At 38.0% G+C, this 60,948-nt stretch overlaps 7 protein-coding genes and 5 long non-coding RNA genes across 12 annotated transcripts; 6 read left to right on the forward strand and 6 right to left on the reverse strand.

Annotated features, from left to right (window-relative positions):
* Nucleotides 1-1,893: 1,893 nt before the first annotated feature.
* Nucleotides 1,894-3,339, reverse strand: LOC130694151 (serine/threonine-protein kinase/endoribonuclease IRE2-like). The gene is made up of 4 exons (XM_059495770.1): nt 2,861-3,339; nt 2,270-2,775; nt 2,078-2,202; nt 1,894-1,905 (listed from the first exon to the last, which is right to left on the reverse strand). Coding segments are annotated over exons 1-4 (645 nt in total). The 5' UTR covers nt 2,863-3,339.
* Nucleotides 3,340-3,661: 322 nt separating this feature from the next.
* LOC130694152 (uncharacterized) lies at nt 3,662-4,209 on the forward strand. Its single transcript, XM_057517302.2, has 2 exons — nt 3,662-3,898; nt 3,958-4,209. Exons 1-2 carry the CDS (start codon nt 3,669-3,671, stop codon nt 4,196-4,198), a joined length of 471 nt encoding a protein of 156 aa, XP_057373285.2. The 5' UTR covers nt 3,662-3,668; the 3' UTR covers nt 4,199-4,209.
* A 9,398-nt stretch (nt 4,210-13,607) lies between these two features.
* LOC130694035 (death-associated protein kinase 1-like) lies at nt 13,608-22,434 on the reverse strand. Its single transcript, XM_057517174.2, has 7 exons — nt 21,747-22,434; nt 21,463-21,670; nt 21,062-21,353; nt 20,870-20,994; nt 20,128-20,804; nt 19,235-19,572; nt 13,608-14,475 (listed from the first exon to the last, which is right to left on the reverse strand). Exons 1-7 carry the CDS (start codon nt 22,211-22,213, stop codon nt 13,898-13,900), a joined length of 2,685 nt encoding a protein of 894 aa, XP_057373157.2. The 5' UTR covers nt 22,214-22,434; the 3' UTR covers nt 13,608-13,897.
* Nucleotides 15,952-17,134, forward strand: LOC130694159 (uncharacterized). Its single transcript, XR_009001936.2, has 5 exons — nt 15,952-16,361; nt 16,436-16,545; nt 16,710-16,823; nt 16,884-16,935; nt 17,004-17,134. It is a non-coding gene; the product is annotated as an uncharacterized LOC130694159 (long non-coding RNA).
* A 1,467-nt stretch (nt 22,435-23,901) lies between the features above and the next one.
* LOC130694158 (uncharacterized) lies at nt 23,902-26,888 on the forward strand. Its single transcript, XR_009001935.1, has 11 exons — nt 23,902-23,980; nt 24,067-24,312; nt 24,424-24,583; nt 24,650-24,728; nt 24,804-24,839; nt 25,358-25,458; nt 25,673-25,770; nt 25,938-26,033; nt 26,190-26,298; nt 26,534-26,581; nt 26,750-26,888. It is a non-coding gene; the product is annotated as an uncharacterized LOC130694158 (long non-coding RNA).
* Nucleotides 26,889-28,800: 1,912 nt separating this feature from the next.
* LOC130694143 (uncharacterized) lies at nt 28,801-31,682 on the reverse strand. Its single transcript, XM_057517289.2, has 7 exons — nt 31,429-31,682; nt 31,235-31,365; nt 30,969-31,057; nt 30,205-30,908; nt 29,619-30,121; nt 29,427-29,551; nt 28,801-29,361 (listed from the first exon to the last, which is right to left on the reverse strand). Exons 1-7 carry the CDS (start codon nt 31,614-31,616, stop codon nt 28,984-28,986), a joined length of 2,118 nt encoding a protein of 705 aa, XP_057373272.1. The 5' UTR covers nt 31,617-31,682; the 3' UTR covers nt 28,801-28,983.
* A 489-nt stretch (nt 31,683-32,171) lies between these two features.
* On the forward strand, nt 32,172-33,074 carry LOC132088091 (uncharacterized). The gene is made up of 3 exons (XR_009421307.1): nt 32,172-32,478; nt 32,565-32,795; nt 32,929-33,074. It is a non-coding gene; the product is annotated as an uncharacterized LOC132088091 (long non-coding RNA).
* Nucleotides 33,075-33,081: 7 nt separating this feature from the next.
* Nucleotides 33,082-35,942, forward strand: LOC130694155 (uncharacterized). Its single transcript, XR_009001931.2, has 12 exons — nt 33,082-33,225; nt 33,294-33,456; nt 33,543-33,615; nt 33,777-33,901; nt 34,057-34,299; nt 34,383-34,499; nt 34,594-34,730; nt 34,817-34,994; nt 35,084-35,136; nt 35,204-35,366; nt 35,455-35,527; nt 35,689-35,942. It is a non-coding gene; the product is annotated as an uncharacterized LOC130694155 (long non-coding RNA).
* Nucleotides 35,943-42,248: 6,306 nt separating this feature from the next.
* LOC130694162 (uncharacterized) lies at nt 42,249-43,095 on the reverse strand. The gene is made up of 3 exons (XR_009001942.2): nt 42,990-43,095; nt 42,669-42,926; nt 42,249-42,404 (listed from the first exon to the last, which is right to left on the reverse strand). It is a non-coding gene; the product is annotated as an uncharacterized LOC130694162 (long non-coding RNA).
* Nucleotides 43,096-47,103: 4,008 nt separating this feature from the next.
* On the forward strand, nt 47,104-49,286 carry LOC130694145 (uncharacterized). Its single transcript, XM_057517292.2, has 6 exons — nt 47,104-47,251; nt 47,321-47,607; nt 47,682-47,838; nt 47,907-48,042; nt 48,111-48,356; nt 48,451-49,286. The coding sequence occupies exons 1-6, from the start codon at nt 47,129-47,131 to the stop codon at nt 48,954-48,956; spliced, it is 1,455 nt and encodes a 484-aa protein (XP_057373275.1). The 5' UTR covers nt 47,104-47,128; the 3' UTR covers nt 48,957-49,286.
* A 1,672-nt stretch (nt 49,287-50,958) lies between these two features.
* On the reverse strand, nt 50,959-60,661 carry LOC130694146 (putative ankyrin repeat protein RF_0381). The gene is made up of 4 exons (XM_057517293.2): nt 60,031-60,661; nt 52,876-53,381; nt 52,681-52,805; nt 50,959-52,619 (listed from the first exon to the last, which is right to left on the reverse strand). The coding sequence occupies exons 2-4, from the start codon at nt 53,192-53,194 to the stop codon at nt 51,894-51,896; spliced, it is 1,170 nt and encodes a 389-aa protein (XP_057373276.1). The 5' UTR covers nt 53,195-53,381; nt 60,031-60,661; the 3' UTR covers nt 50,959-51,893.
* LOC130694036 (death-associated protein kinase 1-like) lies at nt 53,347-55,232 on the reverse strand. The gene is made up of 4 exons (XM_057517175.2): nt 55,004-55,232; nt 54,406-54,920; nt 54,218-54,342; nt 53,347-54,159 (listed from the first exon to the last, which is right to left on the reverse strand). The coding sequence occupies exons 1-4, from the start codon at nt 55,174-55,176 to the stop codon at nt 53,347-53,349; spliced, it is 1,626 nt and encodes a 541-aa protein (XP_057373158.1). The 5' UTR covers nt 55,177-55,232.
* Nucleotides 60,662-60,948: the final 287 nt, after the last annotated feature.

Here is a 60,948-nt window from a genome sequence, read left to right on the forward strand (position 1 = left end):
GGCTAGCTAATTACAATTAAGAGAAAAAAAATTAATAAGAATATAGAACCACGATAGTAAGCAACTGCCCCTCATTGCATTCGCCACTACGACGATTATGTTGAACATCAACAGATCTGCTAGGACGGTCGTTGAAAGAAGATACACGTTCGTCCTTTTGTTTGAATGTTTTTTAGAAGATGGTATGTAAATGGAACAACAAATGTTACCTTACTTTTTTCACCACCTACCTTTAATCCAACAGGTTTACTTGAGTTGTCATCTTCATGGTTGTTAAATCTGAAACATAAAGTTAATATTCTTAACAAAAGTAACATTAAAGAAATGGAGGCTAAACAGCAATCTAATTTAAGAAACCTTTACTTGAATTTACTTGTGGCTTATGTGTAACTTTCACATTCATCTGTTAAAGACCACACGTTTGCCAACTGCAACAGCAACACTTGCACATTTCTTCCATGTTAACCCTTCAAAATAGGCCACAATGTTAATATAAGCACAATATGATTTGGTAGTGTAAGACTTACCTGTGTGTTAGTATTCATTTACCATAATCTGATACTGATTTTTGCCAGTACATCAGGAAACCTTTTTGAACTACCCTACAGGAATAGACGACATGACCCATCTCACACCACAGCAAATGGTAATCATATTTGAGCTAGATTTAATTATCTTATGGATTTGATTGAAAATGAATTATGGATCTGTGCTTTCTTCTACAATAACGTTCCTAACACTAAAAAAATGTAAGCTCATTTTAGCTACCTACTCTGCTCTACGCCGGCCTTGTCCAGTTGGCAGTGGACAAGCCCAGGAACGAACACCTGCCTTCAAATCTGAACCCTAAAAACAATACTGGAAATTAATATCTTAAAAAAGAGAAACACAGCAACAGTTCAAATGAAATATAACATTACTGAAACATAAGGGTGGTAGAAGATCTCAATCCACCATTCCAACCAACAACAATGATGATTCATGGGGAGATTGACCTGAACCTACAGAAATAATAACACTTTTATGAATAACTGAGCAACCATTCACTTACGACCTTATACGTATACGTTGACCATGCTTTGCAGGGAAACCATTATACATTCAAGCAGTTTTAGGCGGGAAGTTCACAGATAAGTTAAGTGCTCTCCGCCCAACACATTTTGAAAGTTAACAACATAGTTAACTATTGGCTTTAAATTTATAAACGATATTGCACTTAACGACTAGCTAAAACCTTTAATGTAACAAATTACCGAATAGTTTTCCTGATTCCAAAGTGTGGAAGCCGAAATCGCTCTTGCAGGACCAGGAGAATGTCCAGAACGCGTGTCAGCCATTAGCGAGTGGTGGTTCTTCACTGAGAGTTCAATGCTCTCCCTAGCTAAGAAAGTAACCGTGCCGGATGTCTCCATTTTTGGACTATTTAGAAGGAAGGGGAAAATGTTGCCAGATGCCAGCGAATATTTGTTTCATTTTTATTCACATTTACAAAATATCTTCAATACGTATACATTAATATTTATCTAGTTTATAGAAATTTTGTAAATCCAACGCCATAAAAAAAATGTGCTTTACGTACGAGAACGTTAAAACTTAAAAATCTGACAGCGTCGAGTATGACTAGTATGTGATTTACGGTGCCAAATTTGTCAACAAATCTTAATTAATTCCAGAAAAAGGAGAATAGAATGTTGATGGTAAGGATTAATGAAAGTCTATCATTCTTGATTTATGGAATAGTTTGACAACGGCCTTGAGACTTGCTTTCGCAATCTGGAAAATGCGCTGCAACTAAGAAGAAATGACGTTTGCGCTATGTCTCGTAGATAAGATCAGATAAATGGATTCATAGTTACCACTGCAACTGACCTCTTTTTTTTAATGAATGTCGTTTCATAACACCATCTAGGCATTTTAACCAGTTTTTAGTTTGCTCGGTATTTCATTCTAAGCCTCTGAGCGAAGGCGAAAGGATGGGACATAATTTTTGCTGGACGATTCGTTTTATTTTTCAGTCATTTAAAAAATATTCGATTGCCAAAGTTGCTACTCTCTAACTTAAAAAAAATAATATTACCTTTTTCTTGATGGATTCCAGTTGTTGGACGACTTCTGCCGAACTAATTCTTTTTTCCGGATCGTATTCCAACATTTTCGTTAGTAAGTCATCCGCATAATATTTGCGCACTTCGGCATCAATATCTAGAATTAAGCAACCAAGTGTTCATAAATAGAAGAGTAAAATAGTATGGAAGTAAATTGGTATTACTCTTCATATTCACCGGATCGTTTCTAATTATGTTCTGGTGAATTTTATATTCACTTGAACCGAATAGATGTTCTCCCTCCAACAAAATATAAGCGAAGATGAGGCCGAGACAAAACACATCGCTCTTGACGGTTCCCCAAAACTCTTCGTTGTCCGATTTTTTTCCTTTGATGAGCTTTTCCAGCACTTCGGGTGCGTACCATTTTCTGGTTCCTATCACTCCAGTCCACGAATGATATCCCTTTTCGTTTACGGATTTGGCTACGTCAAAACCAGACCATTTCATTATTATTGATTCATCTTCTCCAGGCTTTTGCTTGATGAGGATTTTGCTCGGTTTAATGTCTCGATGAATTAATTTTGTTGAATGGATGTATGCCAGGCCTGTAGCTAATTGATGGAAAACTTCAATTTGACGTGGCATACGTCCTTTGTATTTTTTGGGATCATCCGAATTGAGAAACAGTTGATATAAAGCAGCGTCACATAATTCCAATGCGTAGTACCTAGAACATGGGAACGTAAACAAAAAAAAAAAAAATCAATTTTGAAATTATATTGTTATTTAAAACAAGAATAAAAAAGTCTTACATAAAGTCAGCGTCCTCTTCACAGTGAAAAAGTTTGACGATGTTTGGATGATGTAATGTTTAACTTGTAAATGACTTTCAACTCGGCTTACTAATTACTAAGTGTATTTTCACAAGACTAACAAGACTAATCACAGGTGTAATGTAAGACTCTCTAAAACTCTACTACACTTCAACGCTCTGGACACAGACACACACTGTACTATAACGCACTAAACTCAGACCCCGAGCCCCCTTCTTGTCACAGCTTTTATCAGTTAATATGAGGTCACTCTTGACGTCAATGATCACGTGAAGACGAACTGATCGTAGAGGTGAAGAGCTGACTGATACTGGTTTGGCGTGGGAAGGCTCCGTGAGGATGAAGAACTGTTTGATACTAGTTCGCCGTGGAATCATCCAAGGCTGGAATCTATTAATTAGCTAAGCTAACTAATTGGTGGCGTTCTTCGGTATATGTCCTCATCACATTCCTCCCCTTTTTACAGAAGTTGCCTTTGGGGTTACAGGGTTGGAGAATATATTTATGTATACGGAAGTTATAATGAAACAGATAGGTCTACAAAATTTCTAATTCTAATTTATGCATTTGCTTCTTTTCTTTCTTCCGTAGGGATTACAATTGCTAAACATTTCTTGTTAGTAAGAGAGTGGAATAGTGGAGGGGATAGGTAAGGATTTTTTTTTTTTTTTTTTTTTTTTTTTTTTTTTTTTTTTTTTTTTTTTTTTTTTTGATGCGAACCTTATAGTTGTTGCTTTTTGTTCCGGTGTTTCATTCGTTTCTTGCCCTTCGTCGAGCTCCCTTGTGCATGATGGAGTTTGATTTTACATGCGTTGTGTCTCATCGTGCTGCCGTTGATACTGCTTTGTGGATTTTCGAAGTTATAGCGTATCACAAGCCTCATTTGCTCTTCCGAAGATTTCTTCCCACTGATCGAGAACTGTTCTTCAATTCCTATCGGCCATCGATGAGTGTTGAAAATTGTCCTCCTCTTGACTTCGGGTTCCGACGAGTCAGTTCCACCGACCGCTATTATGTGTAAGTCGCAATTGGTTCTTTTCTTAGCATTCCATTTGACTTGTTTTTTCTTTTTCCAGTCAGTTTCCAGGTTATGCTCGCTACCGCGACATTTACCCGGTCCGGTTTGCACGATTGCTCTGGTGGCTCGAGTCTGGTGAGGATATCTATCACCGCAACTGTCGTTCATCGCTCTTCTTCAATGAACAATTGCAGGAAGAATTCCATCACTCAGTGGCAATGCAGAACGTACACCGTCTTCTCCGTCGGCTTTTGATTGGCACCGATCTTATGCTGGTTAGTTCCTTGTATTTCCAGTAGAATACACAACTTTAAAGGTTGGTTGTCTATGGACGTTTTTTTTTTTTTTTTTAAAGGTTTGGCTAGGTACAAATGATAGGTAGGTTTATTAGTTACATAGATGCTACAAATTTTACGTTTAACATCGCATATAAATTTGTTTCTACTTGTGGTTACAAATTTCATTTTTGGGGTGCAATGAGGCATCCGTCATTCCAACAGAGTCCCTTACCCGGAATGATTTGTGTATCATTATGGATATGTGACAGCATGGGAATTTCTTGCTCGTGATTGTTAGTGTTATTTTTCTTTTTACACAAATTGAAGATTGTAGCAAATGGTATAAATGCAATGCAGACATATCCAATCAAGATTGTTACAGCTATTACACTCACTGCTAGTATTCCATACTTAAATATGGAAACCCAATTGGATATATCCCAGAAATCAACCTGGGCCTTGTTATCTAAGACTAATCCAGAAAGTGAATTAGTATTAGATAGTTGTACTCTACCAATTAATTCCGTTAAAACATTTAATTGTTCTACGTTATTTGGCTCATACATCGAATGATGCTGAGGCAAATAATCGTACGTTTTTAGAGGTAATTCCTCAAATGCTGTAATCAATTTTAGTTTTACCACATGAATTGATGGTTCTTGGAGTTTCCATTCTCCATTTATCCATGTATAGGTTTTATCGTTGAAATTTACATATTGACCGTTCCAGAAACAATCCTGGAAAGGATGAAGTGACCAACCATCCTTTCCAACAGTGAAATTGGTTTTCGGGTCTGCCTGAAAAAATGGCTGATAGCCGCACTGTGTTTGTACAGCGGCCATCTTTACAGGTACAATTTCACATTTCTGTAAAATTAAACTTTTGCCGTTTCCGGTTATTCTACTACATGTATCTAGATTTAGTGCACGGGCTGCAAGCAGTCCATTTGTTTGTGCTAAAACCATAGCTTGATTACGCTGTAGTGAAGTAATTTTGCAATATAATTGACGGACTTCGTTGGCCAATTGTGATTCGTGTTTGATCGCCTGCCCTTCCATGTACTGGCGATTTTCAATGTCTAGCAACGTCCTAACGCTATCTGTTAATTGAGTTTTTGTCTCGTTGCCTTTGGTGTTCAAAACTTCACCAGAATCATTTTGTTCAATTAACCTTTCTTGTCTTCTTTTGTTTCTCTCTTCCCTTCTATTCGAAATGGTAGTCACCTCTTCTATTCTGTCTATTGGAAAAAATGGGGTTGCAAGGGTTCTTTGGAAAATCCATTCTTGCAACTTTTGTGAGGAATCGCAGGGAAGTGCTCGCACCGTCTTGTCTTCGTAAAATGGAACTAGACAAAATGGATTGTCCTTTAAGGCAAATTGCCTGTCAATCTCATTGTAGTTCCATAACATTCTATTACTAAATTCACTGTCGCATGACTGCGCCGTCATCGGCGTAACACAAGTGTTGGTTGTGAGAATTCTTAGTTTCCCATTTACGTAGCCGAAATCCTGCTTAGGGTAACCTTCGATAGAGCTACTTTGGTTACAAAACAGTAACGTGAGGGTCTGTTGTTCCGATATAGTTAGACAGTAATCCAAATTGGTGGTGGGCTGAATTTTACCGTATAAAGTTGGTGGATTAAACGGTATGTGGTCACTCATTTTGTCGAACTTGCGTGTGCGATTCCTATCCCATCTAGTTACTTGTGGCCCTCTTTGTTCTTGTAATTCCCCATCTATTGCCTCATTGGATGATTCTAGAATTTCTAGTAACCATATTTGGTTCACGTTACCATTCTCACACGGTGTAACAGTTACAGGATAATCCAGTGTTATGTTTACGGTTAAGCAATTACCTGTGTGAGCTTGAATCATATGGAAAGGAACTAATCCAAATGTCATCGGGTTGGGTTCTAATGACCATACATCCGTCGGGTTATTTAGTTCATCTAAACTACTACCGCATTTCTTGACTCCCGTGTTGTTTTCTGTAAATTGGTGAATGCAATGCTCGAGATAGCTTTGCATTACCATTCCATTAGCAAGAAATTTGAAAGCTTGACCGTTGGTTATCACCTTCTGCGTTTCTTTTTCAATTGACAGGGTGGTGTCGAATGCACAAGTTGGGGTCGAGAATTTTCCACTGCGTGGCATGTACGCCAAACAACGACTAGGATCGCTAGCTAACATTAATAATCCTATCACTTCTCTATCATAGCTTCTTTTCTGTCGCTTAGGGGTTTCTATAATATCTATGTAGGAATCGGGTAACCCGATTACCGGATAGACGGTTATGTTCGTGCAGATTTGCGTTTTGTTAGCAGATATGATAAATTCTAACTGAGCTGCATGATCTTCTATCCTATTTTGTTTCTTACTTTTCGTTAAGTTACCTCTACCTTGAAATACCGAATTTATTTCACAGGTGGGTTCTTTTGCATCTGGTGCTTTCCAAACGATCGTTAGTTCATTATGATTCGAAAATTCTGCCTTACTAGAATTCGCTATTATACCAAACGGTGACTTTACTGGGCAATCGTGACAATCCTTTGATAACTGAACTATTTGAGTTACACAATTCTTAGTTGTGTAGACCTGTGTTGTCATCCAGTGACCTTCTCCCTCAGGCTCCTGGAGGTATTTAAATGTTTTTCCGTCCTTTACCATCGGGCTATTCACGCATGTATTTGGATACTGTGCCGTGTTCCAGCATTCATTAGCACTAACTTTTAAAATTTGCTTCTTAAAAATAGTGTCATGACTTAAAAGGAAATTAGTGGATATTTCTTTGGTTGACAACCACTGGGTGCATGCGTACCCTTCCCATGTTATGGGTTCTTTGTTTTTGGTTAGGAATCGGTAATTGATTTTAGTTGGAATTTCTACTGGTTCAGGGTGTGAACAGTAGTCGGGATCGTCTAAATCTAAAATACCTTTAATTACTGGTTGTGAGCAGTTGCAGGTGTCGATGGTTATTGAGTGGGTTATTCCTACAGCTATAATGAAGACGATAGTTGCAATAACGTTCCTCATCTGTAATTACATTTCCGTAATGAGTCTTTGTGGCTGTTTGATTGCTTGTCTTAGCGATCTTCTAACAGGTATTCCGATATCATCCTGCCTTTTCCGTCTCACTCTAGGTTGCTTAATTTGTGCTTTACCGCTTTCGGTCGGTAACTGTGCTGTTTCTTGCCGATTGCTATCTTCCCCTTCTGTTGCTTGTCTTACAGCGGTTGCTGCTGTCTCTCCTTGACATTGGATACTCAATTCCCTTTCCCTACTTTCAATTTCTATCTCACTCTGTGTTTCTCTTTCTTCGTTTTCTGATTCCCTCCTAGGGTTACGTTCTACGCTGTTACCTTCTTCCCTTTCTTTAGTTACGTTTTCCGCGTCTTCCTTGCTTTTCCATTTCTTGAGGCGATTCACATGCACAACCATAGTATGGTTTTCTGTTGTTCTCCTGATTAGGTAATTCAAATCAGACAACTTATCTACGATAGTGAAAGGTCCATCCCAACGCATATAAAATTTACCTGTTTGTGGCTTCATTTCTTTCAATAGCACTAAGTCTCCTGGCTCAAACGAGCATTCCTTCGATGAACGATCGTAATTCACCTTTTGTCTTGACTGTGCTACGATTAGCTTACTTTCGGCTAATTCTAAAGCTTCGTGCCATTGTTGCGTATAAATGTTGTTTTGATCCTCTAGAAGCCTATTTCTCATCGGGGGTCTTAAGTCCGATGGTTCTAATGCATCTCTGCCTTTTAATAGGTAAAAAGGGGTTTCACCGGTGCTCGAGTGAGGCGTCCGGTTGTAAGCCGCGACTACATAGTCGAGGTGCTCATCCCACAAGGCAGGGTTATGAGCGACATGGGCTGTTAACATGTCCCCTAATGTCCTATTAAATCTCTCAACAGCACCATCTGTTTGCGGGTGGTATGCTGTAGTTCTTAACTGTTTCACACCTAGCTGCTTACACAATTCAGCCATTGCTTGCGATTGGAAGTTCGAACCTCGATCCGTTAGGATCTGCGAGGGTAACCCTTCGTTGTTTACAATGTGCTTAATAAACTTGCGAATGATAGTCTGGGCGGAAACTTCCTTAAGCGCAAGTGCTATAATATATCTCGTTGTGTACTCCATGATTACTAAGATATATTTATTTCCTTTCTCACTTTCTGGAACTGGGCCTACAATATCCATGGCCAATCGTTGCCAGACGTAGTCTGTAACAGGGATTGGTTGGAGTGCAGCTTTACAAGATCCAGAAATTTTTCTTTTCGCACAGGTTAAGCAGTTAAGTACGTGAGTTTTTATATCGTTAGCCATCTTTGGCCAAAAGTATTTATTACTAATGTTTGCGGTCGTTTTTGTTATTCCTAGGTGACCAGCCAATTTGTGGTCGTGATATTGCTCCATAACCTCTTTTCGTAGCGTCGCCGGTACTACGATTTTTCCCCTAGCTGTGGTTAAAAGTCCGCTAGGTAAATATCGAAATTCGTCTTCTGCATCCTTGTTTGCCTTCTCTAAGTTTTTTACTACTTCTTTGCAAAAGGTATCTTCTTGCTGAGCAATTAGCCAGTCGTCAGCTACGACTTGCTGTGATACTACAATATTAACCGGTATTCTGCTCAATGCGTCAGCATTTTGGTGCAGTTTACCAGGCCTATACTGAATTTCCATCTCAAATTGTTGCAAGAATAAGAACCATCTGGCCAATCTTCCTGTTGGCTCCCTGACTTTTTGGATGTATTGCAGAGGCCTATGGTCGGTCACTATTACAAAGTTAGTGCCGTATAGGTAATGGAAAAATGCTTTTACTGAGTGAATAATCGCATACGCTTCCTTCTCTGTGGTACACCATTTTAGTTGAACATCAGTTAGATGCTTAGAGGTGTATGCAATAGGGTGTTCTAGAGACTTATTCCATTCGTCTGTCGACTCTTCTATTACTCTTGAATCATTTATTGATTCCTCACTGGGCCCTGGGTTGGCATTTGGATGGGGCATCTGAGAGAGGATTCCGCCTACTCCATACCCGCACGCATCCGTGTGTAAGATGAAAGGGCGCGCGAAATCAGGATATGCGAGGGTAGGGGCGGAACATAAACATTCCTTGATGCCTTCAAAAGCGCTTGTTTCCTCCTGCCCCCATTGCCATGGTACTGTGCTCCTCGTGAGCCGTGTTAGTACATGGACTTTGTTGGCGAACTGATCTATGAACCGTCTATAGTAATTTGCGAGTCCTAGGAATGCTCTGACTTGGTCCGGGTTTTTTGGTGCCGGATACTTTTTTACCACTTTTATCTTGTTTGGGTCTACCATGACTCCTTTTTGTGACACTATGTGCCCAAGATATTCTACCGCGTTAGCTGCAAATGTGCACTTTTGAATTTTGACTTTAAGTCCATTTGCTTGTAAAAGGCGAAACGTCGAGGTCAGATGCTGTACGTGTTTGGCCATGCTGGTGCTGTATACAATGATGTCATCAATATATACCATTACGCACTTGCCAATTAACGTTCGAAGAACAATTTCCATTGTCCTCTGGAACGTGCTCGGCGCGTTGCATAGACCAAACGGCATCCTTATATACTCAAAGTGTCCCATTTCTGCTGTAAATGCGGTTTTATGAATATCTTCCTCAGCTATCTCGATTTGCCAGTACCCACTGAACAAATCGAGTGTTGAGAAAAATTTCGCTCCGTGTAGCAAGTTCAATGTATCGTCTATTCGTGGTAGAGGATACCGATCCTTGACTGTCACTGCGTTTAAGTCCCTATAGTCTACGCAAAATCGTAGTTCTCCTGATTTCTTCTTTACCATCACTATTGATGCCCTAAAAGCGCTATGGCTTTCTCGGATGATGTTGTATTTCAACATTTCTTCGATTTGCTGCTTAGCTATCGGTTTAATAGCTGCTGGCATTCTATAGGTTCCTCTCATTTTTGGGTTTCCCGTAGTTACTATCTTATGCTTGAGTACATTTGTTCGTCCTAGTTCTATCAACTGGGATGCGAAAACTGATTTGTGGTTATGTAATACTTGCTCCATTTCTAGTCTGTCTTTCCCTTTCAGGTGTGACAGTTCAAAGGTTACTGTTTGGCTTTCCTTAATGCTATATATAGGTATGTTAATTTTCTTAAGGCTAATTACAGATTCTACTCCGTTTACAGATAATGTTAGTGTTTTATTAGCTATATCTAATTTTGTTTTGTACTTTTTGAAGAAATCTAGTCCTAAAATACATCCTTCTTGTGTTTCAGGCAACACGAAGAAGTCATGCTCTAGTCTGCAATTTGGTGTTAATTTAAGACTTAATTTGAAACATCCCAATGGGTGCATGATGTTTCCTGACGCTGATTCAAACAACTGACTAGGTTTAGTTTCTAATTCAGTTACGATCGCTTTATGAGGTAATAAGGCAAATCTCTCAGATGAAATAATACTAGCTGCTGCACCTGTGTCGATTAAAGCTTGTGCTTTCTGATTACTAAATTCCACGGGTATCCTAATTAATCTACATGTTTGTTTAATCTTTCCTATTCCGTTTTTGATTGGAACCTTCTCGGATTTTTTGTCCGACAATTTTTCGCTATATGTCCTATGTTGAGACATCTATGACAAGTAGTAGTGTTTTCTCTGTTATTACCACTTAATCCTTGTTTTCTCGCTAGCTCTGCCGATGGGTGAGGGCTCTTGGATCTTGGACGCTCGTCGTAACGCCTTGTCCGAGAATCGAGTCTCTCCCTATTCTGATACCTCTTGTCCTGGTATCGTTCTTTACCGTATGACCGTTCACGCGACTCGGACCGGTTCCTGTCGTACGATCTGTTACGGTTGTAAGAGTGATCTCTACGGTCTCTACTATACGAATTATCCCTAGATCGCTGTCGATCTTCCCATTTAACGTTATTATATCTTGACGAATCCCTACCTTGCTTATAGGTGTCAATATTGTTTACGGACCAATCTTGTCCCGATTTCGACGCTGTACCTGACAGATTTAATTTCGTTAGGTTGTTTTTTAACTCTTCTAATTCCAGTTTTGTTTGAGTTAATTCAGCTTCTATATCTCTAGTCGGTTTCGGTGCTTCAAATTTGAATATCGGTTTTAGTTCTAGTGCCTGTGTGTTGTAGGCGATTTCTTCTGACTCTAACGCTGCTTGTTTGAAATTTTGCCAGTTTGGGGTGCTAGGGTATTTATTATGGAATAGAATTGTCTTGATGGTTGGCAGCAATCCATCTAGTAACATTTTGATTAGTGTATCATCTTTAAGAGCTGTTAGTTCAGCGCTTTCTGCTTGTTCCTCATCGCCTTCCTTGTAGATCGCACTATATGCCTGTGTTATTTTATCAATAAAATGTCTAACGGGTTGGTTAGGTGATTGTTTTACTGACAGTAGTTTCGATTTCTGTTTGGCTTTATCCGCGGGATGTTTGAAATGTTCCTTTAATGCATTCCGCCAATCGCTATACGATTCTCTCGGTGCTACCCGTAGTCTATCGATATGCCATTGCAATGCTGTCCCCTTTAACCTTGTGGCTAAAATCTTTTTGGTGGATTCCCTCGGCCATTCGTGAATCGTTGCTATTGCCTCCGCATCTCTTAACCATACTCCTATCGGTTGGTCGTTCACATTGCCACTATAAATAGGAATGTTCTGTGTTTCGTCTCTACGTGTAATGGCTACTGCTAATGCTCGTATATCATCGTTTGCTGTCATTCTTGGTGTTTCGTTAGTTGTATCGGTTTCGATAGCCGGTTGTGTTAGTTGTTCTAAGAGTGTCAGGTTGTTTTTATTTAGTTGCTCTATGCTTCCTTTAAGATAATTGTTTTCGGTATCTAGTTTAGCTGCTCGCTCCGCTGCCTGTTTCGCTAACTGGAGTGCTTGTCCTAGTTCCGTTAATTCGTTTTCCAATGACACGATTTTCCTATTCTGTATGGCCAGGGTGTGTTGTGCTATCTCCAACTCGTTTGTGCTTGCGGCACTCGCGATTGTTTGTTGTAGCCTTCTAAACTTTTCTTCTAACGACTGATTAGCCGTTTGTAACGTTGATATTTCTATTGTTTGCTTAGTTTGCTTATCGTGTAAGGTTGTTTCGTTAATCTGGCTAATGTTCAAATTGTGCTTAAGTTGATTGTTTTCTGTTTGTAGGTTAACAAATTTGCTTGTCTGGTCAATTTGTTCCTGTCTTAGAAATTCCAACTCTGCCTGTTTGGTTTTTATTGTATCGTTTAGATGCGAAATTTCCTGATTCTTATCTGTTATATGTACTATTAATTTCTTATGTTCTACCTGTAAGGCGTTAATTTCTTTTTCCTGATCAATGCTTTTTGTTTCAAGAGCTTTGTAACTTAATTGTAGTTTCTCGAATTCTATTTGGATGTTACTGTATTTATTCAATAAGGTTGTTCCTTCTCCAATTAGTTGGCTTTCCCTTTCTTTCAATTTCTCTAATTCCTGTTGAAGCTTTTTCTTGTCCTTAATTAACTTGGTTTTAACTGATGTGTGTTCGGTTTCTACTTTTCTTATGGTTGATTCTAAGATTTGAACGTCCTGGGTCTTTTTTACTAGGTTGGTTATTAGGTTGGTTTTTTCTCCTTGCGTTTGCTCTAACTGTTGGGTTAAGCTGGTTGCTTGATATTCGATGGTTTGTTGCTGGATAGTAGCTGTCTGTAGTAAGGCTAAACCTTGATTTTCAAGCTCTTGTATTTTTGTTTCAGCCGCGATTAGTTTTTCCGAAATTAATTTATACTCTAAGTCTTTATCTTTTAGGCGTGTTTTTAGCTGTTTGGTTGTTGCTTTATCTTTAGCTGCTTCTAGTTCTAATTTATACTGATTAATTGTTTGATGAATCTCTATTAGTGCAGTTTTTAGAATATCCCTCTCCTCTACTAGCTTATTTCTCTTTTTACTGGGTAGATTCTCTGTAGAATGATATTTCGTTAATTGTTTCTCCTCGTCGCTGTCCCTTGGGCTACTTTCAGCGCTTCTAGTTCTTTTTTGAAAAGGTACAATACGAACTTCTGCTATTTCACTCTTCTGCTCGTTTTCTAAACTGGGATATACTTTTTGGGTTGTACGCTTAGTATCTACTACGCTTCGTCTTGTAGGACGATCTTTTACTTCTACAGTTTCTTCTACTGGGGCTGACGGCTTGTATATATCTATTGCTAAGTTGTCAGATGACATTTAGGTGACTTACCCTTGTAGCGGGGAGTTCTAGACGATTTCCGGTCGTCTGCGATGTTTAAGTGGGTAGACCTGCTGGTCTGCTGCTGGGCAGGAGTCCGGGGTCGTCGGATTTGAACAAAGTTCAAAACTGGACACGTTCACCAAATGTAATGTTTAACTTGTAAATGACTTTCAACTCGGCTTACTAATTACTAAGTGTATTTTCACAAGACTAACAAGACTAATCACAGGTGTAATGTAAGACTCTCTAAAACTCTACTACACTTCAACGCTCTGGACACAGACACACACTGTACTATAACGCACTAAACTCAGACCCCGAGCCCCCTTCTTGTCACAGCTTTTATCAGTTAATATGAGGTCACTCTTGACGTCAATGATCACGTGAAGACGAACTGATCGTAGAGGTGAAGAGCTGACTGATACTGGTTTGGCGTGGGAAGGCTCCGTGAGGATGAAGAACTGTTTGATACTAGTTCGCCGTGGAATCATCCAAGGCTGGAATCTATTAATTAGCTAAGCTAACTAATTGGTGGCGTTCTTCGGTATATGTCCTCATCACAATGATCTAACTTTAGCAAAGCTTCTTCTTCTATTTTCTTGAAATGACGTATTTCAACTCTTTTTACTGCCACTTGGCGACCTTCGAATTTCCCTTTAAATACCGCGACAAAGTAACCTTCCCCTATTAGAGGAACAGCGCGATCGATCCAAATTTTCAATTCCTTCTTCTCGTTATTACACCAATAATCCAACACAGTCCATCCATGTTTGTCCTTTGCCAGCGTATCCACTCCTAATGCAGCCAAAATCCTAGCTGCTTTGGATAAATTTAGGCTAGAATTGTCTCGACACAAATAATGGAGCGCATTTGATCCATCGTTAGTTTTTGCCTTCACGTCGATTCCGGATTGAATCAAAATTTGAATAGCGACGAATAAGTATTGGCTTGAATTGTATCGACACAAATAATGAATGGCATTCATTCCATTATTGTCCTTTGCATTCAAGTCTATCCCGCTTTCGATTACCAGTTGAATTGCGTTGGTTAATTTAGGGTTTAAATAGTACCGACACAAAAGGTGAAGCGCATTCCTTCCTTCTTTGTCCTTTGCGTTCAGGTTTATGCCGAACTGAATTAATTCTTTTATTTTTCCCGTTAAATCCAATCGCGAATGACGCCCACACAATTCAAGCAATTCTTTTTCTTTTCCAGTTAGCTAAATTGAAATAATTGGCATGTGTTTAATGTGATTGTTCGACTTAAATTCATTTTTACCTTATTCTTGATCCAGTGTAATTGAACGACTACTTCTTTTGCTGTTATTCTTTCATTGGGGTCGTTTCTCAACATTTGTGCCAATAGCTCATTCCCGTAACAGCCGCGTAATTTGCCATCCATTTCTAGGTAAAGCAATGAACCTCTTTTAATCAGAAAACAATATCGTTATAGTATATCAGGGATTACTTTGCATGTTGATGGGATTTCCTTTAACTATGTTGTCGGCAATTTCATTTTCGGTGGAACCGTAGAGATGTTCGCCGTTCAAGAATAGACTACCGAAAACAAGTCCCAGTGCGAAAACGTCGCTAATGACGCTTACTGGATAACTAATTTCATCTACATTTCCTTCATGTCTTGTCAATTGAAGCAACTCGGGTGCTAACCATGCCCTATTTCTTCTGATGGGACTGTTTTGCTTTGCTTCACTGATACTTCTGATCAGCCCAAAATTTGTCCATTTGAGGGTAACCTCATCTTGGTTAGCAGATTCCACCACTATCAGGACATTTTCTGGTGTGATGTCTCCATGAACTAAATTATTTGAATGGAGGTATCCGAGACCAGAAGCTAATTGAAGCAAACCATCGATATGATGTGGCATATGTCCCTTGTATTTTCTTGCATCATTCGACTTCAAGAATAGTTGATCTAAGGTGGCCAAACATGGGTCCAATCCATAGTACCTGGTAACACGATAAAAAAACACAATAAAATCATTGGTGATATTATATTGTGATTAAAATAATAAGAAATATCCTACATATACTCATCATCACTTCCACATTGGAGAAGTTTGATGATGTTTGGGTGATTTAACTTTAGCAAAGCTTCTTCCTTATTTTTGTGGACACGACGTACGCGAATTACTTTTGTTTCATCATCGCGAACTCCGAACTTTCCTTCAAACACTTGACCTAAGCCATCCGCCATACTTTCGGTACTCATCAAAAACAGGATAGCTCAATAGTTCCGCAATGTACAATTTTCGAATGACGTTGTTGTGATGGCTTCGTTCTAAACCTCCGCAAATGACCAATGCCTTAGGTTGATAACAGAGAAAAGCGTCTAACAGCAATCGAGTTTGATGACCTTCATTAAACTTGTGCTGGCACCTAATGGACAACACAGACATGTTTGTCCATTTGTGACATAATTTACGGGCCTGATTTATCAGTAGTGAATGATTTGGCATACGTCTGTTGTATTTTCTGGCGCCATCTGACTTCAAAAACAGCTGATCTAAAGTGGCCAAACACATGCCCAATTCATAGTAACTGGTAACACGGTAACGAAAACAAAATCAAAGCATTGTTGATATCGTATTGCAATTCAAACCGATAAAAATGTCCTACCTATACTCTTCGTCACTTGATCCTTACTGAGCTCTTCTTTATGCTGGGTTTGTGTGTCGGTTTTCATTAATAGTCTCTTTAAAATTTCGTTTCAGGGTTTTTCAGCGTTGATGCGTCGACATTTCATGGCACCATTGCTGCCGTATTGGTCTGTTTGACGTGATTTAGCATTGAGCAGCTTTCGTGAATACATCCCACGGGTATTTATGTTAAATTACTTTGCCTTTTTCCCGATCGCCACACCGTTCTCCCTATTAAATAGTTAGTGAGGTGCCATATTCTTGAAAGGGATATATTGCATTGCCACGTAGGAAGCAGCTGTGGTTATTTCCGCCTATGGGTTGTGCCGTAAGTGAGGGCAACAATTTACAATTATATTTCATATTGTCGAATTAATGTTTTTGTGCTTGTTTTTTTAGCAGAGTTGGGGTGGTGTTTGGTGCCCTTGTAGTGCATTTCGCACCTCACCCTGATTTTGGGTTTTGCTTTGGCTTTCGAGTAGTGGCCGAGTGTTGCTGTTGGGGTCGTCTTGGTAAATTTTCTCTCTTGCTTCTCGTTCTGTTGTTCGAGTACTTATTTCTATTACCACCCTGGGCTGAAGGATAATGTTGTTTGGCTGTCTATAGTGACGTCAATTACCTTCACTCTGTAGCTATTATTTTTTCTGAGAAATTAATTCCGCCTGTTTCTATTCAGAATCTGCTGTGGCGATTTTCTGTCGACTGTTCCTTGTTGCTCTGGTGTTAATTACGTCTTAGGAGTCCCCTGGCCTATGATACTGCCGCCGAACTGTTTGTTTTCACGCTTCAGGTAATGTTTTTCTTTATCGTGCTCATCTGTTCCGCCGAATAATTCGCTTCCGCACTTCAGGTAATAGTCTTTTATGGTGCTGATCTGTTCCAGCTGAAGGGTCAACTTTCAGGTATGACGATTCGAATCAAAGGCTTGTGCAGAGCAGAGAACTCACTTCAGATTCTTTTTTAATGGCAGGCTGTTGGTTTTTAGGATTGAAATTCTTGCTGGAAACTGAGCATGATGAAATAATGTTTTCTTGAATTCTTTTTATTTTTACCTTATATTTCCTAGTTGACGATTCTCTTCAATACAAAACTCTGTTAAGTGACATTGGTTTGGCGAATGCAACGCTGTTTATTGATATCTTAAAAATTCAGCAGCTTCAGAATCTGATTTCTTAATCATTCGAAATTCTTAAATTCAATTCGCAATATGAAATTCAGTTCAACATTTCATACTTCCATCGTCATCTTTTTCCGATTAATTGTTTTATTTGGTTCATAGCTTGTGTTGGCAATGCTGTCGAGGAGCTGGGGGTTGGGGTAAGAAAAGCGCCAAATTCCGCTGACCAACTGATGAGTTTCATCATTGCCATTTTAACTGATATCCACAAAGGATGTGCTATGTGCCGCTTTCTACTCGGCTCTATTTCTGTTTCCGTATTATAAGGGTTTCAGTGTTGAAGACAAAAGCTTTCAGTCGCAATCGGCTGACAAACAATTTAATGTTCAAATCAGATGATGTATCAAGTGTAAAGAAAAACGGCGATGGCAAGTCGGTCAGCTGATTGACAATTGGCGCCCTCGGCGGGAATGCAGCAACCACGTCCCAATTGTCCAATGTAAAGCAGATAGTTCATCGATGTCTGTGCTGCATTTGAATGCACTTCATAACGGAGGAAGTTGTCTGCCCGTTTTCCAGGTTAGTTTTTAGATATTTATTGTTCTTTCGTTTTGCATGTGTCATCGCACAATGACATCTCAGAAGGGCCTAAAATCTCTACCCATTCCCTCTCCCAGTTAGTTGGCTGTATTTTTTTTTTCAAATTGCAACCGTTTATTTTTTTTGTTTTCCTTGTATTGATTTGCGAGAAATCCTTGAAAATGATGCAGTGTAAGAATGCACGGTTTCTGCCTTTTTTTCGCCTGTGAATGGCCGGCCTTGCCTTCCAGTCCTTTTTTTTCTGGCCTCTTTTCGCAATTTTGGCGCCATTTCTGCTTCGATGTCGCCATAGAGTGAGGTTTGACATTGCATTGTTCGAACTGACGAACAATGCAAGTGGCCTGTGTTTTGGTTAGAAATGGGGAAACAGATGGCTTCGCAGTATCGTTTGAAGAACAATCACTCTTTCTTGCCAACTTCATTTGATTGATTTTTCGTATTTTGTGTTCCCAAACTTTAGAAAGTCACACCAGAAAAAGTGGCATTTGCTCGGTAGATGTCTGCTCGTTTTAAAAAACCGTAAAATCAACTGTATACAAGCAGATGATTTGGTTGAAAACAAATGGATAGGATAGTAGAATAAATAATAATAAATAAAATAATTGTATTATTAAATGGCTCTGTTGTTGACGTGAACGACACACTTTTTCAATTTGCTAAATCTGTATCGGTGTATACAGCCTTTGTCAATGTTTTTTTGTTTTTACTTGCTTTTACTTTCTTTTTTCTTTTTTTAATGGTTTGCTAAATTGCAACGCAGCTGGCAAGAAAAAATTTGATTGTCCGCGAGATTGTCAAGTTTGACGGTCGTACTGTTTTCACGTGAAAATTTCTTTCATTTGACTAGTGGAATTGTTAAACCCTCGTAGTTAGCTCTTCTAGGAAAAGCGGCTTCTTATTTGCCTTTTAAATGACGAAGAAAATTGGGGGTTTTTATTCAACATTCGAGTTATTATATTTTCATTGTTTATTCAGGTTCTTTACTGCTCTGATTGTTTTCCTGTATGAGCTCCATTACAGTTTGCTAGAAGCTTAAAATGAAATGAGATACGTATCCAAAGAGAGACGAGTCTTGTTGAATCGATATTGAATCACTTGACTGATCCTTTGATACTTTTTTTTATTTTTAAGTCCTTTGCCCACATAGAATTTATAAATTGTCGAATGAGTCGCAATCAACATGGCTAAAGGAGTCATAAATTAATAAGACTCTATGGCGATGTAGTCATTATTTTTATTTTTGAAAGTCCGTCGGCCTGAGCAATACAGCCAAGAAAGCGGGAAATTTGAGTTTTCAAGGGGTAAATGGCAAAAGAAATCAGAATATGCGGCAGGCGCTACATTTTCATTCTTCGTCGTCGAAGTGCATGGCATCGCCAAGAAACGAGTTGTGATTCAAACAACAACAAGTACTGCGTCGAGCAGTTTTAGGATTTCGTCCCTGTTGCTAATCTTATGGTTATAGAATAAGCAAGTTCGAGCACTATTTCCAAATCTGTCCTTTACTTTTACATCAATTCCTAGTTTGATTAAGAGTTGAATGGCGTTAATTAACTTTGGGCTTGAATTTGATTTACACAAATAATCGAGCGCATTCAGTCCATTATCGTTCTTTGCATTCACATCAATTCCCAGTTGGATTAAGAGTTGAATGGCGTCAATTAAATTTGGGCTTGAATTTGATCCACACAAATAATGGAGCGCATTCTGCCCTTTTTCGCCTTTTGCGTTCACATCAATTCCGAGTTGGATTAAGAGTTGGATTGCATCAATTAAATTTGGGTTTGACTTCCATCCACACAAATAATGGAGCGCATTCCTTTCCTTTATGTCCGTTGCATTCACATCAATTCCGAGTTTGGTTAAGAGTTGAATGGCGCCAATTAAATTTGGGCTTGAATTTGATTTACACAAATAATGGAGCGCATTCTTCCCTTTTTCGTCTTTTGCCTCATCATCAATTCCCAGTGAGGTTAAGAGTTGAATGGCGTCAATTAAATTTGGGCTTGAATTCCATCCGCACAAATAATGGAGCGCAGTTTTTCCATCATCGTCCTTTTCCTCATCATCAATTCCCAGTTGGATTAAGAGTTGAATGGCGTCAATTAAATTTGGGCTTGAATTACATTTACACAAATAATGGAGCGCATTCAGACCACCATCGTCCGTTGCATCCACATCAATTCCGAGTTGGGTTAAGAGTTGAATTGCATCAATTAAATTTGGGCTTGAATTGAATTCACACAAATAATGGAGCGCATTCTTGTCCCAACTTTCCTTTGCAGTCACATCAATTCCCAGTGGGATTAAGAGTTGAATGGCGTCAATTAAATTTGGGCTTGAATTCCATCCGCACAAATAATGGAGCGTAGTATTTCCATCATCGTCCTTTGCAGTCACATCAATTCCCAGTTGGATTAAGAGTTGAATGGCGTCAATTAAATTTGGGCTTGAATTCCATCCGCACAAATAATGGAGCGCATTCTTCCCTTTTTCGCCTTTTGCATTCACATTAATTCCCAGTTGGATTAAGAGTTGAATGGCGTCAATTAAATTTGGGCTTGAATTCCATCCGCACAAATAATGGAGCGCATTCATTCCATTATCTTTCTTTGCATTCACATCAATTCCCAGTTGGATTAAGAGTTGAATAGCGTCAATTAAATTTGGGCTTGAATTACATTTACACAAATAATGGAGCACATTCTTTCCCCATCTCTTCCTTGTTTTCACATCAATTCCGAGTTGGGTTAAGAGTTGAATGGCGCCAATTAAATTTGGGCTTGAATTTGATTTACACAAATAATGGAGCGCATTCCTTCCAACATTGTCCTTTGCATTCACATCAATTCCCGGTTGGATTAAGAGTTGAATGGCGTCAATTAAATTTGGGCTTGAATCTGATAAACACAAATAATGGAGCGCATTCCTTCCATCATTGTCCTTTGCATTCATATCGATTCCAATGCGAATGAAGTCGTTGGCTCTTCCTTTTAGATCAGACAAAGAGTCACGCGCACAAAGTTGTCGAAATTCTTTTGCTTTTTCAGTCAGCTAAATTGGAGAGATTTACGATTGTTTACGTTGCTACTTCCCCACTTACAAAAAAATAATATTACCTTTTTCGTGATGGATTTCAGTTGTTCGACGACTTCTTTCGAACTTATTCTTTTTACCGAATCGTGTTCCAACATTTTCGTTAGTAAGTCATCCGCATAATATTTGCGCAATTCGGCATCAATATCTAGAATTAAGCAACCATGTGTTCATAAATAGAAGAGTAAAATAATATGGAATTAAATTGGAATTACTCTTCATATTCACCGCACGTCCTCCAATTATGTTATCATGAATTTCTTTTTCACTTGAACCGTATAGATGTTCTCCCTTCAAAAAAATATAACCAAAGACGAGGCCGAGGACAAACACTTCGCTCTTGACCGTGCCCCAAAACTCTTCGTTTTCCGCGTTTTCTTCGTTGTTGAGTTTTTCCAGCACTTCGGGTGCCCACCAAGTTCTGGTTCCTCTCACTCCAGACCACGAGTGAAGTCCCTTTTCGTTTACGGATTTGGCCAGTCCAAAATCAGACCATTTGATTATTATCTCTTCAATTTTTCCAGGCTTTCGCATAATGAGGATATTTTCATTAATTAATTAATTAATTTAACCATTTCATTATTGTTATCTCTTCAAATTCTTTCCAATAGAATACGGGAAGACGAGTACGACGCGTAATGAGGATGTTGCCCGGTTTGATGTCTCGATGAATTAATTTCATCGAGTGGATGTATTCAAGGCCTGCAGCTAATTGATGGAAAACTTCGATACGAGGTGGAATACGTCCGTTGTATTTTCTGGGATCATCCGGCTTCAGGAAAAGTTGATCTAATGAAGCGACACATAATTCCAAGGCGTAGTACCTTTAACGCGAGAACGAAAAAACAAATCAATTTTGAAATCATATTGTTATTTAAAACCATTAGAAAATTGTCACACATAAAGTTTATGTCCTCTTCACAGTGAAAAAGCTTGACGACGTTTGGATGATTTAGCTTTAGCATTGCTTCCTCTTCTCTTTTGTCGACTTTAAGCAATTCAACTCTTTTGACTGCCACTTCTTGACCTCCGAACTTCCCTTTGAATACCGTACCAAAGGCACCGCTCCCTATTGGAGAAGCCCGATCGGTCCAAATTTTCATTTCCTTTTTATCTTTATTATACAAATAATAAAACGCATTCCATCCATCTTTGTCCTTAGCGTACGCATCCACTCCCAATGCACCAAAAATACCAATTACGTCGAGTAAATTTGGGTTTGAATTGTATCGACATAAATAATGGAGCGCATTTGATCCATCGTTGGTTATTCCCTTTGAATCGATTCCGGATTGATTCAAGATTTCAATTCCGTTAATTAAGTTTTGGCTTGAATTGTATCGACACAAATAATGAATGGCATTCATTCCATCGTTGTCTCTTGCATTCACGTCGATTCCGCTTCCGATTACGAGTTTGATTGTGTCGATTAATTTTGGGTTTGAATAGTACCGACACAAAAGATGAAGTGCATTCCTTCCGTCTCTGTCCTTTGCGTTCAAGTTAACTCCGAGCTGAATTAATTTTTTTATTTTTCCCGTTAGATCCAATCGCGAATCACGCCCACACAATTCAAGCAATTCTTTTTCTTTTCTTTTTTCAATGAGGTCGTTTTTCGACATTTTTTCCAACAGGTTGGGGGAAAATGAGACGAGATTATTTCAACTTTTACTAACTTGCGTCTGACCACAAATGAACAACTGCAATCTCAATCGAAACTGAACCACTCCTGCCCGCCGCATCCTTCCCTATTCAAAAGATAGATGAAAAGATAACGTGAAGTCAGTCAGCTGGCCGCTAAAGGATAGGATTTGGGCAGAAGATGTTTATCAGAGACGTCCATTCGGTTTACGCGTGATTGTCCAATCTCGAGTAAAGTTACAACCTAATCCTAGAGTTAGTACTCGTCAGTGACTCGAAATCCTCGTGACAATACAGTGTTATCTACCAGCCAGGTATATCAGTAGTGAAAGCGTTTCTTGCACAACGATTCGAGATTAACAGAAAATAACTATAAACTTTTCGATTTAGAATAAGTATGGGATTCCGTTTGCCATCATTGGCTCTATATTATAAATTTAAGTTTAAGTCTCGATTACCTTTGCATTGTTTTTATTGTTATATGCATTTATCATTTTTCTTTAGTGATTTTTGGATGTGAAATGTTTCCATTTTTGGTTAAGGATGTATTCATTATATCTTTATATTACCATGATAACAATGTGTTTATCTTCATGTAGTCATCACCGAGAATACGCCACTACCCGTATCGATAACCAAGTGCCTCCCCCAACCCCTTTTTCGCCTTTGTTTGCTTGGTATTTTTGTTTTTGGTTTGGCTGCTCCTGCTAACAGGAGACGTTTCCCTATTTTAAATTCACGATACAACGTTTAACTGTTTCCGTTAATCGCATTTCGACAAAATGAACTGAATTAACCGGTTAATTCAGTTCATCGTGTTTTTTACATTTTGGCTCTTTTCTACATGTTTTAACTATACTAAAAAGAGATCCATAGTAGTGTCAATCAGTTTTCAACTTGTTGACGTCAGTGCTATACCTGTAGCAGCTGACTAGGAGCAATAACATAATTTTTAACTTATCAGCCGGGAATTTTCTGTTAGCCAATCCACTTATCTTGACGTGTGTTGACGCGTTTTGGCCCCCAATCTTTTAAAAAACAATTTTCAACTATGTACGAAACTTGGAACTTTTTTAAGGCTTCAACGTAGATGAGCTATTTTATTGATGGAAAACTAAAATGGGCAATACTAAGTTTACATCATAACATTGAAGAGTTTTGGATATCCAAAATTGAAAGGGTTTCTCTACCATCTGGCATAAAAATAGCAGTTTGTGTTACCTGATCTCAATGGACATTTCATAGAAAATGCATTTGTGAATTAGCTGGTTTGTTTAATTTATTCATTCATTTTTGCACCCTTTGTAAATGGAATATGAATTCATCTTTATTTATTTCCATTTGTTTGGAACAGACAAAGTTCTCTATTTAATCATTTCTGTGTTCTTTCAATTTCTCATTCTAGGGTGCAGATGAGACCTTTTGTCCAGTACATTTGAACACTGGAAGGAGGATGAATCTTGCGTGCCGGAATCAGCTTAAAGAAAAATTCAGTAAATATGATTGCTGTCTTGTCCAGCATATCCCATGTGATTCACAAAGTTTGTAGCTCATTCGTTTCTGTTTTCAATATTTGCAGTTGTCTGTGACGTTGATTGGGAATAAGCCGTCTGATGTAAAAGATCGATTACTTTTGTTAAAGAAAGTCAAACAGGAAAGGCTTCAATTTCATTCACGAAAGAAAACGTTTAGGACGAGCTGATGAAGCATGAATAGCAGACGAACAACTCATTGTCGCGTGCTTTCCGACAACATCATTACAGCCAATGAAACGTTTGACATCCAAGCCATCAGAATCATGCATGCGTAAATACTTAAAGAAATAGTACGTATCTATTCTCTATTTTCTTGCAAAAATTAAAGGTCTTCAAAGACCTTTATTAAACTCTTTAAAATAAGTCTTTTAAAATTAATTTTTCTGTTTTCTTTTGTAAAGTTTGAAGCAATTAGGCAACGTCTAGTTTGTATGAAAAAAGGAGAAGGGGTAACAAAAATCAAAGTATATAAAGCCGTCTGACTGCAAGTTTTAAACGTACTGAATCTCGCTGTGTCTATCTTAAAGACGTGGATCGTTTAGTCACGACTGTGACTTATAGGTTTGTACAGTTTTATAATGGTTTCATTTTCCAGTCAGAAGTAACAATTTGAAAATTATGTGTAAGGTGTTTATATATGTAATCAATCATCGATGTGATGGAGTTACCGATTGTGGACGATTTCGTGATCTAAACTTCATGAGTGGTAAAGTCAATCTAGTATATTTTAAATATGTGGCCATTAACTGAATTGAGAACTTTGTGGTTATTTTATTTCTAGGGTGTCATGTTAATATTTGTCTGCCACACAGTTGAGGTATTTTGTTTTGGTTTGATTGACTTTAATTTATTTTTCAGGTGGATGTTTTTCGTTTAACTTGGGTGTGTGTGGCTAGCTTTGCCTTATTGGTAGGGATCGATAGATAGGTTGTAGTTACTTATTCACATTTTTGAATGTAGTGACTTGCCTCAGTGTGGGGTGCAATAAGCAAAACATAATGATTTTTCTTTCCATTTTCTGGTCGGGTTTTATGTGGAATCTTGTGTTTTGTGGTTACTGAATCAGGGAATTTGGGTGTGGTAGCTCTGTATGCTGCTTCCATGCTACATCCTTGGGTGATAAGTTTCTACGGTGCACCCGTTCTACGGCTCTGCAATAAAACCATGAGACACATTATCCTCACTGATGTTAATGTTTCATAACTCTGCAGTCTGTTTTTTTGTAGTTTGTGTAATTCTATTTTTTGAAAGTATGGGCATTGAATGATGGTACGATGCCGGGTTTGTATGGCGGTTTTAATTAATAGTCTCTGTTTTTTTTAAATTTTGTTCCAGAGTTTTTAAGTGTTGATGCGTTGACATTTCATGGCACCGTTCCCGCTGCATTGGTCTGTTTGCCGGGACTTTGCATCGAGCAGACTTCGTGAATTCCTCGGGTATTTATGTTAAATTACTTTGCTTTATTCCCGATCGCCACGCCTTTCTCCTTATTCAATGGGAGGAAAGGTGCCATTCTTGAAAGGGATAAATTACATAGCCACGTAGGAAGCAACAGGGGTTATTTCTGCCTTTAGGTTGTGCCGTATACGGGGGCGACAATTTACCACTATCTTTCTCATTATGTTAATGTTTTGGTGCTTTTCTTTACAGGATGGGATGCTTTCTCGTGCCCTAGTATTGGATTCCGCGTTCCGTTACTGGGTTTGGCGATCGAATGCTGATCGCGAATGGTTGGTGTAGCCATCTTGGTAATTATTTTAACTTGCTTCTAGTTTGTTGTTCGAATGATTATTTTTATTACCGCCCCAGGCTGAAAGACAGTGTTGATTGGTTTTCTTAAATGACATCAATTGCCTTCTTTCGATAAATTATATATTTTTTTCAGCGATTGATTCCTTGTATTGTATCAATTCAGAATCTGCTGTGGCGGTTTCATATCGGCTTTTCGTTGTCAGTCTGATTGCTAACTTCGTAGGATGGCATCGGGGGGCTGTTTGGTTCCACACTTCAGGTAATATGTTTTTCTTTCTGGTGCTGGTCTGTTCCAAATGATGGTACATCTTTCGGGTATAACATTTTTATGATTACCCCTTATTTTACTGATGGAAGAGTTAGGCGTCGTTTCTCTTTATTATTCATTGATTTAACGTTTTGTATTTTTACGTAGATCCTTGATTTGGTGTCCTTAGTCCTACATCATGTTTCTAAGATGCCACTTACTCCGTTGTGTTCGGTCGTTGATGGTTAGCAACTCTTCCTGGAAACATTCTATTCTGGTAATTACAACCTTTCCGCATTTTCTTGGGATTGTACTGTTTGGTTACTCGGCCACACTCGGTCCAAAACTCTGTGGGTTTTGGAAGCTTAATTTATTACTGTCGTGATGAGTTGATTATTGGTCCGTGTTTATGATCAAATGATTTTAATTTACAGTAAGCTCTGATGAAGTTTATTATTATCAGAAATTTGTGCAGAGAATAGAATCTAATTGTAATTTTTTTCATGTGACAGGCCGTTTCTTTCGTGGCTGTACCATTCGTTCAGCGTGTGGCGTTCTAGGTATGTTATTCTTCACTGCTCACGTTTGATTTGTGTGTATGGGATGAAAAATCTAAACATCAGAGCATTGGGATATGAATTACATTGATTATTGTTATTTCTGATATTGTTAAATTTGTTGCTTTCGTTTGTTTCTTGAAGCAATTTTTAATTGTTGATCACCTTTAGGTTTTTTATGTCGAGTTCCTGTGGCATTCAGTCCAGAATATTCACAACATGGGTCTGCGAGTACCGGCATTCGCCGATATGATGAACTGTTTTCTGAAATTTTTATTTAACGTTCTTTCCTAGTAAGCAATTCTTCCCAATACAAAATTGTTAAGTGAATTCTGAAATCAAATTCTATTCCTAATGGGAAATTTCATTAAAATTTCATATTTCCATAACGATCTTTTGAAGCGTATTTGTTATACTTTATTCTTAGTGAGTCGGCAATGCTGTCGAGGAGTTGGGGTGGGGGGGTAAAAAGGGCGCTGAATTTCGCTCACCAAACGATCAGTTTCATTGCCAATTTAACTGGCATCCACGAAGGTTGTGTTACGTGTCGCTTTCTACTCGTCTCAATTTCTGTTTTGCGTTTTGTAAGGGTTTAAGTGTTTATGACTAAAGGTCTGAGCCACATTGTGCTGCAACAACTAAGTGTTCAAGTCAGATGTGTCAAGTGTAACTTGAAGCAGTAGGTCACGTGAGTGAAATGCTGCTAAACAATCCGTTAACTGTCGTTAAATTTCATGTAGCGCATCATTTAGTTTCCAACTGATTAGAAAGGAAAAAGAAAAATGGCGATGGCAAGATGGTCAGCTGATTGAGAGACAATTGGCGCCCTCGACGGGAATGCAGCAACCACGACCCAATCGCCCTGTGAAAACCAGATAGTTCATCGATGGCTGTGCTGCGTTCGAATGTAATTCATAGCGGAAGAAGTTCTCTGCCCTTTTTCCAGGTTAGTTGTTAGACATGTTTTGTTCTTTCGATTTGTATGTATCATCGTACAATGACATCTCAGAAGCCCCTAAAATCTCGATCCCCCCTCCTCTCCCAGTTATTTGGCTGTGATTTTTTTTCAAATTGCATCCGTTTATTTTTTTTTTTTGCCTTCATTTTATTGATTTGCGAGAGTTCCTTAAAAGTGCTGCAGTGTGAGAATGCACTGATACCGTATTTTTCCGCCCATTAATGGCCGGCCTTGCCTTCCAGTCCTTTTTTTTTCTGGCCACATTTCGCTATTTTGGCGCCATTTCTGCTTCGATGGCGTCTTAGAGTGAGGGGTATTGTTAACATCGTATTGCTCCAACTGACAATGCTAGGGGCCTGTGTTTTTGATAGAAATGGGGAAACGTTTTCTCAATCATCAGCTGGCTTCGCAGAATTCTTTGAAGATATGTCTCTTTCACGACTTCATTTGATTGATTTTTCGCTTTTTGTTTCCCCATCCTTTTGAAGCTCATATCAGGAAAGTGGCTTTTTTCTCGGTAGATGTCTGCCCGTTTAAAAAATCATGAAATCATCTGTATACAAGCAGGTGATTTGGCTAAAAAAAAATGGAAAGACATTGCCAGTCATATAATAGGAGTGTTTAAAAAACTTATTTAAATACTTGTATTATTATATGGCTGTTTGGTGTTGACGTGAACTACACACTTTGTCAATTTGCTAAATCTGTATCGGTATACAGCCTTTGTCAATCTTTTATTGTGTTTTTTTTGGTTACTAAATTGCAACACAGTTGGCCAAAATAGATTCGATTGTTGGCGAGATTGCGAAGTATGACGGTCGCACTGTTTTCTCGTGCAATTTTCTTTCATTTGACTAGTGGAATTGGTTAACGCTCGCAGTCCTAGTCAGGCAGTTGCAGCTCTATCAAGAAAATCGGTTTCTTATTTGCCCTTTAGATGACGAAGAAAACCGAGGGTTTTTATTCATCATTCGAGATGGAATTTCTTTATTATTGTGTTTTTTCAGTATCAGTTCGGTTAGAGTTTTGCTAGAAGCTTGAAATGAAATACTCATCCAAAGAGAGAAGAGGCTTGTTGAACTGATATTGAATCACTTGCTGGTTTTCATGCTTTGATACTCTCATTATAAAGACGTTTGGCGACATACAATATTTAAATCATCGAATGAGTCGCAATCAACTTGGCTAAAGGAATCATCGATTGACAAGACTACGGCGATGAAATCATTTTTTGTATTTTGAAAAAGAAGTCAGCCATCCTGTGTAATACAGCCAAGAAAGTGGGAAATTTAGGGATGAAAGATAAAAGAATTCAAAGTATGAAACAGTCGCCTTATTTTAGTTTTCCTTCGTCCAAGTGGATTGCATCGCCTACAAACGAGCTGTGTTTCATACATGAAGTGCTCTAAGTTGCACTTTAAAGCACTATTTAATACACTTTAAATTTCTAGCCAATTAAATCTGGGCTTGAATTGGATGGATACAAACAAGGGAGCAGAATCCATTCATTATTGTTCTTCGCATTCTCACCAATTCTCAGTTGGCGTAGAATTTCACCAATTTCCGTCTCGTCTAGCATGGCGCCAGTTGAAATTTGGCTTTGATATAATTCAATCCAACAATCGAGCACAGTCTTTTTATCAGTCAAATCCAGTTGTCCAGGGAATGGGATCAAGGGGCGCTGATTTCCGCTATAGTCCTTTGCATTATTCGAATCGTTTCCAGGAGCTGGGCTGGAGTTGCCGCGGTCTTTCAAATTAGCAGGCAAAGAGTAACTAACAAATTTTTCGGGAGTTTTCTCTGCTCTTCTTTTGGATGTGCTCAGCTAAATTGGAGAAATTTGCGATTGTCTGGGTTGCTACTTTGTAACTTGCAAAAAAATTAAATTACTTTTTTCTTGATGGATTTCAGTTGTTTGACCACTTTTGCCATATTTATTCTTTGTTCCGGATCGTATTGCAACATTTTTTGAAGTAAGTCATCCTCATAGTATATGCGCAATTCGCCATCAATATCTGGAATTTAGCAACCAAGTATGCATCAGTAGAAGGGTAAAATAGTATGGAGGTAAACTGGAATTACTCTTCATATTCACCGGATTTTTTCTAATTATGTTTTTGTGAATTTTATATTCACTTGAGCCGAATAGATGTTCTCCCTCCAACAAAATATAACCGAAGACGAGGCCGAGGACAAACACGTCGCTCTTGACGGTGCCCCAAAACTCTTCGTTTTCCGCCTTTTTTCCGTTGATGAGTTTTTTCAGCACTTCGGGTGCGAACCAAGTTCTGGTTCCTTTCACTCCAGTCCACGAGTGAAGTCCCTTTTCGTTTACGGATTTGGCCAGTCCAAAATCAGACCATTTCATTATTATCTTTTTACGTTTTCCAGACTTTCGCAAAATGAGGATGTTTTCTGGTTTAATGTCTCGATGAATTAATCCCTTTAAATGGATGTATGCCAAGCCTGTAGCTAATTGACGGAAAACTTCGATTAGACGTGGCATACGTCCGTTATATTTCTTGGGATCATCCTTCAGGAAAAGTTGATCTAAAGAAGCGAGACATAATTCCAACGCATAGTACCTGGAACATGGGAACGAAAAAAAAAAAAAAAAAATCAATTTTGAAATTTTTTTTTTTTTTTTAACGAAAAAAAAATGTCATACATAAAGTTTTCGTCCTTTTCACAGTGAAAAAGTTTGACGATGTTTGGATGATCTAATTTTAGCATTGCTTCTTCTTCTTTTTTGTGCACATCACGCATTAGAACTCTCTTTACTGCCACTTCACGACCTCCGAACGTCCCTCTGTATACTGTAGCAAAGCCACCCTCCCCTAGTATAGGAGCTTCGCCGTCCACCCAAATTTTCATTTCCTTCTTATCTCTCTTCTCCAAATAATATTTCACATTCCGCCCATATTTGTCCCCTTCGATCTCATCCACTCCGATTCCAATCAAAATATCAACTACTTTGGCTAAATTTGGGGTTGAACTGTATCGACATAAATAATAGAGCGCATTTGATCCATCTTTAGTTTTTGCCTTCACGTCGATTCCGGATTGAACCAAAATTTGAATTGCGTCGATTAGTTTTTGGCTTGAATTGTATCGACACAGATAATGAATGGCATTCATTCCATCGTTGTCCCTTGCTTTGACGTCGATTCCACTTTTGATTACGAGTTGAATTGCGTCGGTTAATTTTGGGTTTGAACGGTACCGACACAATAGGTGAAGCGCATTCCTTCCGTCTTTGTCCTTTGCGTTCACGTTAATTCCGAACTGAATATATCTTTTGAGTTTTTCCGTGAGATCCAATGGCGAATCACGCCCACACAATTCAAGCAATTTTTTTTCTTTTCTAGTGAGCTAAATCGAATAAATTGACATGTACATGTGATTGTTCGACTTGCTTTAAATTCATTATACCATGATCGGGTGTAATTGAATGAAAACTTTGTTCAACATGTTTTCCAATAGGTAATTCACGTAAAAATCATGTAAATTGCCATCCGTTTCTAAATAAAGCAATCAACTCTTTTAATCATTAAACAATATCGTTATAGTAGAGGAGAGAAGGGGTGGTTGGAACAAAAAACTTAATTTTGCTATCAGGACATTTTCTGGTTTGATGTCTCCATGAACTAAATTATTTGAATGGATGTATTCGAGACCAGAAGCTAATTGAAGCAAACCATTTATCTGATGTGGCATGGCTCCCTCGTATGTTCGGGAATCATCAAAATGGCTTCGGGCATCCTTCAAGTGCATCCAACCTCGAGTGGCCCAATATGAGTCCGATCCAAAGTACCTGGTAAAAAGAGAACTAAACAAAATAAAATCATTGTTGATATTGTATTACGATTTAAAATAATAAGAAATATCCTACATATAGTCCTGGTCACTTTCACAGCGAACAAGTTTGTCGATGGTTCGCGGATAGAACTTTAGCAAAGCTTTTTTTACTTCTTTTTTTTTGTCGACACGATGTGCTCGAACAACTCTTTTCACTCTTTTCGCTTTAACGTCAGGTAATCGTAAATATCGTCCAAACATTTGAGCTAAATCATCCGCCATATTTTCGATATTCACCAAATACTGAATAACTGTACAGTTTTCGAATGACTTTGTGGCAATGGCTTCCTTTTCAGACCCACTTCAATGACCAACGCCTTTACGTAGTTGGTAACGCCACGCAATACTGTGTTATCAGCTGGCCAGATTTATCAGTTGCGAAATGATGAGTCTCTTGCACAAAAATTCGAGAACAACGGAAAATAATGATGGACTTTTCGATCCTGAATAAGTATGGCACTCCGTTCCCCATCATTGACTCTTTATTAGAAATTTAAAATTTCAATCATCCTTTCCTTGCTTTTAAATATTTTTTTTTTCGTTATAATTTTCCATTTGAGGATTTTTGGATATGAAATAGGTTGCCATTTTGGTTATAGATGTATTCATTATCTCTGTATTACCATGGAAACAATGTGTTTATCATCTTCATGTAGTCATCACCGGAAATGTTCCACTATCCGTATCTATCACTACGTGGCTCCACCAACCCCCATTTCGCTTGTTTCGTTTTTTTTTTTTTTTTTTGTTGTTGTTTTGTTTTTGCTTCTCCTTCTCAGCAGGAGACGGTCCCTGTTTTAAATTCAAGATCGAACATTCAACTAATTCCGTTAGTCGCTTTTCGACGAAAGGAACTGCATTAAACGTGACGTAACGTGGATGGGTTTTATTGATAGAAAAAACTAAAATGGGCAACACTTCCTTTCCATCAAAACACCGAAGACAAATTTCTCTATTAAATAATTTCTGTGTTGTTTCAATTTTTCTTTCTAGGGTGCAAATAAGACCTTCATCCAGTATGTACATCCATTGGAACACTGGAAGATGAATCTTGTGTGCTGAAATCAGCTTAAAGAAAAATACAGTAAATATGATTGCTTTCTGGCTCAGCAAATCCCATGTGATTCACAAAGTTTGTAGCTCACTCATTTCTGTTATCAATATTTACAGTTGCCTGTGACTTGGATTGGGATTAAGTCATTTGATGTACGTACAAGATCTACCATTATGTTGAAGTAAGTCACAACAGGAAAGGCTTCCATTTCATTCACCAAAGAAAACATTTAGGAAGAGCTGATGAAGCATGAATAGCAGATTGACAACTCATTGTCGTGTACTTTCCAACAACAGCATTACAGCCAATGAAACATTTGACATCAAAGCCATCAGAATCATGCATGGGTAAATACTTAGAGAAATAGTACGTATCTATTTTCTATTTTCTTTAAAAAATACGAGGTTTTCAAAGAGCTTTATAAATTCTTTAAAAGAAGTATTTTTAAGTTAATTTTCCGTTTTTTTGTAACTTTTGAAGCAATGAGGCAACGTCTAATTTATATGAAAAGAAAAGGAGAAGGGGTAACAAAAAAAGTATTTAAAGCCGTCTGACCACCGTTTTATACATGGTGACTGTCAATGGTGCCTATTTGAAAAACGTGGATCGCATGTTCCTGATCCTGTTTACAGGTTTAAAAAGTTTTATAATGGTTTCATTTTCAAGTTAGAAATAACAATTTGTAAACTCTGTGTAAGGTGTTCATATATGTAATCAATTATAGATGTGATGGAGTTCCCGATTGTGGACGAGTTCGTGATCCAGACTTCATGAGTGGTAAAGCCAATCTTTTATATTTAAAATATGTGGCCATCAGCTTAATTTCATACTTTGTTTTTTTTAAGGCTTATGTATGCTTACATATGGTCTTGTGTGGAATCCTTGGGTGTTCCGTAGTTGCTGAATCAGGAAATTTATGTGTGGCAGTTTTGTTAGCTGCTTCCATGCTACATCTTTGGGTGATTTATTTCTATGATGCACCCATTCTACGGCTCTGCAGTGAAACTGGTATAAGTTGCTCTCATTGGTGTTTCTGTTTCATAACTGTGCGAGCTGTTTCTTCTAGTTTGTGTAATTTTTTTATTTTTGTATAGGACGGGCGTGGGTTAATGGCGCTTTCCATTTACCTGCTTCCATTCTCAAGGTTCCATTCAGGGCATGGCTCAGGTAATCTGTGGCATAAATAATTTTTGAGCTGTGATGTTTTAAGCATATGACTGGCAGCCCATGGGGCTATGATGTGAATCAGGATACTGAGCTCTTATTAATGCCATGTTTTTATTACTATTTTAATCAATAGTCGTTGCATTTTCCACGTGTCGATTCAGGTTTTTTAAACGGGTGGTTGCGTGGACATTTCATGGCATCGAGCAGCCTTCATGAATTTGTCCCAATAACTTTGTATATCAAAGCTTCTCGAATTTCAGCCTGATAGAAATAATGTAACACAATAGTAATTCAGCTTTATTTATATTTATTTATGCTTTATTTATTTATCTAATCGTTTGTCTCTGTTTTCCAGTTGCAATATTTTATTCTCAAAAAGTGAAAGCATTTCATTTTTTACAAAATAATAAACAAAATGTTTTTTCGTTTTTTGTATTCTAGGTGAAATGGAAAGAACAAACTTTCTTACATGACTGCTAGTTAATTGTTGCAGCTGTTCGTTCGAGGAAATCTATTGGTTGAAAGTAATTTAAAAGCACACAACAGGAAAACGAACGTGGAACACAAGTAACCCGCTATTGCATCGCCTAGGACGTTTACTGATTTCTCCTCGACGGCTGCATCACCGCTTTATGACACAACTTGAACGTGTCAAACATTTGCTGGTAAATTGTTCATTTCTAGGTAAGGAGATGGAAGAAAATGGATCTTCCGTGTTTGTTGTACGCATATGCCTTTATTAACGTAATTTCTTTTGTATTGGACAGATAACTTTGGCGGGTTCAAAATTCATCAGCACTTAGATGCTAGTCAACACACTTGTGTCAATATTTCAGTACAGGACTAATCATGTAGTGTACGTAGGAGTGGATCGGTTAATACAGGTGAAGTAGCTGTTACGTCATTTCTAGTTTGTGATCGACTTTTTTGCTATAGGGAAGATTAATCACGTTGTGTGTGTTGTTAACAACTTGTTAGGTCTAATACGAGCAATAATGGGTCTTTAGGCTGTTATCAACGCCTACCACCACATCCTAGTCTACATCTCGGCTTTGATTTTGCTATGATTTATTGAGTGTCACTGGGAGTTGCATTCGGATTCTGCAGTCCGTTGTGTGAGATACCACAAGACTTCACTTATACTGTTGCATAAATTTCATGACTTCTTTAGTAATTATAGTACTGTATGTTTAATTGGCAGTGTATAGATAAAAAATGGTAGTATGTGACCCATCTCCAGGTCGACTATCACCGACAGTCTTCACAGCTAAAACGAAACGCTTTGATGGTTGATGCCAAATAGTTTACTGATCATAATCTGAATCTCGATGGTGTCTATTTGAAAGACGTGGATCGTTTGGTCCTGGCTCTGATTACAGGTTTAAAGTCTTATAATGGTTTCATTTTAAGTTAGAAATAACAATTTGTAAATTCTGTGTAAAATGTACATATATGTAATTAATTATAGATGTGATGGAGTTCCCGATTGTGGACGAGTTCGTGATCCAAACTTCATGAGTGGTAAAGCCAATCTTTTATATTTAAAATATGTGGCTGTTAGCTTAATTTTATATTTTGTTTTTATTAGGCTTATGTATGCTTACATATGGGTTTGCGTGGAATCCTTGGGTGTTCCGCAGTTGCTGATTCAGGAAATTTAGGTGTGGCAGTTATGTAAGCTGCTTCCATGCTACATCTTTGAGTGATTTATTTCTATGATGCACCCATTCTACGGCTCTGCAGTGAAACTGGTATTAATTGCCCTCGTTGGTGTTTCTGTTTCATAACTGTGCGAGCTGTTTCTTCTAGTTTGTGTAATTGTTTTATTTTTTTTTATAGGACTGGCATGGGTTGATGGCGCTTTCTGTTTACCCGCCTTCATTGTTAAGGTTCCATTCAGGGCATAGCTCAGGTAATCTGTGGCATAAATAATTTTTGAGCTGTGATGTTTTAAGCATATGACTGGCAGCCTGTGAGGCTATGATGTCAATCAGGATACTGAGCTCTTATTAATGCTATCTCTTTATTACTATTTTAATGAATAGTCGTTGTATTTTTCACGTGTCGTTTCAGGTTTTTTAAACGGGTGGTTGCGTGGACATTTCATGGCACCGTTCGTACCGAATTGGCCGCGATGTTGCATCGAGCAGCCTTCACGGATTTGTCCCAATAACATTGGATGTCGAAGCTTCTCGAATTTCTGCTTGATAGAAATGGTGATGCAACACAATAGTAATTCAGTTTTATTTATGTAACAAACCAATTGAGATGCTTACATGTTGTTGAACCTTTAACTCCAGGGCATCTAATCGGTTGTCTCTGTTTTCCAGTTGCAATATTTTACTCTCCAAAAGTGAAATAATTTCAGTGTTGACAGAATGATGAATAAAATGTTTGTTTTTTTAAAGAAAAGAAATTAAAAATAGGAAAAGTAGTAGTTTTAAATGACGAGAATGTTTTTTAGAGATACGGTCTCATTTTTTGCGATTATGGGGCATGTTACCCGTGGCGTTCGTAGCGGAAATTTTTGGAACCATGTGAAACATAGAGAAACGGGCTTATTTTTCGCAGTTATGGGCCACGTTACCCGTGGCGTTCGTAGCGGGATTTTTGGAACTACAGAAAACGCATGATATAAACGTTAGGCAGTAGTCATAACGTAGGTTGCGTTAGGAAGGGGTATTTGAGTTTCCATCATCTCAACAGTGTTTTGTTTTTGTTGTTTAATTGTGGGTTTTACCTCTACCCAAAGGATTGTGTTATAACAACCACTTGGAATTTGGATAACTCCAAAACTATAACTTCCAGGTAAGCCCAAATTGAATTTTCGGCACCGCCGTTGAATTGAGAGTTTGAATCATGTATTTGTGTGGCAAACCTGATCTGCCATGTCGAACATAAATCACTAATTATGAGTAAAATATTATTACAAGATGTGCTATTTGCTATCAATATTCTGCAAGAATTGGACCTCCGATTTACTTTCTTCTGGTTATAGCAATATCTGTTCCACTATCACCTTAGTTCGGATGGATGCCAAATTAAGGTGATGGTTTTGAAACATAAGCTTCAATTGTTATGTGTGCGGTTGTCCTTTGAAGTGGTATGTAGGCCGCACCTGAAAATTGAACTTAAAGAACTTTGAATGCCCCTATTAAGTTAATTTTTTTATATTTTACGCTTGAAACTATGCAGATCTTGTGTACCTTGTTAAGGAGAACATAGTTCATTTTTTAAATTTCCGAAATTTAAACTTCCGGTTTAAGATCCGGTTTTTAAATGCTTAATAAGTCCCCATCTGTTGGTCTGAACAAAAAAAGATCGATATTTTCGTGATCCTCGTGAAATTTGGGATCTAATCCATGTGTCAGTAGAAAATACCCGAAAATCGTCAAAAATCGCAAATTTCCCTGAACTATAGTTCAGGGAAAATCACGATTTTGGCCAAAATGGACTTTTCGCCAAAAACGGATCAAAATAGGTCAGACACACCCTAAATTTCATGAGGATCACGAAAATCATATTCGTTTTGTTGTGGGCCCCGTATTTCTGGAGATATAGGCAACTTCTGGTCACTTCCGGTAAATTTTTTTTCAACTTTGCGAAAAGTAAAAAATGAACATTAATATTCCAAACATTTTTAGCATTTTGATCATAAGTAGTAGCTTCTATTCTCTAACCAGCGCTTTGTTTTTGATTCTTAATTGTGGTTTTTACCTCTACTTAAAGGGGTTTTATAACAATTACGTCGAATTTGAATAACTCCTAAACTATAACTTTCAGGTAAAAACAAACTGAAGTTTCGACATCACCGTTGAATTGCGAGTTCAAACCATGTATTGTTATGGCAATATCTAGGTTTCAAACATTAATTATAAAAATACAAAAAGTCGGGCTTAATTTTTTTGTCGGGCTTATTTTTAAATCTGACGAAATTGAATTTCCGCTAGATGGCGATGTAAGTTCATCAGCTGTAGTGCCAGAAATCAAACTATTTTGTGCTCGTAGAAGTTCAATCAAAACAAATGGTGTGTCAAAATGTGTTTTCCTTTTTTGTGTTGATCAAGTAAAGCTCATCATCGGATTATTTTTTGTGTAACAGGGTAACAGGTGTGGTGAACTATCATCATACTTATTACTTAATTTTATCAGCAACTATCCATCATAGTTTTCTCATGCTCGCGAAGAGGTACTAGACATATATTTTCCAATAAGAATCCCATTGCCATTATTCTGCTGTTGAGAAGTAGCTCATCAAATCAATATTGCAAAGGATACTGGCACGCTATCATCTTGGCATTTCGACTGATCCTTTCACATAGTGTGATTTTGAGTTGAAGAGAGAGGTATTAGACTCATATTTTGGCATTCAGTGTTTTAAATTGCCATAATTCTGCTTTTATTTTTAGCCTGCAACTAAAATTGAAAAAAATGCAGCCAAAGAGATCATTCTTCGCAAGCTCATCATTGTGTGTAAGTTTGAATGTGATGGGTGCAGCATCTTCCTCACAACTGCGTGGAAAACGATTGGAAACCACAAATTCAGCAGTCTTCTCACTATTCCTACCTTGCCAGTCACCACACTTTGACGTGAACATCAGCACCACTACGCCTCAGTATTTTAAGTTTCTTTTTTCTTTAGTATTACTTTTTTTTAAGATTAATATCTTATTATAGGACTACCAAGCCTGCCTCATCATCCGGAAAATTGCTGGCCCTGCAAACTCCCCAGTCTACGGACAGCAGGCCTAAGTAAAAAAAGGCCCTTCTTCACCTCGCCCGTCATCGTTTCGCCGTCGCCCTGTCATCGCTTCGCCCATCGTCCCGTCATCGCTTCGCCCGTCGTCCCGTCATCGCTTCGCCCGTCGCCGCCTAGTGGTCGCCTCATCTTCGCCTCGTGGTCTTCGTGGTATCGTTGTTATTTTACGTAATGTATAGTGTGCTAATTAACAGGTTGGCTGCCACGCCCCTTTTTGTTCCCCTTTTTTTTTTAGCTTGATAGGGACGGGCCGCGCTGCTCTACTCCATGGTCCATGTGCCGTGGGGTGGAGCTGTCGCCACTGCCCAAGATTCGCCGTAAGGCGCACCCAGGCAATGCACCACAGGGCCTCCCTTTTTTCCGATGCGATGCTTGGTTGCCAGGGGGTGTGCATTCCCCTAATGGCTTCCAACATCGTGTCAGCCCGGACCATTGTGTCCCCCTCTGTCGCCATCCATCAGATGGCGATGTAGTTACTGTAGTGGTAGGGGCGTGGCAGCCAACCTGTTAGTTGTATTGTGTATTGTATGTATGTTGTATTTTGTATTGTCATGTAAAGTGGTGGAATAGTGGGTGGAAGGAGGGACAATAAAAGAATTTAAAAGTTATTTCACGTTGTATTTATCTATGTAGTTGATAGCTGAGTTGGGGTTTGAACCCAAGACTACTGTCATGCTACTCCGATACTTTACCATTAAGCTACCATTAACGTTCATTTAAAAGTAGATAGTACTAAATAACCTTGTCTGCTGTGCATACGTAGATAGGCATTCAAATTCCAGTTAGTGTTAGTACAGACCGTCATGGGTGAACGGAACGCCGCTGGTCTAGCGTACCAATTGTATGAGGTTCGATTCCTCAAGAAGCCTGAAATACACTAGTATGTAAATGAATACACACTTATTAGATGTTACTGTCGACTATTTGAATTTAAGTACAACTTGAAAAAGTATGAATAGACAAACACCCGGTCAATAATAAATACAACTTTTCCAAAAAATGTTGTTTAAAAAACTTTTTATTGACAATTCTCTGCACTTTAGAATTAGTTTTGCAACTTAAAAAGGGCACAACAGCCCTTTCATAGTTGCCGTCAACCCAGGCAGGGGGAGACACTGCCTTGTTGACCCACCGGGGAGATTACCCGGTGATTGGCTAAGAGAAGCCGGAAGAAGAGCCGAAGATTTGGAACATTTTTACAGGAGCGATTAACCTTTAGTTCGGATTTGTGGGCAGCCACGTCGCCCTCCGTGAACACATCATCGGACTACGCGGCACCCCACGTCCCCTTTCCGGCCAGAGCCCTCCAAACCGTGGTATATGTTGTTTTTAAATATACCTACAGTAGGGGCATGACCCCCTACGGGCTTATTAAAAATCTAGGGGAAACGGGGCTACAGAAAGAAGGGAGCCCAGATATGCACTTCAATTTTTTAAATATTAATTACCGTTTTTAAATGAGAACGTGAATAAAGTACGGAAATTCCATGTAGTGTATCCAATCATAATACTTCATTCAGTACCTTGCCCCAAACAAGGAACCTTTTCAGATCAAAATTTATGATTAATCTATAATTAGACAATCAAACTCCATTAAGCATAAAAACTCTTGTTTCATATATATATTTCATACCTTATATGATTCGTGAAATGATTGCTTAGCATATTCTTCTGGGAGAAGCTTCGGAAGAGACAACTGGAAATGATAACATACTTGATATATACACGTACAACATACGACAAGTCCCATTGGAGTTTGCATTGTTGATAGACACGTTCCCAGAATGAACAAAATCCTTTCCTATTGAACAGGGAAGAGTTACGTAGATAATACACAATTATATAAAAGCTTCATTTTTACTTACAAGTAAATATTAAGAAGAAGAAATTGGTCCTTGAAATGTTAGTGAATAAGAACATAATCCGTTAATGTAACATCTGCAACATCAAACCTGAATCTCATTCAAAAACTAGCATTCCAATTAGACAACCAAATAGCAAACTCAGAACAAATAAGGATAATGTAGGCTGTGCCATGTATGTGAAAATGTTACGTTTAAAGTAAACTTGCAGACAAGTTGTCATTTGTAATTAGGCAATCATTTCACTCATCCTCAAGTCAAGATCAATTTAATAAGAAACACACCCTACCTGAAGTTGGAATGTGATTGACGAATCATGAAAATTGACACCTTTGTTGCCAACATTTCTTACATCTGGGATGGCTGGCCGCAATGAGAATCCTTTTCAAATTCACTACAACTGTTCAGCTATGAAAAGACAGAAAATGTGTCACACTGGGCAAGTTTGTTGAGCCCACTGTTAAACAATTGATCAGGAGCTTGATTCCTTCAAGCTCGAAGCCGATAACAATCCCAGTGAATTGAATGACTAAAGAACAAATAATTGCTTGTTAAAATTATACACTTGTTTTGAATTCTTACTTAAAAAGTTTAAGTACCTGACCAGAACAGCTGACAGAACAGTTGTGAAGGCCATGAAAATGAATTGTTATGTTCTCCGCTAGATGTCTCGAAAATAATCAGAACATTTATTACCGTGCAGAACACTTTTGGACAAGTGTAAACAAATTACCTTGAATTTACTTGCAAACGCGTTACGCAAAAAATGTGACTCATGCTTTCCCTTCTTGAGGTTTGAACTCAAGACTTTCGAAATACTGAACAGAACCTGTACCACATAACCTTTTTCTTGTAATTGTAGTGTAATCGATTTTAGTATCACGTTATGACTAATGCGTAAGGCTGCGTTTAGGATGGTTCCAAAAAATCCCGCTACGAACGCCACGGGTAACGTAGTCCATAATCGTGAAAAAATAGCCTCGTAATATTTGCACCAGGATGGTTCTAAAAAATCCCGCTACGAACGCCACGGGTAATGCATCCCATAATCGTGAAAAAGAAATAAACCCGCATTTCCACAATAAGTCTTTTATTTTCAACTTATAATTGTATTTTATGCTAACGTTCATATTTTCCGTCCACGACAAATTTGATATGAAGAAATAAAATTTTTTTCAAAGAAATGTGAGCAAATTCTCATAAATCATATACTTTGGCATGCGTTATGATACGACAAGCACAATATGTGTAATAAACAATGGCTGATATAGCCTACCAACAATCCTGTAAATACTAGTAATATGCAATAAATATTAATTATATTGCTTAGATCAAGAATTCATTAATTTGTTTTTTTTTTAACTGTAAGTTGTCAATGCCAAGTTATTGTTGACCTTGTATTGCGAGCTTGCTGCAATAAGCATAACATCTACCATAAAACAATATAATGATCCACTTTCTTAAAATTCTTTCCCTTTCTACTTTTCAAAATTTCTGTTTCAACTTTTGTTTAACAAATAACTGCGTAAATGGCAAGCTATGTGGAAATATATCGTAACCTTGTTAGAAATAACACACAGCAGGTGCTGCCATTTTAAATTGACGATGAAAACCCAAGTCTCCGTCTAATATACTCTATATATATATATATATGTTCATGGAAATTTGCAGCGAACAACTGCATCGCCACATTCACTCACTATCCATTACTTTTCTTAAATCATTCGAGCGTTAACCAGAACAGCCCATATTTTTTCAAGACTAGCCTAAATGCCACTACGTGCTATATACTTTGTCAACCCACGCACTAGTAGCCTCCATTTACAGTAAGTATGGACGATCGCGTTTGGCAGAAAGCTTCATGTACGTGGTAATTGCACCTATGGGCAATGAATGCAACAAAACATTTTAAAAAGGAGCAGCTCAGTACCTATCAAATCAAAAAACACCAGCATAGTTAGTAACAAATAGCTAATTAAAACAGTCAACTATACTCAACTGCTGACGGACATCCGACAAAGATGAATTTCACGACGTTGAGCTTCAACAACAGACCTGCTAGGACGGCCGTTGAAAGAAAATTGACGTACGTTCAGAGTCCAAATACAAGACCTGGTATGAGCTCGTTGTCACCACGTAGCACGGTACAACGCCCGGAGAACTGCAATCTAACAAACAAACAAGCCATCCAACGTTTTGTTTTGCGTCTGTCACTTGAACAACAACATTCGACTTCCTATCTCAATATTGTACATCAAATTTGATACACTTCCTGCACACAGACAATTATATTTAAAAATTTAGTGCGGATAGTGTGGAATGGAAATTCTAGTGTAAAAACCTGCTGTGTTATCTTTCCCACTTCACTTTTATATACTTTTGTTTAAATTTATTTTAGAAAGATGTTATGAAAATGGAACAAGAAATGCTACCTTTTTTTTCACCAACCACCTTCAATCCAACAGGTTTACTTTGTCATCTCCATGGCTGTTAAGTCTGCAACATGAATTAGGTTAATATTCTTAAAAATAAAAACATTAAAAAAAGTGGAGGCTGAATAGCTAACTAATCTAAAACCCCTTTACTTAAATATACTTGCGAATTATGTGTAACTTTCACATCCATTTTATAAACACCACCCGTTTGTCCACTGCAACAGCACCACTTGAACAGTTCTTCCATGTTAAACCCTCAAAATGGGACATAGTGTTAACATAAGCATAATCCGAAATAGAAGTATAAATAAGATTTACCTGTGTATGAATATGCTATCACCATATTTTGATCCTGATTTTTGTCAGTACATCAAGAACGCGTTAAGAATTGCACTATAGGAATTGACAACTTGACCAATTTCACCTCACAGCAAATGACATCCATATTCGAACTCGAGTTAGATATCTGTTCTTTCTTCTTCAACAATTTTCTTGACCCCAAACAAATGTAAATTCAATTTTTAGCTACCTACTCTTAAAATCATTACGTATCTTGAATAAAACAAAGTTAAAAGCAGAAAAGACATGAACACAAAAAAGGAATTACCGTACTTCAAATTAAACCAAAGCTAGAAAAAAGTGAGGATAACCACAAATAAACGCAGAACAAGACACTCACTGATCACTACATCAATTCAATACCTTTCTCAAATACTTTTTCCTCTTGTTTCCACTTAATTAAGATAGCTTTAGGATAACAGTTATTAAATTCATCTCGAATTCTTACTTTGCTTAACTTTTAGAAGTATGTTCTCTTTCATGTACAGAAAGGTACCACAATAAGTATCACCTTTTCTAGTTATCTCTAGCATGGGAGCGGTCAGATTTGTTACCTTGCAGTTTAGAATGACTCCATTTTCTCCACAATGTGGTCGAATAACTGGTTAGCTTTAGATTAGAAATCAATTTCCAGGATTCCGATAAAAGGTATGTCAGTTCTGAGCAGAGCACGCAAGTAACTACTGCACCTTTTCAATCAAAATGGCCAAGCGAATTAGCTTCTACAACTGTCGAACTGCTGATTTCCGGACAAAAGAACGTAAAAGGACTGTTACCAACATGGATTTCCGTTTAACCTCGTAAACCTACACAAGAAAAGGCAAATTAAAATTATTTACAGCAGACAAACACAAAAATTCATTTTTTTACCATCCAGTTAATCCAAGTTTTTATATTTACTGTGAAATGTTTAAAAGAAAAATAAACTCAATATAGGTGGTCTGCTTACCTTCCAGTTACTGCAACACTTCAAAACTATGTTGACTTTACGAAGGTAACAGGCACTCTTTTCGTTAACGACCTATCCCCCGTTGAATGATTGAATTAAGATACCCCCTTCAGTGAACAAAACTAATAAATAATAACTATTTTTTCTTTCTCTCTTCGTGTAGCATTCCAACCAATGAATGAAACCAATTCACCTAACGATAAATTAGACCCAACTACGAATAAATAAGAAGAAAGGGAAATTAATAACATTAAAACACGATTGGTGTAGTACCTACTTTCAACACATTAGCTGCCACGGTGCTTATGTTGAGTCTTCAATAATCTGCTGGGCCGGCCTTGTCCAGTTGACATTAGACAAGCTCAGGAACAAACACCTGCCTTCATATCTAAAACTAAAAACAATATTGGAAATTAATATCTTAAAAAAGAGAAACCAACAACAGTTCAAATGAAATATAACATTACTGAAACACAAGGGTGGTAGAAGATCTCAATCCACCATTCCAGCCAACGACAATGATGATTCATGGGGAGATTGACCTGAACCTACAGATATAATAACACTTGCATGAAAAATTGAGCAACCATTCCCTTACGACCTTATACATATACGTTCACCATGCTTTGCAGAGAAACCATTTTACGTTCAGGCAGTTTTAGGCGGGAAGTTCACAGATAAGGGAAGTGCTCTCCGCCCAACACATTTTGAAAGTTATCAACATTATTAACTATTGGCTTTAAATTTATAAATGATGTTGCACTTAATGATTAGCTAAACCCTTTAATGTAACAAATTACCAGATAGTTTTCCTGATTCCAAATGGAGAAGCCCAAAGTCGCTCTTGCAGGACCAGGACAATGTCCACAGCGCGTGTCAACCCTATCAAAGAAAGTAATCGTGCCGGATATCGCCATTTTTGGACTATTTAGAAGGAAGGGAAAAATGTTGCCAGATGTCAGCGAATATTTGTTTCCTTTTTATTCACATTTACAAAATATCTTCAATACGTATACATTCATATTTATCTAGTTTATAGAAATTTTATAAATCCAACGCCATAAAAAAAATTGTGCTTTACGTACGAGAACGTTAAAACTTAAAAATCTGACAGCGTCGATTGTGACTAGTATGTGATGTCGGTGCTAAACTTGTCAACAAATCTTGTGAAGCCGAAAAGTGAAATGAATATTCATCTGAAATTATAGTAGGGATTTTAGAAGAAGAGTACTTTCCACAGACTGGCCTCAGCATATTATGACTTTGCTGGACACGAAGGCTTCATTTGAACAGTTAAACCTTTGTTGGTATTTGTAATCGTCACTCGGAGGGGGTTAATAACCAATTAACCGTTAAAGAACAACGGGTTTGCAGAGATTTGTACCACTGGCTTTTGAAGCACTTGCTTTACCAAGTAGCAAACTGTGGCATTTTGTAAATGTTACTCTATCACATCATCGGTCTGGACGTATTTGAAGGACATTCGGGAAACACTTTTTCTTTATTCATTACAATCATTTTAATGTTTTAAAACATACACTCAATATTTCAAAATATTTTTATTACTACCTGTTTAGATGTATAATTGCTACGTATTTTTACACCCTACCACCTTGTTTGGCTCACGAAACAGATCACCGTAACGTGCATTCAACAGTAACATGAAATTGTAACAAACTTTTTACCCAAGAGCTTAGTAAAAAACAAAAAAACACTCCTGTAATTTCATTTGATTTGCAAATCCTAGAGCAAAAGTCTGTTCTGTTGATTTTTATAATTGTCTCAGCAAAGCTTTCATCTTAAAGGCTTTTATTTTACATTGATAAGTAAATTTATAAATTGTTTGTTGTTTTTACATGAAAACCAAACAAAGTTTCATGATACTTTTTACGCGGTAGCCATGAATCTTATTCTCATTGAATTTAGTAGAAGGTAAACTGTACACTGGAAAATTTGTGCATCGATCACGAAGTTCGTCCGTCAAGAGATACGTGAACCCAAATATCTGGTACGTTTAAAATTAAGTCATGTTATTTGAGTAAACTCAAGTAAATTTCAAAGCAACACGATTAAAATTCGTTTCAAGAAACGTTTGAAAGTCAGTAAGTTTTCCTTGCCACGTATCTCGTATGTTAAAAACAGTTTGGATATCAAAAGCACCGAGTTGTGTGCGCCTTTCGAAAGGCAACTGCTACTCGCCAGAATGAACTCAACTCCAAACTTGAATCTAGATAACCTTAAGACATTTGATGAGGCATGTGTACAAATTGCCTTCATCGCGTTGCCCCCTGGCAATCTAGCTGATGGTTCTCTGATGCGGACTGGTGAAATAAGACAGAGTCGTGCTTCTAATACGTGTTTTATAAATATGCAATGTAGTTTTACTTTTGATATTTCCTTTATAATGAGTCTGTCAATCGCTTTACTCACAGGTAAACATGGGTTGAAAGAGAATTTTGTACCCACTGAAAAAAAAAATATATAATAACAAAAATAAATCAACGCAATAAAAAAAACCGTAAGTAATTTTTGGAATGTTTAATTTTATTCTGTAGTTATGCATCACTTTTAACTTTGTCCCTTTACTAAGGTTAAATGAAAAATTACAACGATTTTATACATGCACAAAACGAATGAGAAACATAATGGGTCAGGGGGGTAAGTAATTTTCCTGTTGACCATTTCCAGTTCGCTTTTTTGCGTTTTTTTCTTTTTTCAGGATCGACTAGCATCACCTAAACTTATGTAGAGAAATGAAGAGGAAAAGACGCGGGAACGACGACCAAGAAACCGAAATGCTGTTGGATTCGTGATAGATGAGAAAGGAAATGTGAAAGAAGAGAACGAAAGACGCGATTAATTCGAGAAAAAGGGGAACAGAATGCTGATGGTAAGGATCAATGAAGGTCTATCATTCTTGATTTATGGAATAGTTTGACAACGTCCTTGAGACTTGCTTTCGCAATCTGGAAAATACGCTGCAACTAAGAAGAAATGGCGTTTGCGCTATATGTCTCGTAGATAAGATCTGATAAATGGATTCTTCAGTTACCACTGCAACTGACCTCTTTTTTTAAATAAATGTCTATTCACAACATTCTCTAAGCATTTAAACCAGTTAATAGTTTGCCCGGTATTTCATTTTAATCCGCTGTGCGAAGGCGAAAGGATGGGACATAATTTATCCGGGACGATTCGATCGTTTCGTCTTATTTTGGCGCTGTCTACGTGCTATCTCACCGCTGCTCCACCTGATCTTCAAGCAAGAGTTGAACAACTTGAGAAAAACTATGTGAGTCCCAATTCATATCTTTTCTTGCTGCATTGATTCATAATGGTTGACTTACGCGTTCGCGCAAAGGTCGAAATTAAAAAACATTTGGAAGCCAAAATTTTTGATTTGGAGACGAAAGTCGGTCAACTGGAAGCCAAAATTGAAAAACAGGATTCACTTTTGGCCGTTCTCGAAAAAGGACATGACCCTTTGAAAAATACTGTCGCCATCAATCGACCCCGTCGTCAGATCGCAACTCATCGTACTTGCCGGGAAATCAAGGACGCAAATCCGTCGCTCTACGACGGCATGTACTGGATTGATCCAGACGGACAAGGCATCGGTGATCCACCAATCTACGTCGATTGCCTCTGGTAGGCGAGGCGGCTGCATATATCTGGTGGTATCTTATATCTGATAAATAGTGGCGGTGGATGGATACTTTCAGGGGCACAACATTCATTTTGCATGACAGCGAGTCGTTCATGGACATTGGAAATTGCACAGAACCCGGATGTTACTCGAGGCAAATCAAATATAACGCAAGCGATAGACAAATCCAAGCGTTGATTCAATTGTCTGAGTACTGCTTCCAAATCATTGGCGTACCGTGACCAAAGCTCAAATTTATTTTAATGATCGTTTATTCTAAAATTTGTGATTGACGATGCAGTATTATTGCAGAAACTTGCCATTGAAGTACAACGGGACCGTCTATGCTTGGTGGATCGACAAAGACGGGAAAAGGAACGAGTTTCCCAGTTTGGAGAATTGCGACAACCTCGATGACACTGTAAAGTTTGAATTAAGTACGAGAGTTTTATTTATTTGAATTAAAAAAAAACGAATTGACAATTGAAATCGGGGCTGAATCTAGATTTCATAGACGATGAAGATATGTTGCCTGTCACGCGCCTCCATTTTAGCAATCCCTTTAAGGGCTCCGGCAAACACGAAGTGAGCCGGTTAAAATGTTTTGGTAAGGTAAAAACGCAGCCAATGCCGAGATCGTGCGACGATTTGCAACGGATGGGACACACTCTCAACGGTATCTACTCAGTCAGGAGAGCTAAACGAATAGAAACTGTTTTCTGCCAATTTGATAAACGACCTGATGAACGACGTAGGTGATATGTATTCACGTCTTTGATTTGATTAACTGTCATTTTGGTAGATCTGCAAAAGGAGATATGTCAAAATCAAATTCTTAATTTCAGAATTCCAGGAGAGGATCGGATATCAAAACATAAAAACAAAGCCAATATACTTCAACGTACAGAAAGACAAGAATTTTTCGAAAAGAGACGTTCCGCTTCCGTTTGAGATTACCATCGTCAACATTGGAGAGGCCATGGATTTGCCAAGCGGCGTATTCACAGCACCCGTCAAGGGAACTTACTTCTTTTCCTTTGCTGGACTCACGCAATTTCCGATGCTTACAGGTCCAGATCCAGTTCCAGTGCAAAGGGAACTAGGCGCCAATCTTTATAAAAATGGTGAAAGAATAGCAATCAGTCAGGTTAATATAGGCTACCTCGTATATCCGGATAATCGAAGTCCAATCACCCTTCAAAGCACTGTATCTTTGCGAGCTGGAGACAAAGTATGGATCCAGATATATATTGGGATCAGTGGAGGGTTTTTATACGACGAGAGGCATGCGGAAGTGGACCAGGGTTCACACACGCATTTTAACGGGTGGCTTTTGGAAGAAGAAATCTAAGTAATGCAGAGGTTTTCCACACCCCAATGTGTGCCAGCAAGTACTACGACCACAAACATAAAACATCCTTCAATCCCATTATCAATGTACGTTCATGTCTCTGTAGGGACATTATAGTCTTGCAAACAGCAATTACCTGGCTGTTTTACCAACTGCACATGTGTGAATCTCATTCTATATGATTGCTCAACATGTTTTTGCCATCGCTGTTTCTTTTCAGGATTGAATCGCGTGCTGGAAACTGAGCGTGGTGAAATAATGTTTTCTTTTTATTTTTACTTTATATTTCCTAGTTGTCGATTCTCTGCAATACAAAACTCTGTTCAGTAACATTGGTTTGGCCAATGCAACGATGTTTGTTGATACCTTAAAAAATCATCAGCATCAGAAACTGATTTCTTAATTATTCGAAATTCTTAAATTCAATTCACAGTATGAAATTCAGTTCAACATTTCATAATTCCATTGCCATTTTTTCGCGATTAATTATTTTATTTTGTTTCTAGCGTGAGTTGGCAATGCTGTCGAGGAACTGGAGTGGGGAGGGTAAATAAAGCGCCAAATTACGCTCACCAACTGATCAGTTTCACCATTGCCATTTTAACTGACAGCCACAAAGGATGTCTTACCTGTCGCTTTCTACTCGTCTCTATTTCTGTTTCCGTATTGTAAGAGTTTCAGTGTTGAAGACAAAAGTTTTCAGGGACAATCGGCTGACAAAAAATTAAGTTTTCAAATCAGATAATGTATCAAGTGTAAAGAAAAACGACGATGGCAAGTCGGTCAGCTGATTGAGAGACTATTGGCGCCCTCGACGGGAATGTAGCAACCACTACCCAATCGCCCAGTGTAAAGCAGATAGTTCATCGATGGCTGTGCTGCGTTTGAATGCAATTCGTAACGGAGGAAGTTCTCTGCTCCATTTCCAGGTTAGTTTTTAGCTAATTTTTTTTTATTTTTTTTTGCATGTGTCATCATACAATGACATCTCTGAAGGGCCTAAAATCTAGACCCCTCTCCTCTCCCAGTTATTTGGCTGTTTTTTTTCAAGTTGTAACCGTTTATTTTTTTGTTTTCCTTTTATTGATTTTCGAGAGATCCTTGAAAATGATGCAGTGTAAGAATGCACTGATTACGTCTTTTTTTTTGCCTATTCATGGTCGGCCTTGTCTTCCAGTCCTTTTTTTTTTGCCATGTTTCGCCATTTTGGGCTCCATTTCTGCTTCGATGTCGCCATAGAGTGAGGTTTGACAATTCATTGTTCGAACTGAAGAACAATGCAAGGGGCCTGCGTTTGCCAGAAATGGGGAAACAGGTGGCTTGGCAGAATCGTTTGAAAAACAATCACTCTTTCTTGCCGACTTGATTTGATTGATTTTTCGCATTTTGTTCCCAAACTTTTGAAGGTCACACAAGGAAAAGTGGCATTTGCTCGGTAGATGTCTACTCGTTTAAAAAATCGTAAAATCAATTGTATACAAGCAGATGATTTGGCTAAAAACAAATGGATAGAATAGTATAGCATATAGTAGGAGGGTTTTAAAAACTTATTTAAGTAATTGTATTATTAAATGGCTGTGTTGTTGATGTGAACTACACACTTTTTCAATTTGCTAAATCTTTATCGGTGTATACAGCCTTTGTCAATGTTTTTTTGTTTTTACTTGCTTTTACTTTTTATTTTCTTTTTTTAATGGTTTGCTAAATTGCAACACAGCTGGCAAGAAAAGATTTGATTGTCAAGTTTGACGGTCGTACTGTTTTCGCGTGAAAATTTCTTTCATTTGACTAGCGGAATTGTTAAACGATCGCAGTTAGCTCTACCGGCAAAAGCGGTTTCTCATTTGCCTTTAAGATGACGAAGAAAATTGGGGGTTTTTATTCACCATTCGAGATATAATTTTTTTATTGTTTATTAAGGTTCTTTATTGCTCTGATTGTTTTCCTGAATGAGCTCCATTACAGTTTGCTAGAAGCTTGAAATGAAATGAAATACTTATCCAATGAGAGAAGAGGCTTGTTGAACCGATATTGAATCACTTGTTTTTTGCTTTGATACTTTCTTTTATTTTAAAGTCGTTTGCCCACATCGAATTTATAAATTGTCGAATGAGTCGCAATCAACATGGCTAAAGGAGTCATAAATTGATAAGACTCTATGACGATGTAGTCATTATTTTTATTTTTGAAAGTCCGTCGGCCTGAGCAATACACCCAAGAAAGCGGGATTTTTGAGTTTTCAAGGAGTAAATGGCAAAATTATTCCGAGTATACAACAGTCGCCATATTTTATTTTCCGTTAAAGTGCATTGCATCGCCAAGAGTCATGATGAGTCATGATACAAACATGAAGTGCTTCGTCGAGCAGTTTTAGGATTTCGTCCTTGTTGCTAATCTTATCATTATCGCGTAAATAACTTTGAGCATTCCTTCCATCATTGTCCTTTGCATTCACATCAATTCCCAGTTGGATTAAAAGTGGAAAGGCGTCAATTAAATTAGGGTTTGAATTTGATCCACACAAATAATGGAGCGCATTCTTTCCCTGAAATTCCTTTTCATTCACATCAATTCCCAGTTGGATTAAGAGTTGAATGGCGTCAATTAAATTTGGGCTTGAAATTGATTCACACAAAAAATGGAGCGCATTCCTTCCAAATTTGTCCTTTGCATTCACATCAATTCCCAGTTGGATTAAGAGTTGAATGGCGTCAATTAAATTTGGGCTTGAATTTAACCAACACAAATGATGGAGCGCATTGCTTCCATATTTGTCCTTTGCATTCACATCGATTCCCAGTTGGATTAAGAGTTGAATGGCGTCAATTAAATTTGGGCTTGAAATTGATTCACACAAAAAATGGAGCGCATTCCTTCCAAATTTGTCCTTTTCATTCACATCAATTCCCAGTTGGATTAAGAGTTGAATGGCGTCAATTAAATTTGGGCTTGAAATTGATTCACACAAAAATGGAGCGCATTCCTTCCAAATTTGTCCTTTGCATTCACATCAATTCCCAGTTGGATTAAGAGTTGAATGGCGTCAATTAAATTTGGGCTTGAATTTAACCAACACAAATGATGGAGCGCATTGCTTCCATATTTGTCCTTTGCATTCACATCGATTCCCAGTTGGATTAAGAGTTGAATGGCGTCAATTAAATTTGGGCTTGAAATTGATTCACACAAAAAATGGAGCGCATTCCTTCCAAATTTGTCCTTTGCATTCACATCAATTCCCAGTTGGATTAAAAGTTGAATGGCGTCAATTAAATTTGGGCTTGAATTTAACCAACACAAATGATGGAGCGCATTCCTTCCTAAATCGTCCTTTGCATTCACATCAATTCCCAGTTGGATTAAAAGTTGAATGGCGTCAATTAAATTTGGGCTTGAATTTGATTCACACAAAAAATGGAGCGCATTCCTTCCATATTTGTCCTTTGCATTCACATCAATTCCCAGTTGGATTAAAAGTTGAATGGCGTCAATTAAATTTGGGCTTGAATTTGATTCACACAAATAATGGAGCATATTCTCACCATATTTGCCCTTTGCATTCACGTCGATTCCAAGGCGAATTAAGTCGTTGATTCTTCCAACTAGATCAGCCGAAGTGTAACCAGCAAAAAGTTGTCGAAATTCTGTTTCTTTTTCAGTCAACTAAATTGGTGAAATTCACAATTGTTTACGTTGTTAATTCCTCACTTATAAAAAATATTACTTTATTCTTAATGGATGCCAGTTGATTGACGACTTCTGTCGAATTCATTCTTTTTTCCGTATCATATTCCAACATTTTCGTTAGTAAGTCATTCTCATAATATTTGCGCAGTTCGCCATCAATTTCTGAAATTTAGCACCCGATTGTTTATAAATAGAAGAGTAAAATAGAATTGAAGTTAAAAATTGGCATTACTCGTCATATTCACTGGATTATTTTCAATGATGTTCTTGTGAATTTCAGTTTCACTTGAGCCGAATAAATGTTCTCCCTCCAAAAAAATATAACCGTAGACAATGCCGAGAACGAACACATCGCTCTTGACGGTGCCCCAAAACTTATTATTTTTCACGTTTTGATCGTTGTTGAGTTTTTCCAGCACTTCGGGTGCGTACCAAGTTCTCGTTCCTCTCACTCCAGTCCACGAGTGAAGTCCCTTTTCGTTTACGGATTTGGCCAGTCCAAAATCAGACCATTTCATTATTATATTTTCATATTTTCCAGGCTTTCGCATAATGAGGATGTTTTCCGGTTTAATGTCCCGATGTATTAAATTCTTTGAATGGATGTATTCCAGGCCTGTGGCTAATTGACGGAATATTTCGATAGGAGGTAGTATACGTTCGTTGTATTTTTGGGATTATCCATCCTTCAGAAAAAGTTGATCTAAAGAAGCGACACATAATTCCAATGCGTAGTACCTTTAACGCGAGAACGAAAAAAACAAATCAATTTTGGAATCATTTTGTTATTTAAAGTCATAAAAAAAATGTCTTGCATAAAGTCGTTGTCCGTTTCATAATGAAGAAGTTTGACGATGTTCGGATGATCCAATTTTAGCATTGCGTCTTCTTCTCTTTTGTCCACATGACGCATTTCAACTCTTTTGACTGCAACTTCACGACCTCCGAACTTCCCTTTGTTTACCATACCAAAGCCACCTTCCCCTATTGGTTGTTGGCGGTCGAACCAAATTTTCATCTCTTTGTTAAATTTATTTTGCGAATAATAAAACGCATTCCATCCAGCGTTGTCCGGCAGCATCATATCCACTCCGAATTTAGTCAAAATACCAACTGCGTCGACTAAATTTGGGGTTGAATTGTATCGACATAGATAATGGAGCGCATTCGATCCATCGTCGGTTATTGCCTTTGCGTCGATTCCGGATTGATTCAAGACTTCAATTCCGTTAATTAAGGTTTGGCTTGAATGGTATCGACACAAATAATGAATGGCATTCATTCCATAGTTGTCCCTTGCATTCACGTCGACACCGCTTTTGATTACGAGTTGAATTGCGTCGGTAAATTTTGGGTTTGAATAGTTACGACACAAAAGATGGAGCACATTCGTTTCGTCTTTGTCCTTTGCGTTCACGTTAATTCCGAACTGAATTAATTCTTCTATTTTTCCCGTGAGATCCTCTCGCGAATCACGCCCACACAGTTCAAGCAATTCTTTTTCTTTTCCAGTGAGCTAATTGATAAATTGACATTTGCATACGAATGCTCGACTTGCTTTAAATTCATTATACCTTATCCTTGATCGACTGCAATTGAATGAGAACTTTTTCCGATGTTATTCTTTCATTGGGATCGTTTCTCAACATTTTTTCGAACAGGTCATTCTCGTAACAGTCGCGCAATTTGCCATCCATTTCTAGGTATAGCAATCAATTCTTTTTATCAGAAAATAATATCATTATAGTATATCAGGTATTACTTTGCATGTTAATGGGATCTCCTTTAACTATGTTTTCGGCAATTTTATTTTCGATGGAACCGTAGAGATGTTCGCCATTCAAGAGTAAATTACCGAAAACAAGTCCCATTGCAAACACGTCGCTCTCGATGCTTACTGGATAACTGGTTTCATCTACATTTCCTGTAGGGCTTTTCTTCTTTTTTTTTTTCAATCGAAGCCACTCGGGGGCTAACCATGCCTTATTGCTTCTGATAGGACTGGTTTGCTTTGCTTCACTGACACTTCTGATCAGTCCAAAATTTGTCCATTTGAGAGTTATCTCATCTTGGCCAGCAGGTTCCTCCGCAATCAGGACATTTTCTGGTTTGATGTCTCCATGAACTAAATTATTTGAATGGAGGTATTCGAGACCAGAAGCTAATTGAAGCAAACCATCGATATGATGGGGCATACGTCCCTTGTATTTTCTGGCATCATCCGACTTCAAGAACAGCTGATCTAAAGTGTCCAAACACGGGCCCAATGCATAGTACCTGGTAACATTTTAACGAAAACAAAATCAAATCCTTGTTGATATCGTACTGTTCTAAATTCTAAAAAATAAGAAATGCCCTACAAATAGACATAGTCACTTTCACGCTCATGAAGTTTGACGATGTTTGGATGATTTAACTCTAGCAAAGCTCTTTCTTCTTTACTTTGGTGCCTATGATGCACTCGAAATTTTTTCGTTTGAACATCGCCAACTCTGAACTTTCCGCCAAACGCTTGACCTGAACCATCCACCATATTTCCGATGCTCGCCAAATACTGAATAGTTCCGCAATGTTACAGTTTTTCAAATGACTTTGTTGCGATGGCTTCCGTTCAGACCTAAGCAAATGACCAACGCCTTTACTTGATAACGTTTATCTTGAACCTGACAATACTGTGTAATCTACTGACCAGGTTTATCGGTAGTGAAACGCGTCTCTTACACAACGATTCGAGAACAACAAAAATTAATGATGAACTTTTCGATCCTGAATAAGCATGGCATTCCTTTCGCTATGATTGTCTCTATAATATTAAATTCTCGATCACCCTTTCCTTATTTTTATTGTTTTATGCGGCTATAATTTGTGGTGGTTTTTGGATCTGAAATATTGCCATTGTTGGTTGTGGATGTATTCATCATCTTTGTATTACCATGATAACAATGTGTTTATCTTCCTGGTGTCATCACCGAAAATAGGCCACTACCCGTATCGATGACCAAGTGCTTCCCCCAACCCCCTTTTCGCCTTTGTTTGCTTGGTATGTATTTTTGTTTTGCTTTTGCTGCTCCTGTTAACAGGAGACGTTCCTCTAATTTAAATTCACGATAAAACATTTAACTGTTTCCGTTAATCGCGTTTCGACAAAATGAACTGAATTAACCGGTTAATCATTTCATCACATTGTTTTCTACGTTGTGGATCTTTTCTACACATTTTGACTATATTACAAAAAGATTGCTAACAGTGTCAATCAGTTTTCAACTTGTTGACGTCAGTGCTATATCTGTAGCAGCTAACTAGGAGCAATAACGCGATTTTTTAACTTATCAGCCGGGAATTTTCTTTTAGCCAATTCATCCATTATCTTGACGTGTGTTGACGCGTTTTGGCCCCCCCCCCCCCAAACCTGATGAAGCATGAATAGCAGACGGGAGTGACACCTCATGGTCAAGTGCTTTACGACAACAGGATTACAGCCAATGAAACGTTTGACACCCAAGCCATCAGAATCATGGATGCGTAAATACTTAAAGAAATAGTACGTATCTATTCTCTATTTTCTTGCAAAAATAAAAGGTCTTCAAAGAGCTTACGAAAAATTCGCTTCCGCACTTCAGGTAATAATCTTTTATGGTGCTGATCTGTTCCAGATATTGGGTAAACTTTCAGGTATGACGATTCGAATCGAAGGCTTGTGCAGAGCAGAGAACTCACTTCAGATTCTTTTTTAATGGCAGGCTGTTGGTTTTTAGAATTGAAATTCTTGCTGGAAATTGAGCATGATGAAATAATGTTTTCTTGAATTCTTTTTATTTTTACCTTATATTTCCTAGTTGACGATTCTCTTCAATACAAAACTCTGTTAAGTGACATTGGTTTGGCGAATGCAACGCTGTTTGTTGATATCTTAAAAATTCAGCAGCTTCAGAACCTGATTTCTTAATCATTCGAAATTCTTAAATACAATTTGCAATATGAAATTCAGCCCAACATTTCATAATTCTATCGCCATCTTTTTCCGATTAATTGTTTTATTTGGTGCATAGCTTGTGTTGGCAATGCTGTCGAGGAGCTGGGGTAAGAAAAGCGCCAAATTCCGCTGACCAACTGATGAGTTTCATCATTGCCATTTTAACTGATATCCACAAAGGATGTGCTATGTGTCGCTTTCTACTCGTCTCTATTTCTGTTTCCGTATTATAAGGGTTTCAGTGTTGAAGACAAAAGCTTTCAGTCGCAATCGGCTGACAAACAATTTAGTGTTCAAATTAGATGATGTATCAAGTGTAACTTGAGGCAATGGACCACCTGGATGAAATGCTGCTGAATAATGTGTAGACTGGCTATTGAGACGGTCAGCTGATCGAGAATGATTTGGCGCCTTCGACGGGAATGCATCAACCACGACTTCCGTGCAGTGAAAACTAGTTCATCGATGGATGTGCTGCGTTTGAATGCAATTCATAACGGAGCAAGTTCTCTGCTCTTTTTCCAGGTTAGTTTTTAGATATTTTTTTTGCTTTCGTTTTGTATGTATCGTCGCACAATGACATATCAAAGGGCCTAAAATGTCGACCCCACCCCTCTCTCAGTTATTTAGCTGTTATTTTTTTCAAATTGCAACCGTTTATTTTTTTGTTTTTCTTTCATTGATTTGCGAGAAATCCCTGAAAATGATGCAATGTAAGAATGCACTGATTCCGTCTTTTTTTCGCCCTTGGTCGGCCTTGTTTTCAAGTCCTTTTTTTTCTGGCCATTTTGACGCCATTTTTGCTTCGATGGTGCCATAGAGTGAGAGGTATCGTTGACATTGTATTGCTCGTACTGACGAACAATGCAAGTGGCCTGTTTTTTTGTTTGAAGTGGGGAAACAGCTGATTTCCCAATCATCAGATGGCTTGGCAGAATCTTTATTAGAACCGTCTCTTTCGTGACGACGTCATTTGATTGTTTTTTCCCATTTTGTTTTCCCAATGTTTTGAAAGTCACACCAGAAAAAGTGGCATTTTCTTGGTAGATGTCTGCTCGTTTAAAAAATCGTAAAATCAACTTTATACTATGAATATTTTATTATGAAATGAAAAACTTTATCCAAAGAGAAAAGAGGCTTGTTAAACCAATATTGAATCACACTGCTGTTTTTTATGCTTTGATTTTTCCTTTCATTTTAAAGATGTTTGCCCACATAGAATTTTTAATCATCAAATGAGTCGCAATCAACTTGGGGTAAAGGAATAATACATTGGCAAAACTCTCGGCGATGCGGACATTTCCGGGGTTCTATTCTGGTGTATTTCTGAAAGTGAAGTGAGAAAGTAGGAAATTTGAATTTTGTAATGGTAAAAGATATAAGCAATTAGACTATGCGACAGTCGCCATATTTTTTTTTCCGTCGTTAAAATGCATTGCGTCGCCAAGAGATGAGTTATGATTCAAACAAGAAGTGCTTCGTCGAGCAGTTTTAGGATTTCGTCCTTGTTGTACATCCTATAATTATAGCGTACATAATTTCGTGCATCGTGGCCATTGGATATGACACGAGTTCCCAATTGGAGTAAGAGTTGAATGGCGTCAATTAAATTTGGGCTTGAATTCCATTCAAACAAATAATGGAGCGCATTGCTTCCCGAATAGTCCTTTGCATTCACATCAATTCCCAGTTGGATCAAGAGTTGAATGGCGTCAATTAAATTTGGGCATGAATTCCGTGTACACAAATAATGGAGCGCATTCCTTTCGTTATCGTCCTTTGCATTCACATCAATTCCATTTTGGATTAAGAGTTGAATGGTGTCAATTAAATTTGGGCTTGAATTTGATTCACACAAATAATGGAGCGCATTCTTTCCCCACTTATCCTTTGCATTCACATCAATTCCCGGTTGGATTACGAGTTGAATGGCGTCAATTAAATTTGGGCTAGAATTTGATTCACACAAATAATGGAGCGCATTCTTTCCCCACTTATCCTTTGCATTCACATCAATTCCCAGTTGGATTAAAAGTTGAATGGCGTCAATTAAATTTGGGCTAGAATTTGATTTACACAAATAATGGAGCGCATTCCTTGAAAAATAGTCCTTGACATTCACATCAATTCCCAGTTGGATTAAAAGTTGAATGGCGTCAATTAAATTTGGGCTTGAATTTGATTTACACAAATAATGGAGCGCATTCATTTCATATCTGCCCTTTGCATTCACATTAATTCCCAGTTGGATTAAGAGTTGAATGGCGCCAATTAAATTTGGGCTTGAATTTGATTCACACAAACAATGGAGCGCATTCATTTCATATCTGCCCTTTGCATTCACATCAATTCCCAGTTGGATTAAGAGTCGAATGGCGTCAATTAAATTTGGGCTTGAATTTGATTTACACAAATGATCAAGCGCATTCCATCCATCATTGTCCTTTGCATTCATATCGATTCCAATGCGAATGAAGTCGTTGGCTCTTTCTGTTAGATCAGACAAAGAGCCACGAGCACAAAGTTGTCGAAATTCTTCTTCTTTTTCAGCCAGCTAAATTGGAGAAATTTACGATTGTTTGCGTTGCTACTTCCCCACTTACACAAAAATAATATTACCTTTTCCGTGATGGATTCCAGTTGTTGGACGACTTCTTTCGAACTAACTCTTTTATCCGGATCGTCTTCCAACATTTTCGTTAGTAAGTCATCCTCATAATATTTGCGCAATTCGGCATGAATATCTAGAATTAAGCCACCAGTTGTTTAATAGATAGAAGAGTAAAATAATATGGAATTAAATTGGAATTACTCTTCATATTCACCGCACGTCCTCCAATTATGTTATCATGAATTTCATTTTCTTTTTCGCTTGAACCGAACAGATGTTCTCCCTCCAAGAAAAGATATCCGAAAACGAGGCCGAGGACAAACACATCGCTCTTTACTGTGCCTCTTTTCTTTTCTGCCTCTTCATCCTTTTTTTTTATTTTTGTTCAAGAATAAGTTTAACACCTCCGGGGCGTACCAGTTTTTGGTTCCTTCCCGTCCAGTCCATGTTTATGATCCCCGTTCAGTAACCTTTTTTGCCAGCCCAAAATCAGCCCATTTGATTATTGTCTTTTCATCGTGGCCTGGAGATCGCTTAATTAGAACGTTGTTCGGCTTAATGTCTCGATGAATTAAATTCTTTGAATGGATGTATGCCAGGCCTGTAGCTAATTGCTGGAAAACCTCGATTTGACGTGGCATAGGTCCTTTGTATTTTTTGGGATCATCCGACTTCAGGAAAACTTGATCTAAGGAAGCGTAACATAATTCCAATGCGTAGTACCTGTTACACGTCAACGAAAACAAAAAAAAAATCTACTTTGAAATCATATTGTTGTTTTAAGCTAGAGAAAAAAGTCATACATAAAGTCGTTGTCTTTTTCACAGTGAAGAAGTTTGACGATGTTTGGATGATCTAACTTCAGCATTGCTTCTTCTTCTATTTTGTCCACGTGACGCATTTCAACTCTTTTTACTGCCACTTCACGACCTCCGAACTTCCCTTTACATACCATAGCAAAGCCACCTTCCCCTATTGGGTTTTCACGGTCGAACCAAATTTTCATCTCTTTCTTATCTTTATTTTGCAAATAGTATAATGCACCCCATCCAGCGTTGTCCGGCACCATCATACTCACTCCGAATGTATCCAAAACACCGATTACGTCGAGTAAATTTGGGTTTGAATTGTCTCGACATAAATAATGGAGCGCATTTGATCCATCGTTGCTTTTTGCGTTCGCATCGATTCCGAGTTGAATTAAAATTTGAATTGCGTCGATTAAGTTTTTGCTTGAATGGTATCGACACAAATAATGAATGGCATTCATTCCATTGTTGTCCCTTGCATTCACGTCGATTCCGCTTTCGATTACGAGTTTAATTGTGTCGATTAATTTTTCGTTTGAATAGTACCGACACAAAAGATGAAGTGCATTCATTCCGTTTGTGTCCTTTGCGTTCAGGTTAATTCCGAATTGAATTAATTCTTTGATTTTTCCCGTTAGATCCAATCGCGAATCACTCCCACACAATTCAAGCAATTCTTTTTCTTTTCCAGTGAGCTAAATTGAAAAGAATTAAAGTGGGCATAATGTGATTGCTCGACTTGCCCTTAAATTCATCATACCTTATCCTTGATCGAGTGTAACCGAAAGACTCTTTCCAGTTCTTCTTCTCTGAAGTCTTCTTTCGATCTCATTCTTTCAATGGGGTCGTTTTTCGAATTTTTTCTAACAGGTTGGGGGAAAATGAGACGAGAAGACTTCAACTTTTAATAAC

This window comes from Daphnia carinata, chromosome 6, assembly GCF_022539665.2.
Source record: "Daphnia carinata strain CSIRO-1 chromosome 6, CSIRO_AGI_Dcar_HiC_V3, whole genome shotgun sequence".
Taxonomy (NCBI): Eukaryota; Metazoa; Arthropoda; class Branchiopoda; order Diplostraca; family Daphniidae; genus Daphnia; species Daphnia carinata.

Excerpts from the sequence above, each read along its gene's own strand:
- LOC130694152 (XM_057517302.2), top strand. The coding sequence starts at position 3,669 with ATGATGGAGTTTGATTTTACATGCGTTGTGTCTCATCGTGCTGCCGTT. Across the intron at positions 3,899-3,957 it reads TCCACCGACCGCTATTATGT|TCAGTTTCCAGGTTATGCTC; the intron begins GTAAGTCGCAAT and ends TTCTTTTTCCAG.
- LOC130694035 (XM_057517174.2), bottom strand. The coding sequence starts at position 22,213 with ATGAATGCCATTCATTATTTGTGTCGATACAATTCAAGCCAAAACTTA. Across the intron at positions 19,573-20,127 it reads ACTGCAAAGGACGATGATGG|AAGGAATGCGCTCCATTATT; the intron begins AAATACTACGCT and ends GGACATAAAGGA. Across the intron at positions 14,476-19,234 it reads AAAGGACAGATTTGGAAATA|GAAGGAATGCGCTTCACCTT; the intron begins GTGCTCGAACTT and ends AGGACAAAGAAG.
- LOC130694151 (XM_059495770.1), bottom strand. Across the intron at positions 2,203-2,269 it reads CGATCCGGTGAATATGAAGA|ATATTGATGCCGAAGTGCGC; the intron begins GTAATACCAATT and ends GCTTAATTCTAG.
- LOC130694145 (XM_057517292.2), top strand. The coding sequence starts at position 47,129 with ATGGGACATAATTTATCCGGGACGATTCGATCGTTTCGTCTTATTTTG. Across the intron at positions 47,252-47,320 it reads AACAACTTGAGAAAAACTAT|GTCGAAATTAAAAAACATTT; the intron begins GTGAGTCCCAAT and ends GTTCGCGCAAAG. Across the intron at positions 47,839-47,906 it reads ACTGCTTCCAAATCATTGGC|TATTATTGCAGAAACTTGCC; the intron begins GTACCGTGACCA and ends TTGACGATGCAG.
- LOC130694036 (XM_057517175.2), bottom strand. The coding sequence starts at position 55,176 with ATGGTGGATGGTTCAGGTCAAGCGTTTGGCGGAAAGTTCAGAGTTGGC. Across the intron at positions 54,921-55,003 it reads GAAAGTGACTATGTCTATTT|GTACTATGCATTGGGCCCGT; the intron begins GTAGGGCATTTC and ends AAATGTTACCAG. Across the intron at positions 54,160-54,217 it reads TGCAGTCGATCAAGGATAAG|CTCACTGGAAAAGAAAAAGA; the intron begins GTATAATGAATT and ends TTTATCAATTAG.
- LOC130694146 (XM_057517293.2), bottom strand. The coding sequence starts at position 53,194 with ATGCGAAAGCCTGGAAAATATGAAAATATAATAATGAAATGGTCTGAT. Across the intron at positions 52,806-52,875 it reads TAATCCAGTGAATATGACGA|AAATTGATGGCGAACTGCGC; the intron begins GTAATGCCAATT and ends GCTAAATTTCAG. Across the intron at positions 52,620-52,680 it reads TGGCATCCATTAAGAATAAA|TTGACTGAAAAAGAAACAGA; the intron begins GTAATATTTTTT and ends TCACCAATTTAG.
- LOC130694143 (XM_057517289.2), bottom strand. The coding sequence starts at position 31,616 with ATGGCGGATGATTTAGCTCAAATGTTTGGACGATATTTACGATTACCT. Across the intron at positions 30,909-30,968 it reads TTCAATTACACCCGATCATG|CTCACTAGAAAAGAAAAAAA; the intron begins GTATAATGAATT and ends TATTCGATTTAG. Across the intron at positions 29,362-29,426 it reads TGAAATCCATCAAGAAAAAA|CTGAGCACATCCAAAAGAAG; the intron begins GTAATTTAATTT and ends TCTCCAATTTAG.